Source organism: Elaeis guineensis, chromosome 15 (genome assembly GCF_000442705.2).
Source record: "Elaeis guineensis isolate ETL-2024a chromosome 15, EG11, whole genome shotgun sequence".
Taxonomy (NCBI): domain Eukaryota; kingdom Viridiplantae; phylum Streptophyta; class Magnoliopsida; order Arecales; family Arecaceae; genus Elaeis; species Elaeis guineensis.
Genome location: NC_026007.2, coordinates 66,440,114 through 66,501,061, shown reverse-complemented (window position 1 = coordinate 66,501,061; position 60,948 = coordinate 66,440,114). Strand labels below are relative to the sequence as shown.

General features: G+C 38.2%; 1 protein-coding gene across 9 annotated transcripts; it reads right to left on the bottom strand.

Annotated features, from left to right (window-relative positions):
• Window positions 1-1,911: 1,911 nt before the first annotated feature.
• LOC105058456 (uncharacterized) lies at window positions 1,912-28,053 on the bottom strand. Of its 9 annotated transcripts, none has more exons than XR_012137159.1 (18): window positions 27,916-28,053; window positions 27,224-27,270; window positions 25,884-25,977; window positions 24,973-25,151; window positions 21,457-21,507; window positions 20,785-20,841; window positions 17,771-17,891; window positions 15,047-15,113; window positions 14,902-14,943; window positions 13,316-13,421; window positions 13,106-13,216; window positions 11,123-11,194; window positions 10,932-11,033; window positions 10,806-10,852; window positions 10,681-10,708; window positions 10,180-10,316; window positions 8,530-8,801; window positions 1,912-2,342 (listed from the first exon to the last, which is right to left on the bottom strand). XR_012137159.1 is itself a non-coding variant. In XM_029268479.2 (17 exons), the coding sequence occupies exons 2-16, from the start codon at window positions 27,239-27,241 to the stop codon at window positions 10,215-10,217; spliced, it is 1,197 nt and encodes a 398-aa protein (XP_029124312.2). In that variant the 5' UTR covers window positions 27,242-27,270; window positions 27,916-28,053; the 3' UTR covers window positions 8,875-9,904; window positions 10,180-10,214. The 9 variants fall into 9 exon arrangements, 6 of the variants coding, with proteins under 6 accessions (XP_029124312.2, XP_010939702.2, XP_073105441.1 ...); XR_012137157.1 differs by having other exon boundaries at window positions 1,912-6,005; window positions 8,530-8,713; XR_012137156.1 differs by having other exon boundaries at window positions 8,530-8,713.
• Between the last annotated feature and the right edge of the window lie 32,895 nt (window positions 28,054-60,948).

Here is a 60,948-nt window from a genome sequence, read left to right as displayed (position 1 = left end):
ACACCCCAAACGGAGCTCGGACGGTGAAGATACGTGTTTTGAAGTCGGTACGCAACTTGAGACGGTGGAGGACCACCGGCGGCCGGTGGCGGTGCGGTCGCAGGGGTGGGATGCTGCAGTGCGCGGCAGCACATGGGCCACGCACGCAGGGTGCGGCCCGTCCAGTGCGGGCGCACGGCCCGGCCCAAGTGCGGGCGCGCGGCCCACCCCAGGCGCCCGATGTGGGTGCGGCCCAGGCGCCGCACCTGGGGCCTGTACCCCGATCCATCATGGATCGGGTGGTCCATGGCCTAGCACGTAGACCGCGTGGGCATTTCCCACATGTTTCGCGCAGTCCACGGCATTGTTTCATGGACCGACGTGCGATCGGATGGCCCATGGAGCTCCCGATCACGATCCAACAATCCGGGCTTGATCTGGGTTTGTTTGGGCCTGTTTAGGAGATCTAAACCTAATTAGATTAGGTTTAAGTCCTTTAAAGGGGCCTGATCGGTGAACAGAAGGAATGGTGGCTTGTTTTTCTCTGTGGACGTGCGAAAAAGCTCGTATGTGCGTGAATCTGGGAAGGCCAAAACCCTGTGAAGAGAGAAGAGAGAGAGTCGTACGCTGTGAGAGGAGCATGATTCCTGGACAGCGAACAGCGGTCGCTTCAGAAATTCAAGGGGTCTTCCAAAGAGAGAGCTTTTGTGAAGAAAATTTTCTGTAAGGAAAAAATTGGATGTACGAGGGTTGAGGATGAGATCTTCTCTTGTAAAATTTCTTTTTCATAGTGAAGTTTGCATGCCCTGTGGAGACAAACTTTTTATGACTGATCCATATATTTTAATTATTTTTTATTTTTTTATTTTTATTATATCATATAGTATCAGAAAGATTTGAAAGATGGTATCTTAATCAGACATCCACTCAACAAGCCAGATGGATAACTTATTAGGGGCGTTATCAAAACAATGGGCGAGATCATGGAAACCGCAGTGGATAGAGTTGTTCTTGTGAAGATTCCAAAAGAAAAGCTCATCTTTACGTTGGTGACCGGACACTGCTATGAAAGCGAAAGCTCTTTTTCTCCCTACTTATCACTTTCCAAGCTGGCAGAGGAATCCAAACAAAGTTCACAAGCAAAACGAGATGTCCTCTCTCTGCCCAAAGCAATCGATTGCGAGCCAGCTTTAGAACTCCATGCAGTGCATCTACCCATGCTTTCTTTCCACCATCTTTATAGGTTTAGGAAAGCGATGGCTTGGTCTTTTTTCCACGTCTCCCGGTAGAGTCTGTGTGAGTCCAGGAAAAGCTGAAGCAAAGAGGAAAGGAAAAGAAAAGGAGGGAGCTATTTGATAGGCATGGCCGTGTGTCATGTGGCCAGATAGCCTAAAAAGAAGCGGAAAGAAGGACTACCTCTCCATTTCTTTCTCACCTTTCTTTACCTCAGCTCACAAATATCATGATCATGTAAAGCACATGCCAAAGGTGTTTGGGTGTGGAAAACTTTAGAAAAGCTTGGCCAGTGAATGAACAAGGTTTGGTTGGAATTCCTATAGCATTTGATAACAGTAAGATTGCCCACATACTTTGCGCAAGATCGGTTCCCAAAGGAGAAAAGTTTCTGAGCAAATGAACAGAGACAAGTTTTGCAACTCGTTCCCACTGTTTGATACTTTGCGCAAGGTCATCATTTCAATGGTCTTGATTTCCATCAGTAGAGGGTAACTAAGTAGATATCAAAGCATATTGCTTAATTTACTAATAACATCCAAAACGTATGAAATGACACAGATCAGATGATTTGATTCAACTGAAAAGATGAGTGAATTCAGACTTCTACATATAAATCTATATCCTTGATTCCCATATGTCAGTTCGTCTTTATGCTTCAAACTGTATGATAATCACATTATTGAAAGTTGAAACCAATTAAAAAATAACTATTGGATCCTAAGAAATTTTATTTAGAGCTTCCAGTGTATAATTACAAATCTCAGAACTTGTTGAAAACTCTATGACAACTAGACCACTCATCCAAATGGATGAGATGTTTCGGGAATCATTTTATTGGGTTATAATAGTCATTTGATGAGCAGAGACTTACTGTGTCCATCGTAACAACTGCCTCAGAACAGGTTGTCCAGGGCCCCTTGAGATAATAATAAAACATAAAAAACTGAAAACTCTAGACAATGACTATAAAGATACTGTTTTTGTGCTCATTGACACCAAAAGATATGCAAATACTTATAATTAATCCAGCGTATATAGCTTGCAAGATCTAGCCGGGAGTTCCTTACTCCCCTCATTTAATCTTAAACAATCCAACGTATATAGCCTTAGGTGCTCGTTAGAACCACCTGGCAGCATGAACATGTTATTGTGCATCAGTAACATATAGGCTTAACTATAAATCTTCTGAAATATTTTTCACTAATGACATGAACCAAAGGTAGACAGAAAAGATAAATGCAGTCATTTCAAACTTTCTCCGGAGCCCCAATCAGCTAGGTCTTTTCTTGCCAATTTTTACGATGTCCCTTCTCATGTGAGATTATAACTTTTTAAAATAAAAAATAAAAAAAAATAAAAAGAAGGGGGAAGAAAAGAGTCCAAATAGGAATGTATTGGTTGGGCTATAAGTTGCGAGCATGGGGGTTTGGTGGTAGTGCGCTGGAAAGCAGAGGCGCGGAAAAACGTGGCGGCAAAGGTGCGAAAAAATGTGGCGGCAAAGGCGCGGAAGAAAAAAATGAATTTTTAGTATTACTTTATCAAATGATAAGATTGTACTATTTTGACATTAAAAGTTATAAATAGGATGATTTTGATCTGTGAAATTTTTTTTTAATAATTATTTTAAACATCAATATATTTAGTGAGATATGTCCCTATTTGTTGTTGAAATCTAATTTATTGATAATAATTATTTTATTATGAAGTTAAGATTTATTCTTAATGTTATATATGTGTGCAACCTCTAGTTGATCTAAAGAATACTACAGTAATCTCATTATTTTAAATAGTGAAAGATTCATATCAAAATTATATTGTGATATTTTTTTTGTGGGTTATTTGATTTTTTTTTACTACTTATTATCTGAATAGATCATAAAGATTATTGTTGCTTTACGATATTCTATTTAATTGCATAAAGAGAAAAAAAAATTTACAGTATTATTGTTCATGGTTACAATTTTTTTTAACAAAATGGTATCAGAGCAAGATTATTACTAATTAAATTTTTTTATATTGATTAAATGGAAGAACATACAAGTGAAAGTATGGTTAAGCTTACATCTTCTAAATATTCAATTTGAAAGCTCCATATAGAAGATTTATTATTCTATAAAGATTTATATGATCTTATTCAAGGGGATAGCACCAAATAATATGAGAAAACTCAGAAAAAATGACAGAAAATAAATCGGAAGACAGTTACATTAATCAGGCAATGGATAGATGATAGTGCTTTTCATCATATTACTATGAAAATTAATGCCTATAATTTATGAAAAAAACTGGAGAGCCTCTATGAATGAAAGATCGCATAAAACAAACATTTATGATCAGAAAACTTGTGAATATGAAATATAAGGAGGAAAGTTCAATTGCCGAACATCTGAATATACTTCAAAATACATTAAATCAATTAGCCACGATGAAGATGATGCTAGATGATGAGTTGCGAGCATTGTTGTTGTTCAGTTCTCTATCTAACAGTTGAAAAACTCTGATTGTATTACTCAGTAATTCAGCTCCTAATGGTATAGTGATATTGAGAATGGTAAAGGATAATATGCTTAATGAGGAGGTCAGAAGAAGAAAATATGGTGTGACTACACAGTCAGAAATATTTGTTACAGAAAGATGGGAGAGGAGTAAAATCAAAAATTCATAAAATTTTAATAATCATGATAAGTCAAGGAGAATGTCTAAATTCAAAAAAGATATCAAATGTTTTTACTATAGTAAGACAGGGCACATGAAAAAAGAGTACAAAAAATTTAGAAGAGAGCCATCAAGGGAGAGAGGTGAAGAAAAAAAAGATATACAACAGTCGCATCTGATGTTGATGTCGCTATTATTTATGATGATGATACTGTAAACCTTACATGCTATGACTGTGCTTGGGTTGTTGACTCAGACGCCTCTTTTCATATATTTTTCGTCGTGATCTCTTCACATCTTATATTAACGATGATTTTGATAGCGTCAGGATGGAAAATGATGGGATAACTAAGATTGTCAGCATGGGAGGTGTTTGTTTGGAAACTAATACTGGATGCCAATTATTGCTAAAAAATATAAAATATATTTTAGATATCTGTCTTCATTTGATCTCGATTGGAATATTTGATGATGAAAGTTACCACAGCCACTTTGGTAAAGAAAAATGGAAGCTCACCAAATATTCTCTAGTGGTAGCAAGGGAAAAGAAATTAAGCACATTTTACATGATGTAGGCAAAATCATGCAAGATAGAGATAAATACAGTTGAAGAATCCTCCACTGAATTATAGCAAAAGTGGCTTGGTCACATAAGTGAGAGAATGGACTTGACATCTTTGCTAAAAAGAAACTCCTTCCTATCAAATGTATGTCTCTAAAGACAATTGCACTGATTGTTTAACTGACAAATAATATAGAGTTACTTTTCATAAATCTCCTCCACATAGATGATTATATATTTTGAATTTAATTCATACTGATGTTTGCACTATAGATGCTAGAATTTTTTATGGTACTTTATATTTTGTTAATTTTATTGATGATCATGCTAGAAAAATATAAATTTTTGTTTTAAAATCGAAAGATCAAGTATTCAATGTGTTCAAGCATTTTCATGCTAATATTAAAAGAGAAACAGAAAGGTAACTAAAATATATCCGAGTAGATAATGATGTTAAATACAGGGATCCGTTTGAGAAATATTGCAGAGATCATGACATCATGTTTAAGAAAATTATTCCTAAAACATCTCAATATAATGGAGTTGCTGAGAAAATAAATTAGACTATTTATAAAAGAATTCGGTATATGTTCTCTCATACTAAATTGTCTAAATCCTTTTGGGACGAATCGATGAGAACTACAGTGAATTTGATCAACCTTTCTTCTTCAGTTTCTCTTCAAGGTGATATGCTAGAAAGAGTGTGAATTGAAAAAAATATTTCATATGATCACTTGAAAGTGTTTAGCTATAGTGTATTTATTCATATCTCCAAAGATGAGAGATCCAAGCTTAATGGAAAGTCTAAACTGTGCATCTTCCTAGGTTATCTACATGAAGAGTTTGGTAATATATTATGGGATTCAATTGATAAAAAGATTATTAGAAATAGAGATGTTGTGTTTTTAGAAGATCAGATTATTGAAGATTTTGAAAAGATTGAGTAGCCAAGATCTATCACTAGAAATTATATTGATCTGAATCCAGTGCCTTCTACTATAGTGAATAATGTTAATGAGAGAGATAGACAGGAAGATGATGGTAACCCAGTTGATAAGTCCATACTTGATACTGATATATATGGCAGATGAGTATGCTGAGCAGGTCCCTTCAGAACTACCAGTTAAGTCTCAGTTGAGAAGATCCACTAGAGAGCATCGTCCTTCCTAGAGATATTCTTCTCATAAGTATGTGATGATCACTGATAGGAAAGAACCTAAATACCACTAAAAGGCCACGAATCATGAACAAAAAAGAGAGTGGTTAAAAGCCATGCAGGACGAGATAAAATCTCTATATGAGAATTGTACATTTGAGTTGATGGAACTATCCAAGGATAAGAGAGTACTCAAGAATCCCATAGTGAATAATGATAATGAGGAAGATATATAGAAAGATAATGGTAATGCAATTGATGAGTCCATACTTGATACTGATATGGCAGATGAGTATGCTGAGCAGACTTCTCTAGAACTATCAGTTGAGCCTCAATTGAGAATATTCACTAGAGAGTATCATCCTTTTTAGAGATATTCTCCTCATGAGTATGTGATGATCACTGATAGGAGAGAACCTGAATGCCACCAAGAGGTCATGAATCATGAACAAAAAAGAGTGTGGTTAAAAGCCATGCAGGATGAGATAAAATTTTTACATAAGAACTGCACATTTGAATTGGTGAAACTATTTAAGGAAAAGAGAGCACTCAAGAATAAGTTGATGCTCAGATTGAAGACTGAAGAAAAAAGCTTACAATCAAAGTACAAGGCATGATTGGTTGTAAAAGAATTTGGTCAAAAAAAAGGATATTGATTTTGAAGAAATTTTCTCACCTATGGTCAATATGTCTTCAATCCAAATTGTTCTTGGTTTAGTTGCAAGCATGAATTTGAAAATTGAATAACTTGATATGAAAACTGCTTTTCTCTATGGAGATATAGAGGAGAAAACTTATATGAAGCAGCTAAAGAGATTCACAATTAAAGGTAAAGAGCATTTTGTATGTAAATTAAAGAAGAACCGTATAGACTCAAACAGACACCTCAACAGTGGTATAAAAAATTTAATTCCTTTATGATAGATCATAGATATAGCAAAACCATTTTTGATCATTATGTATTTATAAAGAAATCCTCTGATGAAGACTTCATTATTCTTTTACTTTATGTAGATGATATGCTGATTATTGACCGTAATGCTAGAAGGATTGAAAGTTTGAAAAGAGAGTTTGCCCTTAAAGTGGGGTTTTTTTCGAGCCTATTGTTACACATCATTGCTTGATGGGATGGAGCATATTGCTATGGTTAAGGTAAGTATCCTTGCATAGCAAAGATACTCAAAATCATATATTATCCATGTTTCCTGGCCATAACCTGATCATGCATCAGCAAAAATTGATATTGGAATAGGTTTTGAAAGCAAATTTATCTTTTAGTGGCGTTTCGATCATATTAAGTCTTCATCCCTTATTTATTAGGTGCTTCTTAAGCTACCTTTTTATTCCTATATTTTATGTGACCTATTTTCATTTTTTTTCTGCAATGTTAACACGGTGATATTGAAGATGGTCAAGATATCCTAGTGAGGGTGCATTCGGAGTGCCTTACAGGGGACATATTTGGATCAGCCAGATGCGATTGTGGTAATCAGCTGGCCCTGGCCATGGAAATGATTGAGGAGGCTGGGAGGGGTGTGTTAGTTTACCTTCGTGGACACGAAGGAAGGGGTATTGGCTTGGGTCACAAGCTTCGCGCCTACAACTTACAGGATGATGGCCGTGATACTGTGGAAGCTAATGAGGAATTAGGATTGCCTGTGGATTCTCGGGAATATGGTATTGGTGCGCAGGTAAAATAATAATTGTGAAGCTTCTTGGATGTAAATAACTTTGGTATAGGCTAGTATTTGAAGGAAATAGGCGCAAATAAGTTATATTATGCCTTGAAATCAATTGGTGCCACACCATCCCCTTTCCTTCTAAATTCTGCTCGATGTTTTCCATCAGGTTCATTTCTTCGGCCACTCATTCTATAGATATTTATAGTTTCACTTATTTGGTAAATAATTTATTGGACGTTACCATTTCACTAAGGTCATAATTGCATACCTTATCCTTTAAACTGTTGTAGTTTCATCGCTGGGGTAAATCATTCATTTGTTCTTGTCATGTCTTCTTGCAAATTTAGTAAAAAAAAATTACCTGAATTAATTGGATGATGGCTAGTTACATGAATATGTTAGAGAGTTAATGTGTTCCCTCTTACTCTGTAGTGTGTTTAGAAGTTAATGCGTTATGATAAATAGTTCACCAACCTCTTATTTTAAAGCAATGCTTCTACTGTAGTTCTACTTATTCTTGTTTGCATGGTTAGGTTAACAAATATATTGTTTTAAGGAAATATACTGCTTGCCTTGGTGCCATTCAGATGCAAGGTGTAATTTGAAATTTTCAATTTTTTCATAAACTATATCGTTCGAATCACAGAGGGACCTCAGAAATAAAGCAAATCTGAATTCTTATCCTTTTAACATTATTAGTAAAACTATATTTCACTGAGAAGGAATTTCTTGTTATTCTAATTTTTTCTCCTCTTCCTTTTCTATTTGTGTCAGGAAATTGGGTCATTTTGGTATTCTCCCTAGATATTCTTAAGTGTTGCATTACTCCAACTTTCATTTATTCTAGAGCCTTCCAAATTTACTTGACAAAGTAGCTTCTCCCCTTTAAAATCAGAATCATTGTCAGCTGTGACCATGCACATCAAAGATTGAAATACTCATACCAACACTGGTTTCAGTTTTTTATTGGACCAATATGGTATCGATCTGTGCCATACCGACTCACGGTATGGGTACCTGAACTATATTTGATATGCAATATTATTTTTATTTTTCATATTTTAGATTTTTGTTGTGTGATATGGATATTAGAGTGATGATGCTTTGTTTTTCAGTGATACTGGAACAGGAGTGTGATACTGGAGTGCCATCATCAGTACTGATACTCATTTAAGAAAACATGAATCAAGAAACCAGTAAGATGTACAAGTGAAAAATGGCAAAATAGTATTGTAATAGAAGAATGTATAATGACTTACTTTAAAGATTCAATCCCTGGTTGAATGTCCATGGCCCCGTAGACATCTGGGTCTTGTGCTGAATAATCTAGAAAAATTATACCAGTCTGGAAACTGCCCCCAAACCCTGCTGGTCATGTGGTGTTTGACCTGTTCCAACTGGGTGCATGGGTTGTGCTGGTACTGGCCAAACCATGCTTGATTCCTGTTGGTATCGGCCAATTAGGACAGCCATTATGTCCCATCTTCCGCAAAATATTAGCAACTCAAGCCCTGTCTTGGTGCCTTTTTCACTGAAATGGTATGATGCTGATGATACCATCCTATTTTGGCGATATTTAAAACTATGATGCACATCATATGAAGTACCATTAGGCTTTATCTTGTCCATCGTTGTTTGGAAGCAATTTAAATAGATTAATATGAGTTTTTTTTTTGGTGTTGGAGATTGATTTGATCTCTCAGATTATGGCTGCTTATCTTATGAATGCCATCCAGAATTCTGATTGGGCGACTCCTACTTATATTTGTTTTCATTTTTTATGGATTTACAGAATGCATGATCTATTTCCAATAGTTGTCCATTTAAATTTTCTGAAGTAAATATTCTTTTTTTTTTTTTTTTTCAGATATTGCGTGATCTAGGTGTCAGGACAATGAAGCTGATGACCAACAACCCTGTAAAGTATATTGCGCTCCCTTGTCAACTCCGATAACCAAGGATAACCAAAGATACCAGGAGAGAAAAAGAGCTAAAATGGGGCACATCTATAGCTCTGAATTCAATGGCCGTCTCACTGTTTTAATTGATAGTATTGGTAGTGATGAACAACATCAGGCTTCGTAAATTTCATTGGTTGAAAGGGAAGTGAACATTGAATCTCTTAACCAATAACAGATATTTTAAAAGAAAAAAAACTTAAGATGTTTCCCCTCCCATTGTTTTTTTTTTGGATTTACTGATTGATCCTAAATATTGTGCAGGCAGCTATTCATTGATGTACTTTTGAATGAAACTTACATTGACATGCAGTTACCTGCAGTCAAGCTACTCTTTTTAACAAAGTTTATGCGTTGGTCAATATGCAATATACATTACCATATACTTTTCAAACATGACATTGCCCATCGTCCTAGCATCTAGATATGAAAATAAGCTCTAATTGAGGAGAAGACTTCAAAAAGTATGTAACTATGGTTAAACATAGCTCTATAGCCTGCAGGAACTCTAAAGCTTGACATCAGAATTACAGAAACCAAAAAAGGGTGCATGGCTATGCTCTAGGCTATTTATTTCTAAAAAACTTGATATCTTCTGGGTATTCAACCATGAATTTGCAGCTAGACTACCAAAATCTCATCCTTGGCTGACGGCAGGCTCAAGCATGCAATAAAACTGCAAGCAATTCCAAATCACCAAAACTTGTGATGGAAAGAAACGGAACTGATGAAGTAGACATGCAATACAAGTTTCTTTCACAAATTGCTTATAGTCCTCAAAAGAACATAATGCCACTTAGCATGACTAACTGATAATCAATAGAACAATCCAAAAAAAGGACAAAAAAATGGGTATTTCCTACTCAAGCAGCATATTAGGAACAAAATATATGCTGCCACCTACATTTAATATTGCCTTTCAGATCTCATCTCGATTGAGGAATTGCTAACCTGTTAAATGGTTGGTCGTGTCAGAATAATTGCACCTAATTTTGGGATGATGTGAGTGGAGCACAGCAGGCAGAGATGTCGATGCCAGCAACCTCCATGGCATTGCAAACCCACTTTGGGACATCACCCTTGGGGAACTGTAACAAATTCCCAATATCAATCATCTAAAAGTTAATCAGGAAAAAAAATGATAAATAAAAACAATTATGAAATTTGGCACTATTTTTAAATTTTGTGGTTGGGCTATTGTCTTCTCATTCAGATGAAATCCTGAGGAATCTGAATATGCTTATGAACCTCAAAGTTCGCAATGATGGCAATCAACTATAGAATGATTTTAAGAAGCAAAATAAAGAAAACAAACTATTTAATAAAGCAAAATATGGACTGAGTTTCCCTCACAACACCAAACAGTCTCTGTTGGTCGATGGATCCTTTTTTTCTTTTAACCGGGTTTGGGGCCTTGGCATGAGAAATACTCAGATGTGGCCAAAAACAAACCTGTGCACGTAAAAATCCTTGCACAAACCTACAACACAAAACGAGATCATGAAACACAGAAAATCAGTCATCAGTATGAACAATTTCAGTGTAGGTAAAATAAAGCAAGCAAGGAGGGAACCTACTGTGGGAAGCGTCCCTCAACTATTGATGTGTGGAGGTCCCTGCTAAGCTGCAATTAAAGAATAATAGAAGCTAAAAATGATGACTGAATTCCAGAATATATGTAACAAGATGAGTTGTAACTTTACCCTCATCATGTATGACAAATTATGATATGACAGAAGTTGGGAACCCATAGCATCTTTCGTGACAAGGCAATGTATGTAAGCTCGAGTGTAATTTTTACAAACCTGCAGAGATGATTATGTAAGATACAATAGAGAATGATAAGCTAAGCCAACATGCTATTTTTAACAAGTTAGATTAGATAAAGGCTTACCATACATGAACATGTGGGATCAATAGGACGTTCATCACTGGCCATCACTTTGTGTTTCAGCTTCAAAACTCCCTAATTGGGAGATAACAAAATTCGTTATCACAAGTAAACAACCAGAGCCCCCTCATAAGATCGGGGTATAAAATGGGCTCCAGCTAACCTCAGAAATCGTTGTTAGAACTTGAAAGACAACTATCAGAAATGAAATAGATGAAACTTGCATTTAGATGTACAAAATGTAGCTTGTACTTTTAGCTTCTAGCACCAATGCTAGAATTAAAGAGGCAGTCACATCACAAAGAATGATATGGATTCTACCAAAACATTTGCGTTGCCAATAAACTCAAAATGAAAGGGTATCTTGAACCAACCTAGAAATCCTACATCCATATGGAGCCAATTAGTGAGCAAAATTGAACCCACCAAAGTCTAGAATGTATAATCTATGGCTTTCAAAATGATATCAACCCTGTTTAAATGGTCTGAGTTTTTTGTCAAGGAAACTTAATTTGCAGATGATCATTTGGCAGCCAAGATGTGCCTTTGACCTTTGGCTAATGGCTAATAATCTGCTCCTCAATGATGTATGCAATTAGCTATTATTAAAACTAACCCTCCTCCAGCATCATCTAGACTCTTTTCGAAGCTGCAGGAATCCTGGTGGGCTGATTCTTGGTTGAATGAGTTCATACTGCCTGCAGAAGTAGGTAGTTCTTCATTTTAGCCAACTAACCTTCAAGGACCAATGGTAGGACTGTCTGCTTTTATACGAAGATGCCTAGACATATGGGGCCAAATGGGAAAAATTTTAGAAATAACTCAGTGTTGTGAAAGGAAAAGGAACATAAAATAGTTATGCAAACCACTTTCCTTTAATTTGTTATCTTTATATTCTATTATTGACCATCAGAGTTAATGTGTAAATATCTGTAAATATCTAATTAAACCTGCCTGAGAACATCAAGTTGAGCAGCCAATCATCTCGTTACGTTAACAACAAAATCTTAGTAGTGCAAAATAGACTGGCATCCATTTGTTTGAAATCTACTCCTGATCTATAGAATCTAAAATATCTTCTCATCCCCCAGAAAAATAATCTAAAATATCTAGAAAGCAAAAATCAAATGTTTTATACCTTTTATCTATTAAACAAGTGGTTCCAAAATGCATAATAGGCCATATACATTGAAACCCACATTGACCATTATGCAGCGTAGTCTTAAAACAAATACAACTCAATATGCAGTGGGTATACAGAAATTAAATCAGACCGTTTGTCTTGTTATTGAAATTTATGTATCCTGTTGCAGCTGGTGTGCAGCTCAATTCCTACTAGAAGTATTGCAACTCAACTTCTTCTCTTTATATATTTAAGCATATGTATGTAATTTTATACATATTTTGCATGTATATGGAAGAGAAAAAAATGCTCCAGCCAGAGATTCAAGCAATTCTCTTTTTTTTTGGAGGGAAAAGTTGGGAAGCCCACCTCCACTTTAATTACCTAGGCCCAAATTCTTGGAGATGCACCATCCGAGACTCAAACCTAGAACCTTTGATTGCTAAGATAAGGGGTACAAGTACAACCATTGGGGTAAGTCCTAGTTTACAGTTTTAAACAAAATGTTATTGTTATTAAAAATGTATAAAAATGCCCCAGTGCTCTTTCCTATTTTCATTAGCATCAACCTCATTCAGAGGAAAATATACCATCACTGCACTAAAAATGCAATTGAAAAAGAAAAAAAGCCCCATTGGCAGACTTCTTCCTAAACTTTTACCCTAAAAATGTTCTTCAGATGCAAAGATTTTGCTTATCAGTTTTGAATTCAAGTGGACCCACTTGTTAAGCGACGATATTCATCGAACAAATCTTACATAAGAATATAATGAAATCCATTAATTACTATTTTTATAGTATTTCACTATCACCCTGATGAAGCAAATCATACTTGATGATAAAAGAGTTATATACATGCCTACCTCAGGTATTAGCGCTGTGCCAAAACGTGCAGTACGTGTAGGATAAACACAGTCATACATGTCTGCACCCAAAGCACTGCAAACTACAATATCAAGCGGATAGCCAACACCCTGCAAAGTATGTGCATTTATATAAAAGAAGAAAAAAAATAGCTCCAATATAAATAAATATTAAAAAATAAAAATATGATGTGTATACAAAAGTTGTACCATCACATAACGTGGTTTATCTTCAGGCAGTGCAGCAGTGCACTGGGCAACAACACGCCAAAAAGAGTCTTTATCTTCACCTCCTGAAAGACCACCTATAGCATAGCTATAATAAAAGCTACTTAGACAAATCAGTTCCTTTATTGTCAAAATTTTCTTTTTTTCAAAAAGGTAAAGCATCCAAGCAGAAAAGAAGATAATGTGCAAGATCTGCATTTTTTAAACTCTTGATAAAATGATAAAAGGATTCAGAAGAGTAGGAGAAGAAAATTAAAAATATTAGAGAAAATGTTGCCCTCATGGAGACGAGTCTCCGTGAATAATATAAAGTGGTTGATTACTGTTGTGTATAGATTTTTTATTTTTTTAAAACAACATTCAAGTGTTATAGAATACAGATGGTTGGCTTAACCAATCAAAGCATGAGCACAGAAGTTTCAATACTTTCCACAACCAACTCTCAACCTGATGTCTGCTCTTTTTGTTGAACTCTCTACGGGCATCATTCATAACTTTTCAAGCATAGTTAGTGTAGATAAAGACAAGATTTTCTATCTGAGATGATTGAGAAAAGAAAACAGATGGATGATCACGCTATAGAATATCAAAAGAGCAGCATCCGGAACCACTTGAACAGAAGCAGGAGCCACTGACAAATGGACAATGACATGACTAAGGCACAAGAGATCTGATGTAGAGCTTTCAAGTAAAAATAGAGATGGACTCCTTGTTAGTAGGATGAATTTTGCAAGTATCTCTGAAAGTATCAGCTGTGTGATTGCTGATGATCCAAGTATTATTAGTTACATTTGAGGCTTATGCCTGTCTGACTTGTGATAACATGAATTAGAGGCAATAAGCAATATTTTATCTCATAAAGGCAGTGAAGTAGGCCCATCCTTGTCTCGAGATTCTCAATATTAGAAGGTCAATTATGCATTATCAACCAAGTTCCACTTCAATCCAATCAGTATCAAGAATAGCCCAATCTCCTAAAGAATAGATAAAGGACCTATAAGTATAAGCAAAAAATTTAAATTCTGCTAGCATGGGCATGTCAGATAGTGGCCAGCATGGCACATGCCATGCCAAAGTTTATAAAGGAAAAAGAAAAGACTTTTGGCTTGGTATTGAGGCCACACCAGACCAGCCCGGTCAATAAAGGCTCCCATGCTTGGTAACCGATACTGACCTAATGTTGGCCGTAGGTATTGGTCTAACATGTTATGACAATTTGGCATGAACCAACACACCTAAATCCTTGCTCATAAGATAAAAGAACCACTTGTAATTCATTGAATCAGCAACATAAATTAGTTATAGATGGAAGAAAAGGTGATCAAATCCAATTCACTCCTATGTACATGAGTAACTACTTCAAATAACAAAGTGTGAATGAAGTTCTAGTAAATACTGTAATAATGCCCAACAACTCCAATACCATCAGTATATTAGACTAAAATACAGTAAGATATGAAACAGCAAAAAATTACTTCTCTCATAACACCTCAACTAATTTGCTTAAGAATATCAAAGAAAATTTCTAGTGATTATAAGTAATGGAAGATGGGAGGTTATCGACATACCCAGGTAAATTCCGTTCAACCAAGCCCCTCAAACATATATCTCTGGAAATACAGGTTAATTAGTCATAATATTAGATGCATCTTGCTATTAAAACTTCCAAAGTTTTCAAGACATAATATAACATCATGATCAATAAATATTCACCTGAGAACTGGATCTAATCCTCCTTGAACAATTCCAAATAAATTCTGCACGGCAGGTTTCTGATGAGCTGCCCTTCAATATACCCAGACAAGCACCAAGAAACACCATTTTAAAACAAGACAAGAGACTTATCTTGAATGATAGCATCCTTAACATTTAGTTAATATCATTTTCTCAGTCAAAAAACTAGGTTATCAAGAAAAATGAATACATTTGGAAAACTATACATGATAATATGCATCAAGAACATCTTATACGTAGGATAATCAAGAAAGGATTAGCAAATAACAATCGCATGTAAAATGTGAAATAACTTACACTGATGAGATGTATATTCAAGCAGAGGTATTATGTAAACATTTTTTTTTGTTTCTGTTAACAATAGATTAGGTGACAGTTTTTTTTGAGTAGAAGAGGAAAGCGAAGCCACCCGACATGATAAATGGAAAAAGTAAAGTTATTAGAGACCAGAGGGAATCAGCCATATATCAATTTCAACTAAAATGGGCTTGTCCGTACTGGGCAACCCAAATCATATTGGTGAATGGCCATCCCAGCCACCCTGGACAAGATTGATGAGTTATCGGGCCTTTGGATGGGTCTGAGGTTCTGGTGCATGAAAAAAGGGTTGTCTTGGTCTGTCCCTCCTAAAATGCACCAAGACAGCCAATACCCAACTGTCCTAATACTTAGGATGCCTTGGCATCACAGCAATTCATCAGGCTGCTTACTTTTTTCACATGTTTGTCGTTTTTGATGGTTTTTTAGATTTTTTTTAGCATTTATTTATGCCATACTCTAAGATTGTGTGATGTTTTAAAGAGTTTACTATTTGGAGTTTGGTGTTAGTCTCCGAGCTAAAGGCTTGAGGAGAGACCCTATGGCCAGTACCAGTATATCATCCAAATGCAAGGCAAAGGAGATGCAACAATGAGAAGAAAAGGGAAGAGAGCTCATATCAAGGGCATCATAAAACCAATAGCAAATTCGTATTCTATCTATACTTTGCACCATAAACCCAATCATGGAATCAAAAACCTCCTTTAATCCTAAATTATGGCAAACAAACCTTAAAAACCTCTAAACAATCATTGGAAAAATAAACAATAGCAAAAAAATAAAGAAATCTAAAAAGCTTAAAACATGGCATCCTTGTGAATCATTAGGACCTGAATCCATCCCTAGTGTCGGGATGGTATCGTTCCCACATGGTTCCCCATCAAAATTGTCTGGGATCAAGAGATAAAACCTTGCATCACAAGACCTACACTTGTTCAAACTAAGATTCCATAACTGAAGATCCACATAAATAAAAAAAAAAAATACCAAGTTTTACCACACCCTCCAAGAACCAAATATTCACCAATTTACGTATCTATTCCTCTTCCATTTGTTCCTTTCCAACAAATTCTATTGAAGGACAAGCAACTTTTTACTGATAAATACAGTCTGCAATCCTTCAAAGTTCAAGCAAAAATTTCCAATTAAGGATCCACATTCTTGTGCAAAAAATGGAAAAGAAAGAACTAGCTTCCAAGGGCTATCATACTCATGTGGCACTCTATATCTTCAAGACTTCAACAATTGAAATATATGCTACATATTTCTTCAGAATTAGCAAATGCTTTCCAATTTTTATGCCACCATTTTCAATGACTAAACTATATAAGGCCATGATCATTTTCACTTCCTCTTGTCTGCTAGGTTGATTGACTTCTTGCTTTTTTGCAAATGCCTCCTATAAACACATCCTCCTAATTCAGACATAAATACCTTTATAAAGCTATTTATATTTCAATAAGCACTTCAATGTAAACTCCAGCTTTTAGTAAATTCCTACATCCGACGTCACTGTAGTTTTAAACTGTCCACACACATGTATAACCCTGTGTGAATATTAAGAGAGCCATGATGTTGGGAATTGGGAGTACCAAAGGGGTATATGGAAAAACCACACATACACAAAAAAAAAAAAAAGAAAAGAAAAGATGGCAAATTGACTCATATATACAAATCCATCCTCTAAACAGCATTCATATGTGTCACGCATGGCCTCCCTTTTTTTCTGTACTCTTTTCTCCTCAGTACAAATAGCCTCAAAAATGAGTGGTTAGGGACAGTTCAATGCAGTGCACCAACCAGCTTCAAAGAAACTAGGTGCTTAAAAATGCTGCAAAGTTGGGCCTGAATATAAAACGGGGATTCACAAACTTATTGGACCACTTTGAATGCTTTTTTGAACAAGTTTTACTTAATCTCTGGATGCAACTTTTGAAGACTCATCACAATCTATGCTGACAACCATCCCAAAAGAAGATGAGGTCACCTCCAGAGGCCCAAACCCAGAAAAATTTCCAAATAATTTCCACCAAAAGATATGTGACTTTTCAAACGCACCTATTTGCTAAAAATTCAGATTAGGCTTAAATCTTTTCAAATGCATGCACTTGCAAAAAATTCAGATTAGGCTGCTACTGTCCAATATAACACACGCAAGTGACACAATAATCCCATTCCCTCTCAATGAAACAAACATGCCAGAACTCAAGGCACAAAGGGAAAAAAACTATGAAAGTCTCCCATCTAACAAAAAATTGCATAATTGGAATAGAAATACTAAAAAGAAGCAACAACATCAAGTCATAATAAGCAAAAAGAAAATTATGAACATTGAAACAAATTAACTAACTACATCTATGGCATCGATTTCATAAATGACTATACCAGCTAAACATCTGTCTATCCAGCGAAGAGTTCGGTACATGGCCTCCTCAACTCGTGGACCTATAGTGGTGGTCTTCACAACATCATCAAGGGCCATGATAATATCAGCTCCAATCTTGTTCTGCAAAAGTTTGCAAAGTATATAAATATACAATCCTTGTAAAAGGTGAGAATAGATGAATAAAAATAAAAAGATATTTTTCTTTAAGCAATGTCTAGTTAGGATGGGCAATGGATCCGAAGTGCTAGTGTAACTCAATCAAGCCTGAAACTAACATTAATCACAAACAAGCTAAACTTCATGATCACACGTTTTTGATTTGAAGTTATCTCCAAACCAAGGCTTGTAAGACCCTAGCTGTGTGTGTGTGTGTGTGTGTGTGTGGATGGCTACTTGGTACATAGGGAACAATTAGGTAGATATCCCACTATGGAATTTCAGTTTTACTCCCACTATAAAAATTAGTTTAAATGATATTCATGTAAATAAGTTCAAATGTCAAAAGTTTGTTTGCCGGTTAGCAGCCTGCTCTTTTCCTAGCAGTTTCCACCTTCTGATTATGAAGAGAAAAATTAAAACTTTGAAGGCCATCCAAGTGGTAGTGGTGCCAGCAATACTGCTCAGTTCAGAAGGCCATTTTGGATCTGATACGTGCAAATACATGCAATTAGGCTCAACTTGGCCATTCTCAGGGCATACCGGCCCCAAAGGTTCTGGCTTAAAGCCGGTATGTTGTGCACCAGCTGATGTGGAGCCAATACACTGACACCTTGGTTATAACAAGGAATATAAATGGTTATCTTGTATCTGTATAGAAGCATAAAATAGAGGAAGAAATGCAATGAAGAATTGGTTTATTTGAGTTTAGTGGCAGATTCCACTCAACATGATCCTTCTTTTACTGCTATTATTTTGTAGCACCATCTCTTCTTGTAGCTAAAAACATCCAATTTCCAGCATCAACATTCCAGCATTATATGAGATGGTTTATTTGCTAACCAAGCATCTGTTTTGTAATTCAGAGTCCGACAACTATGATCCTTAGTATACACAAGAGACTGCTCAAATCACAAGAAAACTAAGAGTATGATCTCATTCTCAAAAACAATCACTGTGAAGGCTTAGTTTAGGTAGATCAGTTTTGTGGATGGTGGCGATGAGATGGTAGAGCATGTTTTCTGTCTCTGGAAATAACCAATCCACATCAATAACTGGCTGTATCATTCTACATTGACTAATTAACCTATGAGAATATCCGGTTGAAACTGCACTATTAGGATGATATGATGATAATACCCAAACTTGAGAAGTCGATGTGTATCTGTATCAATTATTGATACTTTAATGGTAGGGATACATAGTCTCCAAGGTATGGGATTATCTCTTACCAATACGATGATCAATAGCTGGTCCGAATGGATAATCAGCCACATAGGGACTGAGAATGGTCCAGACTCCTATGGGAGGCTAGATGATAATAATATATTTTGATAAAATAAACATAAAATACATATAAACTATATCTATGCTTTTCACATATGTTTTTCATAGAGAACAAGTTTCTTTGATGTGAGATGGACATAAGCTTATAATTAATTTCTATAAGGGTGGAGAATTTGTCTTGGTTGGTAGGAACTAGGTGCGCCAAACTGATACCAGGACATGTACCATATCGAGGCATTTTGGCTTTTTTTTTTTTTTCAAATTTTGAATGAAGTCCGCATATAGCTTGCCGACTTCAATTCAAAATTTGAAAATTAGGAAAAAAAGCTGAAATCCTTTCTCCCCTACTCTGAAATGAAGGTGGCGGAGAGAGAGAAAAGGAAGAGGGGGAGAGGAAGAGGGAGGAGGGAGGGAGGGAGGGAGGAAGGAAGGGGAGGGTGAGAGAAACCCTAATCCTAACCCAACCCTGAGATAGAGAGAGGGAGAGCGACTATCTACTAGAACATGGGCAATGGGCAGGTGGACAATCACGACTTTGCAGCAGCTGGGGAAGGAGAGGTGTTCGCAAGTGGGAGGCGGGTGCTCTTTTGAGAATCCCAAGCGGAGGTGGGTTGTGGGGAGAGAAAACACATGATTTGCGCAAGTTAATAACCGAGAAACATGGGTTTAAAAGAACAAGGCCATCTCATTTTAAACATCTAAACTATACCAATTCCCAACTGGTCCAATTCGATACGTCCGAACTGGCTAGTTCGGCATGATTCAGCATTTCTCAGTAGGAACATGATCTAAAAATAGTCAATAACATACCAGTGCATTGCCCACCAAAGAATGGCACAAATCATATACTGGAAACAAAAGGCCAACCAAATTTATTTTAGAATTCAATATCCATGGCTTGTCAAAGCACAATGAGTACACTTGCTTATCTGATTGTAGTGAGAATTGTGGACAGTGATTTCCTATCATGCACTACATTTGAAGTCAGGAAATCATATTTACTCCTACAAGTGCATGATATTAGCCACAATTTCCAAGTAATTGTAAACCGAAGTGTTCCACTGCCTCCAGCAATCAAGTCTCAAAATCATTTATTAGCTACTGCACCTTGCCCACTTAATCCCTTGCACCTTATTTTTGAATTCACATAGTCAAGCTAAGCATCATATATATGCCTTCACATTCGCCACCATCTTGACAAAATAAAGTACCCTTAGAAGCAAGCCACTGATACATCGAGATTGTAGTCACCCTTGAGACTTGGCAGAGCCCAATTCTAGGTGGTGATGCATTGCACTTCAAAATAAAAGTTACTAAGTCTAGATGAAGGTTTTGTTTTAGAGTAAACTTATGTAGAATAACCCTCCATTTCAAATTTTCCAAAGAAGCTAGCATATGCTCCTTTTTCTATGGTAGCGCATTGTAACTGCAATATGGGAAAACCAATCTCTAACTACATAGGACCATAACTGAAGAGAAATAGATGAAAGAAGGCATATAGTAAAATTTCTGCGGCTTTCAAGACCTCCAATATCAAGCAAATAACAATATCATGCAAAACTATACCCACTTGAATTTGGATTGACTCTTCAGGTGTTAGGAGCATGCGTTTCCCATCAACAGGAGACTGTCATATAGAGAAATTTAGGATCATATATGAGTGCAAAAGAACAAAAAGGAAAATCATCAAATCAACTACAATATGCAACAAAACTTGACCAATCTTTGATAAGAGATTGCGAAAGAAAACTTAGAAGTCCCAGATCATAAACTAGAACAGAACCACAACAGGAAAACTTGTTACTTCAAAGAGAAATGTGAAAATGTTCAAAGAGATGAATAATTATATTAAAAGTGATTATAGTGGTGAAGATTATGATGATAACATGATCACTAAACTATTCTTTCTCATAACATTGAAGACAGATTCTATGCTATTGCAATGTATAAAGAATCTTGTTCAACTTTAGTATTGAGATTTCAAAAAATATATTAGCTTCCTTTCGTATGGAAATATCTTAATTTCATTAGAAATTTAACTAAATTTATTGATAAGTAATTTCAAAACAATGTAAAACAGGAAAGGTCAATTAAGTCTATATTTTCCTTGGGTAGTACAATATAATGAAATTTATCTGACATTAATTTGTTCATGACTGGAAAACCAATTCATTCTCGGGAAAGGTTTTTCTGAGAAAACAAAGTTGATTGATTAAGTACTAAAACAATTTTCCGGAATTACCTGAAATGTCACACCTTTTTCAGTGATGTCAGCTAAATGCAACAAGGAAACCTGCCAAAGCAAATGCAATATAAGTTACTATTGGAGGTGATTAATGGCATATATACAAGTGAGTAAATAAAGTTCAAAACTTGAACAACAAAATCCCAGTAAGCTAGCTTAAGTTATCTAGAAACTAGGAATTTCTCATGCAGTATAACAAGTTTGTTTCTAATTATTTCAAACTCAAGATGTGTAAAGCATAAAATATTTCCAGTTTAATTATATGCCTATCAGCCTTTGCAACAAACACACAAAAAACTGAAACAAACTAAAGTAGATTAATATTTCATGAACTACGAGTGTCAGTTGTGGAAAATTGTCTAAGTTTCAGATTCTTCTAACTTTTAAGAATTTTTTTCTTGCAGATACATCATACCCCATTTCTAGGTGTCCAGTGGGAGTACTTTTGGGTAAAATGAAGGGTCTAGGTAACATAGAAGTAGTCGAATGGATTATGTAGAATCTTACATCTATGGAGAAAAGAGATGAGGGAAAAGGAAGGGAAAAAGACTTCACTGAGTGCTGGTTAAAAAAATAAAACTACTACTTTGATGGATAGGGTCCTTATCCAATTAATTTTTTGAAAAATTTTGTATAAGCTGGCTCAAACAATTAACTTATAATCAAAAAATTTGACATCCTGACCATGTTGAGACAAAATCTGTTGCCTTGGCCATACATAAGTAGAAGCAGTAAAAAGAATATAAAAAACTTCTTCAAGCACATAAGCTTTTATACCCTATCAAAAAGTACAAAAAACCATATATTTATTGGGACCTAGGTATGTAGGATGACCATTAAAAATGACTGTATGCACAGGGAAATGTCAATGGTTAGAGGACTGGTTTGAATGAAGGGATCATCTGATTGTCTTGTTAAAGGAGAAGAAAGAAACATGCATTTTCTGAATAAAATGGTCACATGGGTCCAAAATTTTGATTGTGGGATAGTATGAAAGGTTGGTCCAAGAAATCTTGCATTGAAAAGAGTTCTGGAGATAATGAATAGTTGACATGTAAATGATGGTAAGGTCTCTAGGGGTGCTTTCTGCAAAATCTTTAATAACAACTGCAACCCAAACATTTTAGCACAGCCATGTATAGCGCAGCAAAATATGGATGCAATTAGATGAAAGAAGTTAAAAGATGACAAGAAGAAGAGATCGTATCGATCGAAGACAGACCAAATCTGGCCCTTGGTTTTCTTTTATATCTTCTCAGCAACCAAGCACATGATCATCGAAGGTGACAGATCTTAGGGTTCATTTAAGGCTTGGCATAATCTCTGCTTTAAGTATCTTCAAGTCCTATTAAGACCCCAAAACCTAGAAAGCCAAATCCCCTTTAAATAACCTAGCAACTGATCCATCTATTCCCCTGTATGTTACATTCCAAAAAGGACAACAAGCCAGAAAAAAAATCAGATATTGATGCGATGGCCCTCTTCATGATATAGTAGCATGAACAGTTCATGAACAGTAAAGATCCAAAAGGAAGGGATTCAAATACAAAATAGATCTTCCTAAAACTTGTCTGTTGCCCTGAAGAGTAAGAAATGAGCACTTGACCTTCCAAACTCAGCTGTCCACACCTTGAGGGAGTGGATCAACCTCAAAAGTTCTTGCAGTAATATGAGGGCCCAAATTGACCTTTCACATATGATTAAGAAATAGGAGCCCTCCGTTGCTCAAAACTTGCTTTAGGTATTTCAGTGGCAGATTTTTTGCAACCACCATTGTTCATTAGTAATTGATCTTTGATGACCATTGCATCAAGGTGGCTTACAAGATTGGTCTTAGTTCTAACTTACTTAAGTCAAACAGATTCAAACTTGATGGAAGAGTCAAATAAAGATGTATTTATAAATTATAATAACCACTTAATGTCTAGCCAGCAATTAACTGACTCATATTTACTTAATGCAAGTATATATAAGATATGCCTGTACTTGTAAGATGCTTATATGCTTTTCCAGGATCCAAATAGTATCTTAAACATAAAATGTCAGCATTTTGTGCATATGCAATGAGAATATTTGCCAATATTTAGGAAACAACTTGAACCATTATGTAATATAATTCAGCAGCAAACAGTAATTTTCCCATGAAGATTTATGAGTTTGATCTTGAATTGTCATCTAAAAAGTATGCTGCAAGTATAACTGAGCTGCAATGGTTGATTTGGATGAAGTGATTAAGTGGTTTTAGGCCTATGATCAGAACATAATGGCTCAATAATCAAAGTCTAAAAATAATAACTACCTTAATAATCTTCCTACTCATTTTCATTATAAATTAAACCTTCAAAACTATAAATCCATGCTAAGGGTCCCCCGTCCAACCAAAGGAAGGGTCATAAAATACCTTGATTTTCAAATATAAGATCACCATTATTAGAGCTTTCTTCACACAATAACATTCATTAATACGTTTTTCACAAGCAAAAATCACTCTTCAACTGACCATAAAAGGCAGTCAATCAACTTGAAGACAAAATTAATGTTGTTCTCAAAGGATTAATCTGATGGAACAAATAGACCTTTACCAGTGAAGACCAAACTTGGAAACCGACTCTCTAGTCTTGGTAAACATCATGAATGGTAGCTGGCCAATTTCATAATAATGACAACATGAGATGACTTCAGTTTCTTAGCATGCTTTCAACAAGGTGAACCAAGTTGTTGATTGGCTTGCCAATAAAGCAGCCAACATGGTGCATATATACATTCTAAATTAGGATGCAGACATTGGTCTTCCAAGTAAGTTAGCTCCACATTAGAAGTTCATACCCAAAATGCAATATTTCTAAGATTATGGAACTTTTACCATCAAAGGGAAAGTGATGTTTCATATTACATCTGTTTTATGCAAACAAAAGTTCTATATATCAACAAATTTTTGATATATTTCACACATGTATTTTCCTCAAGTTAACAATAGAATTTCAAATGACTATGCTTCTTATGGTACGTTCTTTTATGCATTATCCTCCTATACCATGTCAATTTCTCAATCAAGATAGAGGAGCACAATGCCATAAAGATAGAAATATAGATATATAAAGATTATTTGATTAATCATATCCTAGCACCAAGCATTAGAGACAACCTTGCTTTCGCTTTAGAGTTTCTTTCCTTCCATTAATTTCTAGAGGCACAAAGGTAGGCACAAAAAATAAGAGGTTTTTTTTAGGAACAGACATTATAAGTTGCTCAAAGTTATGTGTATAAATCGGTTTGGGAATTTTAAAAAGCAAAGGCTTTGCGTGTAATAGACAATAATTTATTTTGGAGGAGGTGAATAGTCAAAAAAGGATATAAGGAGTTGAAAAGGATATATCAAAATATATGTGTTCAAAGAAAGATAAGAAGGCCAACTTTAAAAAACAAAAAAGAATGGAAAAATGGAAAAAAGAATATAACTGCTGTAGCAAAAGATATACAGTAGCATAAGAAAATAGTCAAAGAAGTGACAACCATTTGAAAACCACCCGAGTCTGTAAGCAATGCTCTTTTCCAATTCATCAATTTGTGCAGACCACCTAATTCATCAATCAGATCAGCACCAGGACGAAGAGCAAGATGGTATGTATTCCCAAGTATTATCTGGCAACCAATATCTTCCAGCTGGTTATTAGTGAGACCCTTTATAGTACCTATCATAATAAACCTAAATAAAAAATCAATTCCAACATATCATCATGTAGATAAATAGGGGAATGGGTAATATCAAGTAAGTTATAAAACATAAGAGTCATTTGATAAGATTTTCAACTACACCATATTGGGAACAGCAAAGATACTTATTATCATATTGTGATTTATCTGTCAATCAAAATCCTTGCACTGCTACTGCTTCCAAGGGAAGCTATGCATGGGAACAACTACAAAATGATGTCATGCATGCAGATAACTACCAGGACTCTTCCTTATTGAAGTTCAAAGAAACTATCAGTGGCTTCATATTCATACAAACACTTGCTGCTTGATGGCTTCAATAAAAAAAAAGGGAGAGAGAGAGGCCTCTTAGCCTTTTTTATATTTTTAAGTTAGACTAGACTACATGATTAGATTCTCACTTATTTGTTTCTTTGCGATATCTGAGCCTTTACAAGTAGTCCATTGTTTGCAATAGTTAAATGTTATGTTTTTCTTAGTTGTTAGCTTTTAGTTTGTTCAATCCATAGTTGAATCTCTCATTCAATTGCCAATCACTTGATGAATATAAAATTCTAGTTTTGAGGTATGAAGGACCCACAAAAGGACCAATCAATGGGTCCCACTCTACTCAATTCTCAATTTCAGCAAGCATTGCTTTCCCAAGAAACTTCTTAGGAATTGCAATCTTATACAATTATTAAAAATAGAGACTGTTTAAAGACCATAACCTTGAGTCCCCACAGGCATGAAAAGTGGTGTTTGGCACACAAAGTGCGGAAGCGTTAAGCGAGCTGCACGGGCACGATTGAATCTCCCTACCACCTGCAAGTAAGCCCAAATGATAAATAAAAGATCCACTATCAAATAAGTAAATTTACAAAACAAATGTACAGATTAAGGCAAAACTTGTGAGCAGAACTCCTGCTTACATTCAAATATATAATATGAAGCTGCTAAAGCATATAGAGAAAGTTTTAGGCTCTTTTTGGTTACAAAGAAGAAAAAGAAAAGAAAATTTGTTATGGAAGAATCTTCTATTCTATTGTTTTCTGGTAAAAAGAAAATTTAGGAAGAGCAAATCAAAGAGAAAATATAAGGCTAAAAACTTTCTCAGACAAGCCTAAAATTTCTTCTTCAAAAAGTGACTTTGAGAGAAAATAAAATGTAGGCAAGTGGCTTAAGATAACTTGAGCCTATAGATCGCTGCTAAAGCATATATAAAAGTTGTGAAAAAAGTGAAAGAAAACTAAGTTTGCTCGGAAAGAATCTTCTTTTCTAGTGTTTGGTAGTTAAAAAACAATTCAGAACAAGGAAGTCAAAGAGAAAATATAAGACAAAATTTTTCTCTAACAGGCCTAAAACATTTCAGTAGTGATTTTGGGAGAGCAAAACATAAGCAAGTTTCTTAAGATAACTTGATCATATATATTATAACCACTTTCTCGACACCACTTTTTTTCAATGTTTAGTTTACCCAAACATGAGAAAATACTCAACTTCTTTCCTTTTCTTTTCTTTTCTACATCTGATAACATTATTTTCTTTTCACTTTCTCAGTGACTGAACAGAGCCTAAAGGAATATGAGAATCCAAATCCTTTTCTTGCCTCAAAATACGTACCATTTACCTGGGCATATTCTAGTGTAACTGAATGCTGTTAAATTCAACAATATTTCTATCTTCTGAGAGTCTCAACAAATGCACACTCCCCTAAGAAGAAAAGGCAAAAATTGCTGCTTCCTATTCAGGGTCCACACTAATATGATAGCAAATTGTAAAGAAAAGATTCTTACAATCAAAATATACAACTTACACTAATAGCCGCAAAAAATTCAATTTCAGGTTATCAATAAAAAAAAAAAAAGTCATCGATAACCTGCCATTTTAACCCAAAGCACAACCAATCCGATCAGGCACTATGGATCTTGATAAGAAAATCATCATGGCAAAGATGGCACAGATGGCACAGTCAAACAACTTGTGCAAATATAAAATGGCTCATTTCATCATAAAAACAAGAAGAGTGATAATAATTCCAAAAATAATATTGCAATGAATTGTTTCATACCTCAAACCTCAGCGCCATTGAAAGAACAAACCCCAAACCACTTTACTCTGCAAGCACATTGTGCATTATTAGCTCATAAAGAAGCATAAAGTGGAGTATTACCATCAAAAGCAAAAACAACAAAACATTTGATTTTCATGCCTTCTAACTAAAGATAAAGAACAGTGCAAAAAAAAGAGCATGCCATTTACAACATAGACCATTCCAAAAAGCATACACCAAACATATCCTTCACTCAATCGGAGGGAGGAAAGAAGGAAAGAAAACCAAAACCACGGCAAAAAGAAACATATATGAACCAAACATTTCAAAATTTATTAAGACAGCAAACTTTTCTAAAATTTATGCCCGCTTACTGAAGGATAAAGAAATTTCCAAAGAAAAAAAATATATATTTACAATATAGACCATGCCCAAAAAATATACACCAGAGATATCGTTCACTCAATCCTAAAAATCAACAAAAAAAAAAAAAAAAAGAACCCAATAAAGTCAATTACGCACCTAGACAGAGAGAGGAAAGAAGGAAGAAAACCAAAACCAAGGCAAAACAAAACATATATGAATCAAAAATTTGGAATTTTTTTATCCAGACAGGAAACTTTTCTGATTCTTTTCCAGGTTGGGACAAGAAGCAGGTAGACCTTGTAGTCTTTGGAGAGAGGGAGGAGGCGAGAGAGGAGAGAGGAGACCTAAAACCGAGGGAATGGAAGCTTGAGATGCCCTAGAGGGAAAGGCAACGGCTCTCCACGGGCGATGGGCGGAGGGCATCATTCGCCGGCCCATTTCAATTTCTTGTTGCGAATTGTTCAGAAGAGCGGATCACAGCCGCCCAAAAGTTGGGGTCAACCACGGCGGCCCACGAGCGGTCGTGGATGCGGACGTTCGTTTTCCCGATGAACGGCTGAGATTCAGGATTCTGGATTCCGTATGGCCCGTCAAAGATACTGATAAGGAACTTCCGTTAAAATCTTCGGATCTCCCGTTAAATTTTGTCATCTCAGTAATGCTCGACGCGTGTCTACCACTGACCGCGGATGTCAGATGACGCATATAAACTTCTATACGAATATCCGTGTGGGAAATTTCCCGTGGAGTGAAAAAAAAAAAAAATTTTTTTGGATTTTTTGATGGCCTAGCAGGTGCAGTGTAACGACACGGACAAGTCCATAGGATGCGAGTTGCACCTTTCGTGCGAACAAATAATTTGATCTTCTTTTTGCAGTGTGAATCATTGGATTAGTTTTTAAAGCATGATATACGTTTTATGATTAGTGCTAATTAGCGAAAGAAAGGGATTGGAAGGTTTTGAAAACTATGCAAAGCATTATGGTCCAAAAGGAGATCCAATTATTCTTTGGTGTAAAGAATACTGTTCGAAGCTAGACCAATATGCCATCATTGATATCGGACACCCTTGAGACTTGGGAATCGAAGCTACCACACACTGCAAACAAATGGGCATCTTTTATCACAATATATGCTACGCATATGTGCCATAAAGATAGATTCGATTCTTAATTTGGACACCAGCTTTCAAAGTATATTACTTTATTTTAATATTGGAAGAATTCGTAAATGGTAGCATTGTATAAGCTTTAAAAAAGGCATTTTGTCCCCCCTCCAGCATCTCTCAATCATAATACCTTTGGCATAATAAGAATACTGGCCCAAACATTGAGCTCCTTGACGTTGTGACCTATATGACAAAATACTTTTATTATTACATTGAGCTTTTTAGTCTCTTTGCTTCCCTATCTTGAACGAAATATTTGTACACACTTAGGTGCACTTACATATCCATTTCAACAATTTTGCATCTATAGACAATTAAATTTGGTGGGACAGAAACATTAAATTTGGTGGAAGTAGCATTAGAATTGAAGATGGAGGTCCTAAAAATATACCCTCCGCCCTGGCCAAAAAGGAAAAGTTTAAAAGAAACATTTAATTGATTACATGATGAAATATTGAGGAGGTATGGTAGGATATAGACAACAAGACATTTGTAGAGGAAATTAACATAAGGTGGATATGGGAGGGATGATCTTTGCAATGTTGCTTTATTACAAGTTCCAACCATATACAGGTGAAAATTTAATAAGAAAATAAGCTAACAGATTTGCTAGTACCAATGATGGTGTGACAGATACGATATAAACATAGGTCAAACAGACTTGAGTACATTTGGTTTGATCATGGTAGTCAAAAATAGTGGTGGCAAAATTCAAGTCCATGCAGAAACCCCATTAGACGAGCTTATAGTTTTTTTGAAATTGGCCAGGTAACTTGCGTCAATAAAAGTGCTATATATATATATATATAGATATATATATAGAGAGAGAGAGAGAGAGAGAGAGAGAGAGAGAGAGAGAGAGATTGATGTTTCTAGAATTTGCATGCCACGGCCACCCAACTATCAGAGCCAATTAAAAGTCAAAATACTTTGTCAGGAAATTGGCCCCTCCATTCTTTTTTTGTTTTGTTGAAAAAAAAAAGAGGTGTCTCTCTGCTGTTGGTGTCTTGCTCTTTGGTCGAGGAATCTGAAAGCTACACAACAAAACTGATAGCTATACAACAAAGTCTTTCTTTGTTTTGATCGGAAATCCTTCGGCAGGGAGTAAATCTTGCAGTGATCCTCCGAGAAATGTTGGAGTTCGCATTAATGGATCTAGCTCATGCTATTTGTCAGAAAATCTGCCATAATTAGTATAAGCTCCTAAAAAATTAAATAAATAGAACTATTTTAACTCCAGCTTCTTCTTATCAATAAATACCTGATGAGGAGATAGGAAATTATTAGTAAGTTATAAAACAATTTGGTGCTAAACTACGTAAAGATGTAGGTAAAAGTTGGCCTTTTGTAGCATCTATCGTATACTGTGTATGAATAAAATTTTTATAGTCAGATCGATCATGAAAGAAATTATGGTCGGACATGCTTCAAAAACGTTCATCAAAAGATGGGTATCCATGTATGCTTACGTACGCACGTTAAAATACTAAAAAAAGATAAATGAATAAATTTTAAAAATATTTAAACAGTTTAGAAAAATATCGTATAATCATTTTTTTTTTATGGATGTCCCAGTATATGCATGTAGCAGACGATGATGGTCTGATCATAATTTTTTCCATGATCGATCCAACTATAGAAATTTTTTTCACGATCGATCCAACTATAGAAATTTTTTTCACCATGCATTGATCAAATATAGACTAAGAGAAAGCATGCATTATTCATGCCATGTGAAAGCAACGTTCATCACTCATACATATGTCAGAGTAACAAAGGACTCTACTTCAAATTTACTAATTCACTCATGTTTCACTAAATAAAACTTTGGGCTAAAAACTTACTATAAAATATATTTATATGATCTTTTGTTTCAAACATGTATTTATGTAGAATAAATATTGATCTAGTTGCGAAAGTATTTGCATCCTGGCCATGAAATTGAAGCTTCATATCATCTTGGAGTAAATATACTGGAGTTTTATACACCCTAAGGTTTGAACAGCTAGCTTAAGTCCAAAGCAAGTTGTTTTGAGTAAAATGAGCTTGGATTGAAAATAGAACGGAAAAAATTAGAACAAATGAAGCAACAAGCACAAAAATTTGCTTGATCAAGAAACAAGCTTAGGTGGAGCATAACCAATCCCATTTAACACATATTTATGTAGACCGTAGAATCTTGAAATAAACTAATAGATGTGAAATAAAATTTGCTTTAACAGCAACAGCCCTCTTAAATTGAAGGTGGTCCCGAGCTCCAAACTTTGAAGTTGAATCTTGAAATATTTAGACCAGCTAATTTACCTTTGATGTGTCTTTTCTCTCGAAACAACAAGAAAAAAAAAAATTTTTTAAATAAAATATGTGATATTGTATATTTATTCCTAAAATCATCACTTGCTTATATCCACCTCAATTCTTCATGTTTTTGTAACGATACTCCTACTATTAGATTTCTGGCTAGTGTTAACAAGTATACATTTACAGTATAAAATGCTCTGCTCTATTGCATTAATTCTTCTAAAAGAAATTTCAACATTCATTTTGTGCGTAAAGAGATAGTTTTATGTAAATATTTTAGGGGTACTGATGCAAAAGGATAACGGTCTCACCTTCGACTTAAAAATAGTTATTTTTTAGCACCATCAATTAAAATTGAACAAAAGAACATCATATCAAAATCCGAATAAATTGAAATATAAAATAAATTTTAAAAAACACACACACACACACACACACACACACACACACATATATATATATATATATATATATATATATATATATATATATATATATTATGCTGGCACACGCATGTGTATTTATATATGGAAGTATGCATGTTGTGTGCATGTCTATACACAAACAAAAATCTATGTATTTAATCAAAATAACGTCCGATGATGATTTGAGAAAAACAATCAAAACGAGGTATTGGGACGAGAAGGAGATAGACAAGGACATAACGTTACCCCAGTTTTAGGATCTCGACTCAAATGATACCTAGGATTAGGGCAAGAGCCTCGGTCCCCCTCCACCACCCATTGCCTGGAAGCTCCACTGGTGGGTGCAATGCACTGCCACAACTCGCAACTTCTGAAGACTAGACCTTCGCAATTATTCGGGCCTCTACAGCTTCCAACACTTTTCTTCCATGTGGTTGGTGGTAAAAAGAAAAAAAAAAATCCCTACCATCCATCCTCGTACCGTTCACTAGCGAATAATGACATTCTTTAAGCTTCTCCCACTATAATTAGTGGCCCCGTTTCCATCATTGCATGTATTGTTAACATCCACCCTTACATGACATCAGATGCTTAAAGGACAACCACCAGCTTGTCTTTCTTACACAACCTTTTTTTTCTTTTATTTTGAGCTTGATTACATGCTGGATATGCTAGTCGTAAAACTATATCATGTTGCACTTAAATCATCTCACATGCTGACCAATCTTTCCTAAATGCTGATTCACATTTATCTTGGACTTGATCATGCCAGCTTTGCACGAGCAAGTCCAACTGCATGCTAATATCTACTACCATATTAGTTCACTAAAAAAATCTATTGGTATATATATTTTGCTATCAAATTATTTAGTACTAGTTTGGAGATTAATTGTGGTTGAATCTATCGAACCAAAAATTTTCAGCATTGGCAAAAAAAAAAATAAAAAAATAAAAAAAAACTTGAGTTATATATCGCTCGCTATAAATAGGTTCTTAAATAACTCATTTCCAACTATGACAAAATACTCCAAAAAATAAAAGTCTGCATCTATCTCAGAGTCGATTGTGCTTAAAAGCTAAACTGTATAGTTCTAATACATATTTATATACATAGATCTCAACTCAAATATGAATCAGTTGATATCAGGTGATCGAATTTTACATTAATGATCTAGACCATTAGAGGAGATCTATTCTTTAAAATATTTATATACAAAAATCCTATATTTTCAAATCTTCAATTTATATGATTTTTGATATATAAATAGTTTATAATTAGTAGATTAGATCTATCAAGTACCAACCATATCACACTAATTAGAAACTCAAAAATGAAGTTGAATGGCTGAAAAATTAGACCCATGGATGATCTATTTCCAACCCTCCTCGAAATATTCCTTGTCTAGTTAGATACAATCTTTCTCTACTTTTAGTAGTGGTGCTACTGTATGAATACAAACTTATCAGCCATTTTTGATGACATAATGGAAGCAGTAATTTATAGAAGATTACCCTTAAAAAAAGGACATGCATCCCTTCATGCTCCATGTGCTCTTCACGTTATAATGCTACACCAACGCTAAAATGAGAACAGATAAAATAATAATCAGACATAGTTGGAAAGTTAATTAAAAAGGTCCAGCAACAAACCACAGGGTAGACCATTAGTGGGCCATTAGACTCTGATTGACCAAAATTAATTGATGATTTTCACTAAATAAATTAAAAAAGTCTTTTCCACCTGCCACCGTCTCCATCCCTCTTAATTAAACTATCTCAAAATTCCCCATCCCCCCCTCCCCATTAGAAGCCACTTTGTACTAAACTAAGACCAGATAAATGGTCAGGAGCCTTTTAAGAAGCCTCCAGCCGCGGTGATTTTTTTTTGTTTTTTGGTAGCATCCAGCCGCGGTGATGTAAGAAGAGATCAAGACCCACCAAACTGTAAGAAGCTTTTGAAGCTTCCACCTGCGGTAAAGTATAGCTATTTGTTTCTGCATCAATCGCCATGACATCAAAACCGTTAGATTACGGTCAGAAGACGGTTTGGAAACTAAACTCTAAACGCCGAGACGCGAACGTGGATTAGTCAAAACTAGAAAGGATGTTATACGCCAACATTGACCCCTCTGACCATGCACTCTAAATCGGACGGGTAAAATAAATAGTTGTTATTTATTATCACACACTCCAACTGCCATTGCCCTACCATCCAAAATTATCACGAAATATAATATAAATAAATATTAATTATGGATTAAAAAATAAATTTAGGTAGCTATAAGGGAACAAGTTGGTTGGCTAAGGGCCAGACACTTCTATTTCCATCATAAAATCCAATCAGACGGCTATCCTCCTCCCTCCCTCTCCTCTTAGTTGCCCTCCCCTTTATGTATTTTATTTTTTAATATATAATTATTACTTTATTTACTAAAAAAAAAACTCTCTCTATCTCTCTAGGCAACTTTTCTCTCCCTCCTCCCTCTATATACCCCTTCTGGCCTTCCCTGTGCGGCTTTGCCTTTTCCCACTAAGCCCTAGTCCTCTCTCTCTCTCTCTCTCTCTCTCTAGCTCATTTGCTCGCTGAGGCTGAGATGGCAGTCGCCGGTGCGCGTTTCTCTCTTTTGGCGGCGGCGCTAGCGTTGCTGGCTGTGAGCTCCTCCGCCCAGGCCCCTGGCGCCGCCCCCTTGGCCCCTCCAACACCGGCCCCCGTCCCGTCGCCTCGCCCCCCGGTCCCCGCCCCCACCCCAATGGCCCCTGCCCCGACTCCACCCGCCCCCACCCCCACGGCCCCCGTCCCCTCCCCCACGGTCCCCAACCCGGCCCCCATGTCCCCACCCGCCCCCACCCCCTCACCCACCACCCCCCCTCCATCTCCCATGGCCCCAGCCCCGTCGTCCATGTCCCCTCCTCCGGCCCCCAGCCCCATGGCTCCGAGCGAAGCTCCCACCCCACCCACCGGTCTCCACGCCTCCTGGATCTCCGTCGCTGTGGCCGCCGCCGCCGCCATCTACGCCTTCTAGATCGATCTCTTGTCGCGGCGGATTCTTGATCAGATGGTCGGACGGTGGGCACCGTGGAGCCATCTGTTCCCTGTTATTTTTCTGATCCTATCTGTTGTTGTTTTATTATCCTATCATTATTCTTGTCATTATTATCATCCTTTTTATTTATTTCTTTCCTTTCTTAGATTTTTCCTTTTTTTATTTCGTGGGCTTTTCTTTTCCTTGTGGTTGCAGGCATGAGCGAGTGAGAGTGGTGTGAGTAGTGGTGGTGATTTTTGTTGTTGTTATATTATTATTATTTTAGTGATTCTTTTTCCTCGTTATTTCAAACGTACCCTCGATCTCTTACTCCTTCTTGTCATATTATACTATGATATATGAGGGCAAGATGGGAAATTGGATGACTCGGAATTGGTGCGGGACGAAAGTGGCGGCTGGTTGTTAGTGGTGAATGCCCACTTTAGTTAGTGGAGAGCTTTTCTCAGTTTTCTGCATCTCGACTAATTTTTTAATTAATAAATATATTTTTAGGAATAAAAAAATGATTAGGTCATCAGCGGCGCGAACACGGGTGCCAGCTGTACGGCAAAAATGGATTGAAGGCCATGTGCGTGGTGTCTGGAACATGGCGGTGGGGTTAAATATATTGGAATAGTTTTAGGTCCACTTGATTGGGGGGTAAATCTAGTATGGAAAAATCAATTGCAGGTCACGTTGTCATATTTATAAGAAAAATAAAAAAAATGATAAAAAAATTTAATAGATTCATATTTATTTTTTTAAAGAAAAAATAAAATAAATATAATGAGAAAGTTGGTATTTAATAAATTTTTAAATAATGATAATGCATATATGATAAAAATATCTTCAATATTGATGATAATAAAAATATCGATAAAGATAAAATTCAAAAAATATAATTATATATATATATAATAAATTTGTTTTGATATTTTTTTAAATTTATTTGATGAAAAATTTTTATAAAAAAAATATGCAAATATCATCATGTAAATAGTGATTATAGTTGTTATATAAAAGTTGATTGGAGATAGTAAAAATATTGTGATATTAAAAAATTATTTTTTATTAAGAGATATATTTATAAATTTTGTCATATTTCTTTATAAAAGTATCTCAAATGAAATGTGGCTTTTTAATTTTTGAGAGTAATTTTTTCATCAATAAAATATAGTAGAATTTTTTTTTTGTAATCATTTTTTTAAATAAATAATTTTTAAAAATCGTTAAACTATTTCATAATATGGTATATTCCAACCAAACAGATCTTTAGAGTATGATAGCAACTAGGGAGAAAGATATGTAGAGAGAGGGTTAGGGAGTGTTGGTTTTTGGTGGTGGTGGTTTCTTTTAGTCATGACATCAATCTTTGGATCGTCTATTGCACATTGCACAACTCTCAAAGCATTTCGAACTCTTTATTCAAATGCTTGCATAAGTTTTATAGCGGCTATTATGCAATCTAATGAAAGAAAGCCCAAGAGTGAATTGGGTGGTGGAAAGCAATTGGGTGCGTGTGTCTGTGGACGGGATTGGTAGCAGGGCTAAGCAAATAATCGAAATTCGAAGAAACTCATCCAATCCAATCTAATAAATATCAATTTCGGTCAGTTGAAAGATATAAATCGGATGAAATCGAATTGAAATTTATAAAAAATCAATTATTTATGATCGGATTCTGTTTCTATGCGTTTAGCCTATATGAAATTAAATCAAATCGATATAGTATTTCATAAACTCACTTTCATATTTGGGACGGTGTTGTTTAGACTTCAATACTTCATTCTTAAAAAATATCTCATTATCCATTTAGATTTATAAGAATATTAATATTGAATTATTGATGGGAGCATATTAATTTAAAATAATTTTAAAATAAAAGCTATCAGATATAGTTATTTTTAGATGAGTAAATCTTCTCTATTTCTATTTTATTTTGTATAAGTTCAAAAATAAATCTAAAATTTATCATTTATAAGATTTAAATTTTTTACATTAAATTGATAAAAAAATAAATAAATTAAAATGGATTAATATTAAATTTAAAATTAATATTAGATCAATATTGAAGTTCAAACTGTCATAACTCATTTGAATTCATTATAATCGTTTACTTTAATTTTAAACAGTTTATACATGATAAATAATCGATAATAAATTAAATTTTTTAATTTAATTAAATTTTATTGAATAAATTTTTTTTTTTTAATATGATCAAATTTAATCTCTATGGAGGAAGGAAGGGTTGGTGGAGATTTAGAGGGCAAGGGATGTGGGCGTGTGCGCCTGGAGAGAATTATGATTTGGTGAGACGGGAGGGTGAGGGAGGGGAGTTGGCATTTGGTTGTACAAGGCGATGTGATCTGTTTGACAAGGGTTTAGGGACGGTAGGTGGAAGGGAACAGCTATCCTGGATTATTAAAACTGTCGCCGGCCAGGTTTTGTGCCAATTTAAATTTGTTTGATTTCTAAAACTGTTGTGTTTGGCTTCGCTAGGCATATAGGAATCAAATAAGCATCTTTACATGTCATATCTGGGATCAGTAATATTGTTTCGTACTGTAATGAGTGATGAAATTGTAGTATTTCTGCATACCTAGTACTTTAATTATGATGATGCATTAGTATATTTCGGTCTGTGATGCTCTAGTACTATTTTGTGTTGAGCAACTTTGCCCTATCCCATCCAATAATGAGCGAAAGTAGCAGCAGTATAACTTGTCCTTGAGAACCTTGATCTCGTTTCAATCAAAAAAAAAATTTTCATTAAAATATTTTTTTAAAAATAAATGTATAAAGATATGATGTTCAGAAAACCTAGTTTGATGTGTTTCAATTGATAATGAGAAGCAATGCATTTGAGAATGCTTAACGTCGGGCTTAACATCAATTTTTTTCATAAAATTATATAAAATATTTATTATATTTTAATAAAAAAAATTTTATCCCATTCAATTTATAACTTTAAAGATATTTTAAAAAAAAAATAATTTTTTTCATAAAAACTGAGATAGTATTTGGTTAGATAATTTTAGGTGGAATAAAGATTTATTCCACCATATTCCTCCAAACAGATGAAAAAATGATAGTGGATCATCTTGATTTAACAATTTCGATCAATTTTTTTTAATTCTAGAATATCAATTTTATGATGGATCATGAAATTGATAATTTTAAATCATATTAAATATCAATTAAAATAATATTATTATATTAATTATATTAAAATAAAAATAAAATAACAGTTTTCAACAAAAAAAATTTGAATAACAAAGCTGAATAGTTATTCTTTAAAAATTTATATTTTTATTTTAAAAATAAAATTTAAATATTAAAATATTATTTAAAAAATTATATTTTATTTTTATAAAAATATTAAAATTTAATTTTTGTTTTTAAAATTTTAATTATTTTTTTTCCCCTGCTGATAACATTTTTCTCCCTCCGATACCCATCCTCCATGTCTTGGTGGTGGTACATCACGGCCATTTACTTAAAAACTCCCGCAAAGGAGAAAGCTTTATTCTGGCTGCATGTTACCAGGGATTCACGTGAACGTGCGAATTGGTGCCCTACTGAGCACTGTTGAACGTTGACTTGCAAATTAAATAGAATTTGTGTGCATTTTTTTCGATAGAATTTATCTGCATTAACGCGAATCCGGAAGCGTACGTATTCGTGAGTTAATACTCGCATACTTAAAATGTAGCATGCGATTAATAATCCAAGGGTAGCCAACAGGTGTTCGTTCAATTTGTTCGTACTTCATTTGATGGCTTGCTCTTTGGTCGAGCATTTGGATCGAACGGTGCAGGCGGATATTCTCATTGAAAACTAAGGTGGTAATTAACAAAAAGAAACCTGGGAGGTCGTAACAAAAGAAGCTTTTAGATTGTTCTCAGTGTGGGAAGTGTTGGTTAGGATCCAGGAAAGATCGTATCGGTTTGGTTTGTCTTACCGTTGTTTATATCCAGGAAAGATCGTATCGGCTTGGTTTGTCTTACAAAGCTCACATGGGACTCTTGTCTTGATATGAAAAAATTATTGGTTAGAACGGTTCTACTATATATATATATATATATATATATATATATATATATATATATATATATATATTGTATTAGTCAATAACAAGTTAGCTTATCATTCAAAAAAAATTAATTTTTTTTCAAAAAATATAAAAATTACTCATCAATCTTAATTAGTCATTAAATATTTTTTTATTTAAAATTTTCAATCAAACTTAGACAACAATGTATATTTTTTCAATAATAAATAGTATACTGGCTTGTTATTGACTAGTGTAAGGTATACATGATAGAACTGTTCTAGCCAATAATTTTTTCTTAGTATGATTTTTAGCTAAAGAGGCTTGCAAATGGGTTGAGTTGAATCACGGCATGCTGCATGGTTGAACCTGATTTGACCTGATTTCATGTATGAATCTTGTACTACATCTAACCTAATTCAGTAGATGAATGGAGTAGGTTGGATCGGCCCATAGATAATATTTTAGATCCAATAGGTAACTTGAATTAGTTATAGCCAGGTATGACCCGGATCAAATCCGAATATTCAGGTATGAGATAAGTTTGATTTGAATCCAAACTTATATTTGTTTAATAATAGATTTTTTTTAATGAAAAAGGGGAGATGAAACCACCTGTTTATTTATTCAAAGTGGAAATTATACAAGGCGGATTTAATAACAAGAATTTACTAAAAAAAATTTCTTCTTACATTTGAATCAAACTAAATTTTGACTGCCATAAAGTTATTATATTTGATAATATGGTTCAAACTTCATGAATTAATATTTATCTTAGAACTATATTTTGCTTCAAAAGGTCAATAACCTCAACAGCTAGTTTTTTTTTTTTAAATGTAGTGAAATTAGTTTAAGCACTTTTCTCTTAATAGAAAGAAAGAGGAAATAACTTGTAATACTTCCTTTAGGTCAATTTGGGATATGTCAGGTCAAATAATTAATATAAAATCCCAAAATAGCCCCATATGGTATACGAATCGTATCGGCCGGGTCATGTCAAAGTTTATGAAATTCAATGAAATCACGTTATTTTTAAGGACAGAATAGATCCGATCAGATCACAAGTCAATGCAACCCACTTGCAGCATTAAAACCAAGTCAAGTTCTTCATGCTTATGCATACTGCCTTTTCACAATAGGTGGGATGTTAGCTAAGCAATTGACCAAATTTGGAGTGTTAACTAAGCAAGTGACCAAATTAAATCCATAAGAAGTACATGTTATATGTTTGTCTTTCTTGTTGCTTATATGGGGTGTCGTGGCCGGGCTCTAGTCTTACTATGGCTTTCAGCCAAGACATTTCATGAAGTTAGTCAATTAGATCCGGGAGAAATGCAGAGAAGCAAATGCATTTGTTTATCTTTCTGTTATTTTAATCTTAGATCAATGATGATTCTTATCTCAAAGGTAGCCTGATCCTCGATAATTTAAGATCACTTTCTTTGGTATACTATATTTTGGTGATGAAAGATTTTTGCATATCCACGAATAATCTATTTGGTATTCTATGAAAATCTAAGGTTGCATTAGATAGCTGGCAATCTATCTAGATTGTTGGCAAATTAATATGGTAATCTGGATTGCCGCATTTGATATGCTTTTTGGATGGTAATGCAGATTATCTTGACAATTCAGATTGCCTCATGCGAGGTAATCTGGATTGCCTGGGGGAAGGATGACTATTCAGATTACCACTTCTTTGGCAATATTGTAATAAAAATTTTAGATAAAATTATTCCTCAAAAAAACATATAAAACCCATTGTCCAATCATCCCCCCACCCCCTCTACATGCACCCCCAGCCCGTAGCTCCTCCATTTCCCTTTGCCTGTTCGTGGCTCCTCCGCCCTTATCTCCCACTATCTCTTGTGGCTCCTCCATGCCCATCTCTACCACTCTCTACATTCGCCCGCCCCCTCCCCACCTCTCAATGCCCACAATTTTTCACACCCCTCAGCCCGCCATTTCTTTACACCACCATGACACCCACATCACTCACGTTACTTCTCATCAGAAAAAAAAGAGCACCAGGATAAATTATTGAGGGTATTTTGAGAATTTGATTTTACATTATCGATAATCTGATTATCATTCCAAACATGCCAATCAAGATTTTTAATAATTTTACTGAAATATTACCTGTATGTACCAAATATAGTAATCAATATTATTGACAATTTAATGATGGCACTCTATTCTGAAGATAATCTACATTACTGTCCAAGACTGTCTGGCGATGCACCAAATGCAACCTAAGATTATTGACCATCTAATACTAAAACTATCTATGATGTATTTTAAAAAATATATTTAATAATCACATATAAGTACATTCTATTAATTTTTTTATATATTTATTAATATACTAAATATTAATATATTTTATAAAATATATCTATTTATTATATAAATTATTAATGCTATAAAAATATGTTAATTGTTATCGTAGAATCAATATTTTCATTTATACTTTAGCATGTTATTATTTTAATACTACTATTACATTTGATTAGGAAAATAAGGCAACTAGAATTAATATATTAAATAATTTCATAATATAAATATAAAATACAATTATATATTTCAATTGTAATTTTAAAATATAATTGAATAATATGATAATAATATGGTTAATAATATAATGTAATATGATATATACCATAATATATTATTAATGTAATATAATATATATTATAAATATAATATTTGTAGTATCAACATAATATAATATGTAATATTGATATAATATATTAATAATATATTGATGATTTTTATGCTAGACTAAGAGCTATTTTGTTCCAAAATTTCAATCTAAGATCACTGCTCTAGGATGTTCTTAGATATCCATCCGTAAGAGTGGATTTTTCATTACTAGGATGAAAGATAATTTAAGAAATGAGAATAGTTTGAGATCACTATCATATAAAATCATCATAGTACTATTAAAAGTAACGAGCTTATCATCTCCATCCATATTTCCATTAATTGTGGGATGATCATCCCATACCAACTACCCTTGTATGTGGGACTGAAGAGCTACATGTATCTATATTAAGGCTGAAAATGGCTTGGTCGGCTTAGTTTTGAATGATTTTTTTTCAAACCAAACTAATGTTTTGATCTAAGAGATTCGTAAAATCAAATATTTGATTAAATATAATCGATTTCTTCGGTTTGATTTTGTATCGGTTTGATTTATTCACGTAACTTTCTCAAGTATTTGAATGACTTGAATGATTTTTTGATTTAAGCAGGTTGGTCGATTTGGTTTCTATTTTTTGTTCCTTTATTATGATCCGTAATCAAGTTAAATTTAATTTAAGTTAGATTGAAATAGAATCAAATCAATATTTTAATTTTTTAATTCATATAAAGTACACCATCCAACTTTGAACAAACAAGTAACATGGGTGTATATATAAATAGATGAAGCATGTAACGTAGGTATATATATAAATATATAAAATGATAGCATTTTAATTTCAGTTTGTTGGTTCAATTTGGTTTCGGTAGATTACATAAATCAATAAACCAACAATCAGATTGAAATATCAATTTTTCTATTTTATTCAATCGAACAGAATCAGTTAAACTACTAAAACTATCATATTTGGTTCGATTCGAATTGGGTTAGACAGTTTATACGGTTTGAACGAAATTTTTTGCACCCCTAATCTGTGTGTCTTTCTATTATTTTAAATTATTATGTGGCTCCATTCTTATCATGGCTTTCTGCTAAGTCTTTCTTTTAGTGAAGTTCTTTTGGGTTGCTGTTCTATCTTTTCACGGTAAAATTGGTAGGAGCGGCTTGACACACAGAGAGACCTAAAATTAAATATTAAAATATAATTTTTTTAATTAAAATTTATATAAATTTTTTATTAAAATTTTATTTTTTTAATTTTTTGAGATGTAAAATTTTTAATTAAATTTTTATAATTAAATTCTTCTAATATTTCTTTTTTAATTGATAATATAGCCAATCTATTTAATCTTTCTTGAGATATTATTGATCTTAAGTAAGATTTTATTAATACTAGATTTTATATGTTTTAAATGGCTAATACAAGATCAACAATCAAAATTTCTAATTCAATGAATCAAGTATTAAATAAAATAAAGATAATATAATAATATAATATAAATTTTAAATTAAATAAAAAAAATTACAAAGGTTAGAATAATAGTATTTGATTATTGAATGCTGATTGCAAATGAGATGAATAATCAACTAATTATCTTGTACAAGAGTGCAGACCACAGAAAATATGAGTTAGAGTCTTAGAATGTATTACTAAGGAGAAGAGTAAAGAGAAAAAGAAAAGAAGAATTAAGAAATGGATACCATAAATTTTAAAAAAAAAAGACTTACTTTTATAGGAAAAAAATGTAACCATTGTGCATATATCCGTTAATTGATTGGGAATTGGTACTTAATTAGAGAAGTGAGAAAATATATGGGCATTATTAAAATAAAAATATTAATCATGGCAATGCATCAGAAGGAAATATAACTTTACTGATCAAAATCAAACCAAAACAAAGCCATATCTTCAACCACAGTACTAGAATCCTCATAAAGTACTCAAGCAAAAAGGCTGATAGAGATCAGGAATCTAAAAATAACAGATGAGAAATTGATTTTGACCGAAAAATGGTTAATAAAACACGGATCAGCATGGGATGAAAAAACTATCAAATTTGATCAGAAATAAAAGAAGGACGATGAAGAGAGAGAGAGAGAGAGGAGTGGAGATCGACTTGCTCTAGGTGACGTCGTAGATCGGTTCTTGATGGCCATGAGGAGGGGTTTTTTAGGATGGGAGCTGTTGTGGGCCTTAAGCTCCTCCTCGGTGATCTCGCCAAGCTGGACAGGGGGTGGGAGGGGCTCGTTAGCCTCGAACTCGAGCTCGCACTTCCTTAGGATGGGCGGGGGCTGGAGAAAGTCAAAGATTGCGTAGTAGCCGCACCGTCTACCACGTGTGTCATGACTCCAGAAAGGAAAAAAACCGACCGTCATGCCCTTCCGCCTTCCTTGCCACTGCTCAGTCACTGGAAGCCCGGAACCCCCCCACCGCTGGAAGCGTAGAACTTCGCCGCCATCAAAGATGCCCCTCAAGCCTGAAATGTTTGCCGTCGGAGATTGGGAGACGCCTCTCAAGCCAGACCGCTATCATCAGACGGGTCTACATCCTCTCCATTGACGGCAGTGCCACCAGTGCCTTCGATGGCCTTCTCGCCTGCGTCACCCTCGCCTGCCTCGAGGCGTCCCTCTACAAGCTCTCCGGTGATCCCACTGCCTGGATTGCTGACTTCTTCGCCCATGACCCTGAGGATACCTGCTCTTCTCCATCGATGACGCTCTCCGCCTCCTCACCCAAAACCACTCCAAAGTTCCGTGAGGCCGTGATTTCCATCTTGCTGTCTCCGACGAGAAGACGGTCCTGATAGATGTTAGAGGTGGACGGCTCCCATCTCACCATCTCACCATCTCCGTCTCTGGTGTCGTTCATCTTCTCGTGGGTAGACGGCTAGATGTGGTGGAGACGGATGGCAGGGGGGCTTGAAGGCCTAAAATAAGTGGAGGCCTAAAGCAAGAGTTTTGGTAACCTTATCCTTAAGTCGGCCCTGAGAATTGGAAATCATTATCTCTATAAAATCTAAGATCTGATGTCATATTAACAAACCGGTTTATCCTGGAAACTTAAATTAATGGAGAAACAAATGACAATGTATAACAAGCTTAACTCCCTTTTTCCTTTTTGAAATAAAGAAGATTTTGATGAGGCAAGCAGATCCATCTATCACAATGAAATACTTTCCATAGAGTCATGGATAAAGGATACATATTAGTGCTTCTTTGGGGTCTAATCTCAAATCATTTGCCATGTTCCTCTGAAACGCCCGTCGCAATACAAATTTAGCCATGACACTAACTGTAGATCTCTATAGATGCTTTTATCTTGAATAAGAAGGTTCTCTCTCTTTAGTTCTCTCCTTTTTATTTTATCTTTTTTTATTTTATGTTTTGTCGGATTCTTTTTTTAATTTTTTTTTAAGGTGGACAATCATGAGAGGTGCGCTAGGTAAGAGAATGGGTTCTTTCTATTGGGGTGGAGTTCTTAGCCACCTATCCCTTGTATCACATGGATGGCACTTCCATTAGTACCAGATCCTACCTTATCCAAACCTCATTTAACCTCCCATTAATTTATATTTGCACTGTCCTTAAAAAAGATCGTCTCTACTTAAAATCACATAATACAAAATTACTTTTATTGCAAGAATAATGCTTCTACAGTTCAATGGACCTGACTTGCAGGCCGCTTACAATAACTTAAAATCACAAATCATGCACATATACAAAACTATAATGAAGTCCATTGTACAGTTAATCACTAATCTCCCTTTTATCCAAATCCATCTGATCTTCATCTTTGGCCCACTCGAGTTAAGCCGCCTCGAGGATGATCTCCCACCCTCCATCTCCAACACATGAAGCAAGAAATCATTCCACGTGGCATTGGCACTAGCAAACACCAATGGATACAATCATTGTGCAATGTAACATTGGCATTCGATAGATGGTCGTAACGATGCATGACTTCAGTAGTGTTCAACAATCTAAACTTCAGACCCTTCCCTCGTCCTTCCTCTCAGCTGCTTGGAGCTCCTCCACTGGCTTGTGTCACGTAGAGCTCAAAGTTGAACCCTTGTATCATTGCTTCTAAAAATTCCTTTTCGGACATGGGTTTGGGTTGTATCTTCCATGCGAAGGATGATCGGCATTTTTTCACCAAATGAACCATTAACTCGTGTATTTGCACAATTTTAAAGCGATCCAATCTTTTCATTGTGTTTCCCATATAGATCACGAAGCTGACGTTGTGCTTTAAAAGCTGTGAAAAGCATGATCCAACGGTTCATCTCTCGAAAGAAGATCAATTAGTCTCCTATATGAGAGATACAACCTGAAAGCTTCAGAGACAGTCCCTCCCCTGTCCAACTCACCATTCTCAAAGTAGGCTATAGCACAAACATTCTCGGGAAAGTCATCTGATGCAGGAGGTCATGAGACGCCTACAAAATATGTTCCCTGATAATAATGGATGAAGGAAGTGCATGCAAAAGCCACAATCTTACATGTTCACGTAGGTAATTCAACAATTTTTGTTCCAATTAGTTGGATATCCTTAATTACCATGGTTCTGCAGGTCATAGTATTCTTTTATTTTATTAAAACTTTTCTGAGACAATTTTTAAAAATAATTTCAACACCCACATCTGTCCGCATGTATACATGTTGATACATCATCGGCGGTTTGCACGAATGTTCAAGCAATGCAAGAGGTATATTTGTTCCTCAGGAAATAGTTGGCTGGATCCACAAATGATCCCGACCTTGAAATCTATTTGAGCGAAGCTTGAAATAGACAATTAGAAAATTTGGATACAAATGGGAGGCGTTAGTTCAACCAACACGAGTTGAGCTGATCTGAATTCAAGCCTAGGAAAGTGCTTGAGACTTAACGCAAAAATTTAGGGTTACCACGGTTAGGAGAAAGTCTCAATTTTTGTGAGGTTAAGCTATTTATGTTTGGACCTCGTTGAGTATTGTTACCACGGTCATGTCCGATGGTAGGGGAAGGAATGTGGGATGCCAGGTTCGCCAATCGGAAAGAGTTGTAACTTTTGCACTAAAGAAGAGTTCACCTTCCTTCATGCCAAACCACCATTGAATTGTGCAATGGCTGCTTTGAGATCTATGCAAGTGAATAAATTAGAGAGTTTAAAGTGTTTTAAAATTTGTATGGGGCACGATCCAATAATTATGAAGATCAATTATTCTTTCGAGCGAAAGATATAATCGGAACTGTTGCCAATCTCCCTATGTATGTGTCAAATGTCACCTATCGTGATTGGAGGAAGGAGAAAATAGAGTTGATCATGAGCTAGACCTCGGACCGAAACTATAGCTATCTTTGGTGAGGTTTGGCCGATAGGCTTGGGATTGGCTCTTCAAAATTGAGCTAGGCTTGAGGAAACAACACGAGCCCAATATTTGGGCCTCATTTGGTCGGGCCTTCGGAACTACTTCTACTGTAGGGCCGGTTCTATTTAGCCCGGGCTCGACCCAACCTAGTATTTGATCAGCTCTATCCAATACATCTAATATTAAAAGAAAACATTCAAATGACATTTGAGTGTTCAATTATAATTTATCTATCTTTCTAGCCCATGCATTGCACATGACATAAATTAAACTTGAGATTAAAATTTAGCAACTGGTTTCCTAAATTTCAATCAATCAAATACTCATCAGAATTTACAAATACATGTTGGGGGTTGTAATGCTTTGCACATAATTGCCCTTTTGATGAACATTTAAAATAGTAAAATTTCAAGTACTACATTTGGCTAGGCAACATGCGACATGAATTCTGATGAGTATTTAACCTTCATTCTCCGCATCAGAATTTTAACTTGTTGAAAAGTTACAAGCATGGTTGAAGAACTTAGCATTTCAATTTCATACCTTTTTGATCATTTAGCCCACTCGAATATAGCTACATGTCCATTTGCCACAACGCCTAACCAGTAACCACACAAAAATTTAAATTTTGAAGATCATAGTTCATAAATGACTTTCCACATCTAAGTTGGGTTCCATATGCCACTAAAGCTAAACTTATGAAAAATATTAAATAATCAGTCCTAAATGGAGCATGAATTGCCTAAAAGGCATAAAAATACTATGAAGTCCTTGATGCAAAAATCATTTTACAACACCCATAACCATAAGAGCTGACTTGATGCGATTTTCACATCTTCTTTTGAGAAATATGATGCAATTATTTCATCACCATGAGATCAATAGGAGATAAAATATTAATATTTAAAATTAAAAAAGGAAATGAAAAAATTACCCCGTTGCTAGTCGCAAGTCACTAATCCACTACTGACTTTTTAAAGCATTGGCGTGTAAACACACACAAATCACTATCAAAACACCCTCCATTTTAGTACGCAAACAGATGGTCCAAAAGGTCTTTTGAAAGATGTAATATATGCCTGGCGTTCTTTGTGGCCAGCAACTTCATATGGATTTGAAGGGTGACTTCAATAGCGTTTTTTGAGTAGGTTAGTTGAGCCATCAACTTCATGTGGATTTTTGTCAGCTAAACAGGGGGAAGTAACTTTAAAACAGAACAAGGCATTGTGAGTCATGATCAAAGAGAAGAAAAGACGAGAGCGCGGTTGGTAATATATAGTGACTTTATCCTATCAATTGCTTGGTCCTGCTTTAGGTCTTCTACTAAATAATTTTAATCTATCAATGTTATTTTCCTATTCCATGCTTCTTTTTTTTCCCTCACATCAAAAAAAAAAAACAAAAAGAATCTTCAATTTTTTATCTCTTCCACTTTGTCATCTACTACTTTTTTTCTTTTCCTTTCTTTTCAAGATGCTGCTAGAATTTTTGCTTTTTATTGATGGATGTCCCTTTTCGCACCATTCATTAGTGCAAGGTTTTGGGATACGGCAAGTCTTTCTCAAAGGATTGTAGCTCAACTATTTCCGCACTATTTGCTAACAAATCCACCACTTGGTTAGCTTCTTAATCTCTATGCTTAAATGGATAGTGCAGGAAACTCGAGCTAATCTCCCTTGCGTTGTGTTGGCTCTGTTTTTATAAAATTACTACGTTGAGCACCTTGTCTTGTCTCTCTTATCATGTCAATGAGGACCCAAGGAGTGGGACATCATCAGTTATCTGATGAAGACCCATTTGGACAGCTTCTGGCTCTACCATGATAAGATTAGAAACTTGTATAGATTTGAAAATCCCGAAAAGATAAAAGTTTACGTTGACTATCTTGAAGTATATATACCTCGGATTTCTGCATTCTGACCTGTTCCAGAAATTTGCATTGGCACTTTTTTCTGCTGGGGTAAAGGTGGTAACAAGCCCGGGAAACCCGTCGCACCAACTCGAACTAACAAAGCAAGATAAGAGTAGGCTGTTATTTATTGCTGGGGTAAAGGTGGTAATAAAGCCGAGAAAACCGTCGCACCAACTCAAACTAACAAAGCAAGATAAGAGTAGGCTGTTATTTAGCCACGAAGCATTGTTATTTAGCTAAGTATCTCACCCGTCACCATCAAGGAGAAATTATTGCCTCGACCATGCCCAAGTAGACCAGCACGAATCTCGAAGCATCTGCACGGTGGATGACGTGCAATCAGAAGTTCGTGAAATACAAGGGTTAATGTGGCGTGTTATCCACCATGGTCACCTGGGCGTGGTCCAAGCAATAATTTCTCCACCATAAGTGCAGTCCAATCTGCAATCTAGGACTTCATTAAGTATTCTCATTGGCCAAGAACCTCGTATCAGTATGAGCGCCTAGCATCCTTATTAAATAAAACTTTCATCATTTGAAAATTAAGTTATTTTTATGAAAACTTTATGGGACAATAAAATTTACATAAAAATGAAGCTATTGATGTCATTCGCGATCTTTAGAATCAGTCTATTTGCAACCACAAGAAGCTGGATGTCCTCCTCGCTATCCACGAAGAGCATCTTGGTTTTTCAATCTTAGCTCCTAGTATCCCCGATGTGGGGGATCTCACAAGCTCTCAAATGAGTTGGAGACCAAGTCCGTAAGGGATGTCCTTTTATAACGTCTCTTATCTATCAGAGGTACTATCTGAATCAGTCATAAAAATTGAGATGGATATTATCCACAATAATTATTTAGAGTTTAATTTTACTAATAACCATCAAATATATTCTTATCACTTTATCAGAGATTTATCTTTAGTCAAAGTCAGATCAACTAAAACAATTAAACAAATCCCAATGTATTTTAGTGGGGACTACATTCAGACGGGGCTTAATCAGATAAATTTTAATGTTCTTCCACTTGACCTAATCAACATAATTATCCTTGTTTTAGTTATTTAAAATATTTTAAAAATCTTTAATAGAATTTTATCTGAATTTGATAATTGAAAAATTGATGTGAATCTACATTTAAAAACTTACTTGCTCCTTAGAATATATACCGTATACTTGATTATAAAGTAATCATCGGCACGAATCATGACGGCACATGCATTATCAATCAACACACGACCTTCCATACATGATAACACTATTGACAACTTATAATCAATTTCTTTATGTAGAATTTTGTTTTGTGAATGGATGAAACTTTATGATTATTTTTAATCTTTTTTATATCACATGGTAAAAAACTAATCAGCATAAAATAAAATAAATTAGATTTTTTTATAAAATCTAATGTGATAGCTTTATATATAGTGTCCAATACATATCAATCATAGAATAAGCTAATTAGCCAAATGATCCCTCAAAATCCCATGAGTGAGTTCTTTAGTCAATGAATTTATAATCATTAGCTCTTTATTAATATGTTCTATAGATGCTATATCTTTTATTTTTTCATGAAGAACCAACTATGCGATACCAATTTATATTGCTAGTGCTTATACTTTTCATATTGTAGGAAAATCTTACTGTACAATTATCATAGTAATAGAATATCTTTATCGATTTGTTAATAGAGTCAACAACTTTAAATTTTATGATAAAATTTCACAACTATATGGCTTGTTAAAAAGTCTCATAATAGGCTACATTCTTTACTTCCCATAGTGGATATAGTGAATAAGATTTTATTTTATACTCATTTATGATATAGTACCTTCTGTAAGTAGAAAGATACATCCGATAATAGACCTTCTATTATCAGTCTATTCAGCAAAGTTTGAATCATAATAGCTATTACTCGATCATGATGATCAGGCACATTGTATGCAAGCATATAAATTTTTATACCTTACGGATAATACATAACTTTTTTTGTAGCTTTTTAATGCTCCATGCCTGAATCATGTTGATAATGTCCAAGCATTGATGTAGCAAAAATAATATTTGGATGCATACAAATATGGGCATAGATTAAACTCCCAATAATAGATGCACATGTTATGGATCTTATACCTCTCTCTTTATCTCAATTTTTGGATATTGAGGTTTATTAAATTTATTAACCTTTATAATAGGAGCAACCCTGAAAGAATATTTTTCCATCCTAAATTTAATACTATAGAGATGTAAGTTCTTTGAGATGGTCTAAGTAACCCTAAGGATCTATTTTTATGAATCTCAATATCGACAATATAACCGGCTTCATCTATATCTTTTATTTTAAAAATTTAGTATAGAAATTATTTGATTTTCTTAAGTGGACCAAAATCACTACTGGCACATAGAATATTGTCCATATAATATCAAAATTATGAATCTATTCTAATCTTTGGATATATATACTTTGATTAATAGTATTTTTTTTAAATCCAAAGAAGTGACAATCTCATTAAATTTGAGATATCACTATCTGAAAGTCTATTTAAATTCATAAATTAATTTTTTTAATCTACAAACTATATACTTTTGTCTATTGACAACAAAACCCTCAGGATGTCTTATGTAGGCCTCTTCCTCTTGATCACTCTTGAGGAAAACCATTCTCACATCCATCAGATGTAGCTCCAAGTCAAAAATGAGCTAATAAGACTGTGACACTTCTAAAAGAGTCCTTTGATGAAATAGAAGAATAGATCTATTTAAGGTCAATGCCCTCTTTTATGTGAATCTCTTTGTTACAAGTCTCACTTCATATCATTTAATCTTTCTATTGGGATTTCTTTTGGTCATATAGATCCATTTACAATCTATTGATCACACCCCTTCAAATAGGTCAACTAATTTTTAGACATGGTTGTTATTATAGAGTCCAACTCTTCTTTTATGGCATCTATCATTATAAGGAGTTCTCACCTTTTATGGCTTATAAGATATCTCAAAGTCACCATTCTTTTCATTCATATTAGGTATACTACATAATCTAAAGGTATAGCAGATTTTGTTAGTCTAGCGGACCTTTAAAGAGTTATCCCTTGATCCGCTTGTGGTATGGTTGGACAATTGCTTTCTCGATAATAGGATCCTCATGGGCAAAACTTGATGAAATGATCATTTTTCTTGAATATTATCTTGAGGAATAACTATAGGAATTATCACTTCAATATGCTTTTTAGTTGCAAAATTTATTTCTTCTATTTCCTTAAAGAGAATGTCTCGAGGTACTCCATTTTTACTAAACATATCATCCTCTAAGTTTATTAGTTTCTACTATTTATGGTGTACAAGGTGGATAATAGAATTTATATCCTTTTGATCTTTCCAGATAATCAATGAAAAAATCTCTGATTGATCTTACATCAAATGCCTTTTTTTATGGATTTTACATTTTGGCTCCAACTGGATATCTCCATATATGCATATATCCCAAACTAGATTTCCTACTAGTCCATAAATCACAAAAATCCTTTGAATTGTCTTAGCAGGGATCCTATTTAAGATATGAGTAGCTATCTTTACATCATCACCCATAAGAAAATAGATAGAGTAGAATAACTTGTCATAGTCTGAATTATTTTTTTAAGTATTTGATTTCTTCTTTTAGTTACACAATTTTGATTTAGTGTGCTAGGCATTGTATATTGAGATACAGTCCCTTATTCCTTTAGCAATTTAACTAATGATCTTGGCCTAGGGGTACAATTGAGCCAAGCTAGGTCAAGTAGTTGGAAGTTTGAGTTCAACTCAACTTAAAATACTCGGATACAAAACTCGACTTAAGATTGATCGAGCCTTAATATCTCAAGCTGGAGATAAAAAATAGACAAAATTCGAGATCGACTTGACTTGATTTGAATATCAAGCGAGCCATACTTGAGCTAGAAATCAAGCCCTAATCTACTAATAATATATATTAATATAAATAAAAATAATATTATTAAAAAATATATAAATTTGAGTAGGCTCACGAACTTTCGAATTGAGTATTTTGCTACTTGAGCTCTGTTGGGTATAAAATACCCACAGCCGGAACCCACGGCGGAACCGCCATCAGCAAGCGCTGCTCCGCCCGGACTCCTACGGGAGCCGGGCTCCAACGACGGCATCAGCAAGCGCAGCTCCGCCCGGACTCCTACGGGAGTCGGGCTCCACCGACGGCATCAGCAAGTGCAGCTCCGCCCGGACTCCTACGGGAGCCGGGCTCCACCGACGGCATCAGCAAGTGCAGCTCCGCCCGGACTCCTACGGGAGCCGGGCTCCGACGACATCAGCAAGTGCAGCTCCGCCCGGACTCCTACGGGAGCCGGGCTCCGCCGCCATCAGCAAGCGCTGCTCCGCCCGGACTCCTACGGGAGCCGGGCTCCGCCGCCGACATCAAAACAGCTCCGCCCGGACTCCTACGGGAGCCGGGCTCCGCTCTCAACATCAATTGCTGGTAAGCTCAGTCCGGACTCTTACGAGAGCTGGACTTCACCCTTGACTTTGTTTGCAGCGCAGCTCCGCCCGGACTCCTACGGGAGCCGGGCTCCACCGACGACATCAGCAAGTGCAGCTCCGCCCGGACTCCTACGGGAGCCGGGCTCCGCCACCATCAGCAAGCGCTGCTCCGCCCGGACTCCTACGGGAGCCGGGCTCCACCGCCGACATCAAAACAGCTCCGTCCGGACTCCTACGGGAGCCGGGCTCCGCTCTCAACATCAATTGCTGGTAAGCTCAGTCCGGACTCTTACGAGAGCCGGACTTCATCCTTGACTTTGTTTGCAGCGCAGCTCCGCCCGGACTCCTACGGGAGCCGGGCTCCGACGACATCAGCAAGTGCAGCTCCGCCCGGACTCCTACGGGAGCCGGGCTCCACCGCCATCAGCAAGCGCTGCTCCGCTCGGACTCCTACGGGAGCCGGGCTCCACCGCCGACATCAAAACAGCTCCGCCCGGACTCCTACGGGAGCCGGGCTCCGCTCTCAATATCAATTGCTGGTAAGCTCAGTCCGGACTCTTACGAGAGTCGGACTTCACCCTTGACTTTGTTTGCAGCGCAGCTCCGCCCGGACTCCTACGGGAGCCGGGCTCCACCGCCATCAGCAAGCGCTGCTCCGCCCGGACTCCTACGGGAGCCGGGCTCCGCCGCCGACATCAGAACAGCTCCGCCCGGACTCCTACGGGAGCCGGGCTCCGCTCCGATGGCTCCGACCATTGCCGAGCTTCAGTCGACAGATCCACGCCCCCTGACAGGCCCTCAAAACGGCCGCGACCCTGCTCCACCTCCTGTGGCGGACTCCGTACAGCTCCATTATCCTTCTGGCAGGCCGCAGTAACGGCCACGAACCTGCTCCACCTCCTGTGGCGGACTCCGCACAGCGCCATTATCCCCCTGGCAGGCCACAGTTACGGCCACGAACCTGCTCCACCTCCTGCGACGGATACCATGCGGTTCCCCTGACGACGGACGCTGCTCCACCCTTCATAACGGATTCCACGTGGCAAGTCGAGGTGATACCCGCGTGTCCGCTCCACTATCTTTCGCAATCAATTCCCCTGACCGTGGGCGGCCCACTACCAGGCAGTTACGCACGTCGCCATCAGTCCGTTGCCTCCCCCGCCTATAAAAGGGGGGACTCAGATACGTTATTTTTTAAGCTCATTTCTCTTATCTCAAAACTCTGCTAAATTCTCCGTTCGAGCACTCCATTCTTGTTGAGGCAGAGAATTGATTTGAGCGTCGGAGGGTCTTGCCGGAGCAACCCCACCTCCGGTTTAGACTTCCCTTGCAGGTCCCGGCGGCGACCGCGGCCTCCTCAACTCCAGCTTCTCCGGCGCAGGCGGATTTTTGCACCAACAGGATTGGCGCTAGAGGAAGGGGCTTCTATCTTCGCAGCACCCTTGTTCTTGAAGGAGCGCTCAACGGAGCCACCTCCGGCCATCTCTCCGTCATTTACCCCTAATCCGCCCCCGCGAGACCGGCACCCGATGCCTCCGCGCAGGGCGTCCACCCGGCGGTCCACGGCCTCCGCGGCAAGATCTCAGGCTCCGGCCTCCCCTCCCGTTTCTCAGCCAGCTCCTCCTCCCCCTCCGGCGACGGCGGTCGGCGCGGAGCAGTTTGACTTGCTGGCGCAGCAGGTCAAGGGCCTCGTCGAGGCCGTACAGGCGATGCAGCAGCAGCCGCCGCAGGCGTCGGCGCATCCGGAAGGGGCATCTCCGGAATGCCAGAACCCGGCGGTGGGGCGGGCCACCTGGGCTAGCCGCCCCGTCCTTCCCGAGAAGGCGAATCCAAGGGTGGAGAGCCCTCAGTCGGACCACGACTCCACCCCTGGGAGATCCCTGCCCCCGTTCTGCCAAAGGACCCTCGAGACTCGAAGTCGAGAGGATTTCCTGGACCGGAGGCTCCAGGAGATGAACCGGCGGATCGAAGAACTCCGCCATGTGCCTCCCGCTTACGGTGAGGATATCTGCACTGACCCTCCCTTCTCCCAAATGATTATGCAGGAACCGATCCCGCCGAATTTCAAGCTCCCCCAGTTTGAAAGCTACGACGGGACGTCGGACCCGGTGGACCACCTGGAGGCCTTTCGGACAATGATGCTGCTTCATGGTGCCCCCGACGCCATCTTATGCCGGGCTTTCCCGTCTACTTTGAAGGGAGCGGCAAGAAACTGGTACTCGGCACTGAAGCCGGGTACCATCTTCTCCTTCGACCAAATGAGCCACCAATTCGTGGCCCATTTTGTCAGCAGCCGACGTCCCCGGAAAGGTTCGGAGTCCCTCATCAACATCAAGCAGAGGGAAGGGGAGTCCATACGGGCCTACATCAACCGCTTCAACATCGCAGCGTTGGAGGTCCGGAACTTGGACCAGTCGGTTGCCATGGCCGCCCTGAAAGGTGGCCTTCAGAAGAATGACCTCTTGTACTCCCTGGAGAAGAAGTACCCCAGGGATTTTGCTGATCTGCTGGCTCGGGCTGAAGGATACGCCCGAGCGGAAGAGGCCTTCAAAATGAAGGATGAAGAGACTGCGAGGGAGCGCCAGGCGGGAGATTCTGGCAAGCCCGCAGTTGAGAAGAGGCCAAGGGAAGCCCGGCCTCGCTCCCGATCCCCTCCTGGGCACAAGCGCGCCCATACTCCACCCCGGGCACGCAGGCAGAGAAGCCCGGACAACAGGTTTCGACGGGGTTCCCCTCCAGGGAAGTTCCGCAGCTACGCCCCCCTCAACGCCTCGAAGGCCCAGGTACTAATGGAGGTCAGGGAGCTGATCCCTAGGCCGGAGAGGATGCGCACGCACCCCGGGAAGCGCAACCCCAACAAGTTCTGCCTCTACCACCGCGACCACGGCCACGACACCGAAGAGTGCATCCAGCTCCAGGACGAGATCGAGGAGCTCATCCGGCGAGGTCGGCTCGACAGATTCATCCGCCGCAGGCCCGAGGGTAGAGGAGACCGGCCAAGAGCCCTCCCACCGCCCGAACCACAGAAGAGGGAGGAGCAGCCCGGAGACCGGCCTCCTATCGGGACCATCGACTCCATCGCCGGAGGGCCTCAAGGAGGAGCGGGAGAACTGTAAATGTATTGCTTACTGTTTCGTTTTGAATCTACTTTTCTTTCTAGCTAACGCACCCCTCCTGCTTAACGCGGATGTATTATGACTGGATATGACCTCTCCAAAAAACAACGGCCGTGTCAGGAACAGGAGGAGAACCTCGTCCTGACATGAGCAAAGTCAAAGGCCCGGTTCTTTTAGACCGGATGGGGGGAGAGGCCTTACAATGCCCTAATGTGCCCCCACAGCCCTGTTAGGGACAGGAGGAAAACCTCGCCCTAACTTGAGCAAAGTCAAAGGCCCGGTTCTTTTAGACCGGATGGGGGGAGAGGCCTTACAACGCCCTAATGTGCCCCCACAGCCCTGTTAGGGACAGGAGGAAAACCTCGCCCTAACTTGAGCAAAGTCAAAGGCCCGGTTCTTTTAGACCGGATGGGGGGAGAGGCCTTACAACGCCCTAATGTGCCCCCACAGCCCTGTTAGGGACAGGAGGAAAACCTCGCCCTAACTTGAGCAATGTCGAAGGCCCGGTTCTTTTAGACCGGATGGGGGGAGAGGCCTTACAACGCCCTAATGTGCCCCCACAGCCCTGTTAGGGACAGGAGGAAAATCTCGCCCTAACTTGAGCAATATCGAAGGCCCGGTTCTTTTAGACCGGAGGGGGGAGAGGCCTTACAGCGCCCTAACGCGCCCCCACAAGCCAGGCTGATGACGAGAACCTCGCCACCGGCCCAAGCAAAATGGAAGACCCGGACTCCTACGGGAGCCGGGTTTCGCCGCAAAGGTAGGCTCCACCCGGACTCCTACGGGAGCCGGGTTCCACCACCAAGGTAAAACTTCACCCGGACTCCTACGGGAGCCGGGTTCCGCCGCAAAGCAAGACTTCACCCGGACTCCTACGGGAGCCGGGTTCCGCCGCCAAGCAAGACTTCACCCGGACTCCTACGGGAGCCGGGTGCCGCCGCCAAGCAAGACTTCACCCGGACTCCTACGGGAGCCGGGTTCCGCCGCCAAGCAAGACTTCACCCGGACTCCTACGGGAGCCGGGTTCCGCCGCCAAGCCAGACTTCACCCGGACTCCTACGGGAGCCGGGTTCCGTCGCCCGGTAAGACTTAGCCCGGACTCCCACGGGAGCCGGGCTCTCATCGCCACTTCTACGACAGGGGTCAATGATGGTAGCAAGACTCGGCCGCGCAACAAGATCGGATGGAAGGAAGGAGCTCCCCCCCCCACGGCGACATCTACATCAAACAAGCCAAACGACAAGAAAGGCCCAACAATCGACATTATCAGTACTACACGTGAACAAGGTAACACAAAGCGCTCCTTTTTCCATTTTCAATATATACACTACAAAGCCAGAGCGGCCAGAAAAAGAAAAACAAAACGACAAAAAGAAAATAGCTACATAAAGACAAAGGGGCTCTAAGGGGGCCCTGCCTCCTCCGACCTTGAGTCGCCACCTGCATCCCTCAACCAGGACGGCCTCAGGCTCTCCACCGTTTCTTCTAGTTCTTCCTTCTTTCGCAGCACGTCCTGGAGCGCCTGACGAAGTCACCGGACCTCAGTCTCCGCTTCCCGATGCCACTTCTACAACACTTCAGACTCCGCCTCTGCGTCCGCGACGGCCTTCCGCTTAAGCCCCAGTTGAATTTTTACTTGTTGTAGCTCAGCTGTCTTCTCCCCAAGGGAGACAGAAATCCCTTCGACAGAGCCTCTCAGGGCTTGGAGCTCTTCGTTATCTTGGGCGTTAGCAAGCTGCGCCCTAGTAACCAACTGCCTCTGGAGACGGACTACCTCGTCCGTCGCTCGACGGAATCTCCCCTTGTACTCCTCTACCTGTCGGCGCCAGCTGGCCCGCTGCACATCGTGGCTCATCTCAGCATCTTGAAGCTGCTTCTGGAGGTCGAAAACTTTTTGTGACCATATCTGCTCATCCCGCGCTGTGAGTCGGGGTGAGTTCCCTTCCAGCTGGCCGATCCTCCTCTTGGCAGCCGACAGCTCCACTTTAAGGGCGCTGATCCTGGCCTCTTGAGCCCAAGTTCGGTCACTGGCGCTCTTCTTACATTCCTCAAGCTCTTTTGTGAAGCTCGCCTTCCGCCGACTGTAGTCCATGATCGCCCTCACTTGGATACTCCTGAAGTGGGCGGCCTCGGCAGCGGCCTCGGACTAGCATTTTTTCGCCTGGCGGAGCTCGCCCTCTGACTTTTTCAACTTCTTCGTCAAGTGGAGGACCTCCTTTTTGAGCCGCTGGATAGTCGACTTCAGCGGGACCCCCAGGGGCAGGGGGAGTGCTTCGGCGGGGCGCTGCCATTGGAAGAGGCAAGCGTCAAAGACCGATTCATTACAAGAAGAAAGGCCGGAAAGAAGGAGCAGAGGGAGGAAAAAATCATCCACAAAAAGGAATTCGGCTTTATTGATTGATCTTGAAGACAAATGAAAAGGAAGCATGATAACGAAAGAAAGATACAAGGTCGGAGGTATCAGACCTCGGGAGCGGGGGGTGGAGAGTTCGGCGCCGGGGGTGCAACTGCTGTGGCGGCGGGCGAAGGGCCGGCCTCGTCGTCGGACTCCTCCAAGAATTCGAGGCCAAGATCGGGATATCTGCTGGCCACCTTCTCCCGGCAAAGCTCAAACCCTTTGGTAAATGCCTCCAGGCCGAACTGGACGTTCAGCTCCCTCATCTCCGCGGAGGCCTTGAACTCCTCCACCGCAAGGGTCCTGGCCTCTGAGACCAGAACCGAAGTTTGCTCGGCCAGCTGGGCGACCTCGGCCTCCACCTTCCTCACCAACTCCTCCAGGCTCCGTCTCTCCGCCTCCCGGGCTTGTCTCTCCTCCTCCCGGGCTTGTCTTTCCTCTTCCCGGTCCTGTCTCTCTCTCTCTAGGGCCTCCCGGAGGGCGGCCACCTCGGCCGTCTTCGCTTGAAGACGAACGACCTCATCTTGGCAGCGCTCCTCCGCCCGGAGGAGATCCCTTCTCATGCGGCCCGATGCCTCGACATAGGCGAAGAGCTGGTGCCCGATCTGCAAAGACAGATGGAGAATTACAACAAAGACCGAGGCAACTGTGCAAATAAAAATCCGCTTACCTCAAGAAAGGACCCCAAGGTGTCCCAAGCCCGTTGCTCGGGATCGGCGCGGTCGATCCTCTCCACGACATCGGACAGGATGCAACCATCGAGCAGCCGACGAATTAGAGCCTTGTCGTTGAAGGGATTCTCCGATCCCCCCTCGGAGCAGACGGACTCATCTGCAGCGGCTCGGTGGCTGCTCGGCCTGCGGGCCACCGATTTTCTCCTCCTCCCCGCGGCAGGCGCCTCCGCAGGGCGAACCTCCGGAATTGGGACCCCAGTCGGTGGGCTCCCTGGGGGAGCCCGGGGGGCCGCTGGCTCGGCATCCGAAGGAATGTCGATCGCCGGGGTCGCCTGGACGGGCGCGGCCAGGCTCGTCTCCTCCACCCTGGCCCTCTTCGCCGAGCTGGAAGTCGTCGCGCCCTTCCTTTTCTGGGCTCTCATGGCCTTGGCAAGCATCCGTGTGGCTTCGGCGTCCATTGCTAAAAAAAAAAAAAAAAAAAAAAGAAGAAAAAAGAAAGAAGAAGAAAAGAAGAAGGAAAAAGCAGCACCAGTCAGTCCAAAAAAAAAAAAAAAAAAGAAAAAAAGAGAAAAAAAAAGAAGAAAGAGGAAAAAGGAGAGAGAAAGGAAGAGAGGGAAGAAGAATACAAGAAAAGGAAAGATGTATACTTGCTGGATCTTGAGGGCTCAGGCCGATGTTGAAGAGAAGCGGCTCCCTCAGCAGGTTTGGAAGGGAAGGAGCAGGATAGCTCAGGAGCTTCTGGGCGGCCTGAAGGTCGTCCTCTCCTAGGCCAGGAGCCTGGCGGACGGAATCCCTCAGAGACCCCCAAGGGGGTAGGCCCAATTCCAGGGTCGGGCAGTAAACAAAGAGGAATTTTCCCTTCCAGTTGTGAATCGAAGAAGGGGCGCCCTTCAGCAACCCCTTCTTGCCGAACTGAGGGGAGAAGTACCACCAGTCCTTCGCTGAAGGATGGCGTTTGAAGGTGTAGAAATGTCTGAATAAGGAGAGGGATGGCTGGACCTCGGCTATGTGGCAGAGAGAGAGAAACCCTATTAAAAACCTAAAGAAATTCGGGGCAACAGAAGCAAGTGAAATATCTAAAAAGCGAAAGAAGGCGGCGACGAAGTTTGGAAGCGGAAGCCGAAGCCCGGCACGAAAGGCCTCCTGATACAGACAAAAGCGGCCGGGGGGGGGGCGCTGGCCCTATCAGAGGGACCAGGAAGCTCCAGGTCGTACTCCGCAGGGATCCCGTATCGAGCCCTTATCAGGAGAAGTTCGTCCGGAGTCGACGAACACGAAATGGCGCCCGGCGCGAAAATCGGGCGAGACCCTGCCCCGAGCGCGGGTTCATCCGCAGAAACGGGGGCCTGGGGGTTCGAAGCAGAAGAACTCCCAGAACTTACGGGGACAGAAGATTCAGAAGACATTTTTTCTCGGGGAAGAACCTAATGAGCCCTAGAAAGGCAAATTGAGAGGGGAACGAAGCGCCAAAGGTCAACCCGGAGGAAGACACGAAGAGAATGAAAAGATGAAAGAGCCCTAGGCGGTGAAAAGAAGGTGGGCACTAACCTATCTTGCTCTGAGGACCCGGGGGGCGAGAGACGGAAGGCGCCTACGGCTCGAAAGGGCGTTCGCAAGAGCAGACTCTCGGGGAGATGACGGACGCCAGCGAAAATCAAAAATGGAGTAGGACACCTGAAGGGGGGAGGACGGGTTTAAATAGACCCTGGGATCCGGCGCCATAATGATCTCGAATCCCCCCAGGCCAGTCCGCGCTCGACACGTGTCCCACTCCCCATGGCAGACGGCTGAAGGCGGCTGGCGGTTGGCAGGGCCATAATTGCACCGTA

Bases quoted from the DNA above. Each gene is read 5' to 3' on its own strand.
- LOC105058456 (XM_029268479.2), bottom strand. The intron at 25,152-25,883 runs GTTATGGTCTTT...TTATTATGATAG, and splicing joins CATGCCTGTGGGGACTCAAG to GTACTATAAAGGGTCTCACT. The intron at 10,709-10,805 runs GTAGGTTCCCTC...TTTGTGTTGTAG, and splicing joins GTTGAGGGACGCTTCCCACA to GTTTGTGCAAGGATTTTTAC.